A 72,089-nucleotide genomic window follows, 5' to 3' on the forward strand; every position below is an offset into this window, starting at 1 on the left:
ATTCATGAATCAGCCTAGTCAAAAGGTCAACCAGGCTCCTTATGCGTCAACTAGGCCACGCGGGCCAACTATATTTCTTTATTTTGCCACCTGAGGAAGTCCTCCTATGGTTGACCTTTCGTCATCGAACTACTGCACCACCCTTCAGACGGTTATCACTAACTGCAACGGTTATATTATCTGCCAGTCGACCGTCAATCTTGACCGAGCCAATAGGACACGTGTCATCCAGGCGCGTTGTTGCTAACACTATCTCCCGAGCAGTTCTTCATAGCGCAATGGCACCCACCACAGATCTGTCTCCATCTGACGACCAGAATTGCCTCGTACTTCCCTGCGCTGTTCCTATTCTAGGCCCATCACATTTGGCACCACCTTGGCAATCGATCTTTGTCCGAATGAGACATGGCAATAGCTCAACAATCCATTCTGGCGAGACTTGACCCTACCGACATGTGGCAACAGGGCACCATGTCGTTATACTAAAAATCTTGCAGCTTTGCCATGGCGAGATGGCACCTACCTCCGATCCATTTCCAATTTGATGGTCACAAAAACTTAACCTCCCGTGACCCACCTTCTTTATTAAATTGTCGGGCCTGCTGGCACGTGGCGTTAGCTTATTGGTCTGTCGGTCACCCTGAATCCAATCGCATCCAGTGGCATGGAATGCGGTCTCGCCAGGACACATGGCGCAAGGGCGCCAAGTCGCCGATGTTATCTACCAAGCTATTCTCAATAGCGAGACAGCGCCAGTCGTAGATCTCCATGGATCCGACGATCGTGGAGACTCGCCATTTCTCTCGAAACTACTGGGCCTGCTGAACACGTGTCATCATTTGATTCGTTCTCCTGATGCCGATTGGTAAGACCTGACTCCTGCCAACACATGGCAGATGGTCGCTATGTCGCCATGTTAAAACCCATGCATCTCTGCCATAGCGAGATGTCACCATCCGTTGATCTGAATCGATCTGATGGCGTGCAAGGAAGATCATTCCCCTCAGAGTATTGATGAATAAGAACTAGCCACGTATCAAAGTTCTGACTAGTCCTCGCTGACATCCTTGGACCCACAAGGATGCGTTTCCTTCAGGCGCAATGTCGTCAACATAAGACTCGCGCAGCTCTTCTATAGCGCGATGGTGCCTGCGGTCGATCAGCCCTGATCTGACGGTGGAGATCTTACCTTTCCATGTACTAGTGATGCTGACTGAACTTTGACTTGGAGGACGTGGTTGCTCTTTATTGCCCCAATGAAACACCTCCCTGGTTTGACAAAGCACCAACTCAGAGGGTTCGTATTGCCTTGAGCCCACTGATGAATGCATGGCTACATCTGATTCACCACCATGGCGCTGGGCTCCTGATTGCTCATGCGAAGTACTTGCTGGGACCCAACGTGCTTGGTCGCTTCCTGCCACGTGGATTTTCTGATTGGGCGCTATGTCGCCATCAGAAAATGCATTGGTTTTCTGTTGGCACCATAGCACCTCGTTGTGTTTTGGAACTTCTGGGCCGTGAAACTGTCTGCCCGTCGCCACAAAACCTCTGTCTTGCCGTACTCTGCAACCTACGACTGGACTTTCAATGACACCTGGCGATCACTGGTGAGACCTGGCCCATGTCGATCCACATGGAAGATGGTCACTATGTCGCCATGTTAAAGTCCACACATCTTCACCATAGCGAGATGGCACGATCCATTGATGCAATCCAATCCAATGGTGGAGAGGACCATCACACTTCGTACTTTTTCCTGCCATGTCGACACACCTGGCATCGCCCTGAGACACAGCCCGACCTGACATGTGGCATCAGGGTGTAATGTCGTTTTCATAACCCTCGCGCATCTCTGCCATAGCATGATGGCGCTTACCATCGATCCAAGCCGATTCGATGGTGGAGATCATAGACCCTGACTGTGTGAGCCGTGCTGACAAAAATTTGGCCTGGTTACACGTGGTCCCTTTTGATTTGCCATCCGGAACACCTGATCACATCGGTCTGCTTAGATCTGACGGCCAGAAACTTGCGGGTTGCAACATTAAAATATTAATTCAAGGCTAACCGTTGCACGAGCTGTGCTTTCAAAATTTAAATCCTTGGCGGAAAAACTAGAGGTAACACTAACCTGATAGGAAGAAGATCTAAAGAAGGAAAAAATGGAATTAGAAGGAACATTGTGTGTTACAAATGCAATAACTTTGGACATATTGCAAGAAATTGTAGAGCACCTATTAACTAGCGTAGACCTAGATTTAGAAACAATGCACCAGCATGCCAATTGTGTAACAACTTTGGTCATATAATGAGATTCTATAGAATGGATATAAGGAACAACACAAGGAATCCTATTTCTCCTTTACCTATTCATCTTGTGTAATGCGATGAACTATAACAATTTGTAATCATGGCACTTGAGACTTTTCCTAAGATTAAATTAGTGTAATAGTAATCCATTAAAAAAGTTCTTCTGATCTTCTAGTTGTTTTGCATATAATGGATATAACAACATTGGATTATGTACAATGTTCTATGTGTAGGAAGATGGTGATACGTAATTAGGCTTACTTAAAATTAGAGAAATTTGGTGGCCATGCCAAATAATTCCCTCACTTAGAGGTCTATGGGTTGTCACTTCATCACCTATAGTAGAATTCTTTGCATTGTACTCTTTGGAGTCTCCTTTAGTTTGAGCATGTCCAAATTCAGTATTGGTATCCTTTTGATCTTTTTGGTAGTATCTATTGTATCTCCCCCTTATTCTTTTTTTATGTCTTGACCTTATTGCTCAATGTCTGTATCTGTCTACTCTTCCCTAATTAATTTTGGAATAGTATTAGGAAGTGTAAAAAATGACCCAATAGATATATCTCCTTGGTTCTTTGGGTTCTCTTATGGCTTGGATGTTGGGTATGGTGTGATTTTCTTAATGAGAAGTTCATAACCCGGTACATGTGAAAATTTTGGCTTGATAGAAACAAGACCTTCATCTATTCTCTTGAATTTAGTCAACCGACCTTTATCTTTCTTCAAATTATTAGCACTCTTCATTAGGGACATCCTCAATTGTTATTGTTCTTCCAATTATGTCTTCCACCATATTATGTATTGAATCTTCCCATTCTTGTGGTGTAATATTAGCATATTCTTTTTAAAAAAAATTCCATCTCCACATTCTGCTTGGGCTCAACATTGCCTACTTGAATTACTTCCCATGGGTCCTTAATATTCTATACTTGATTCCATATCATTTCTAAATCCTCATCAACTAATTTTAGGTTACTATACAAAACATAAATGGATTTATGCTTTTGAATAAATTTATTGTTATAATGCTCCAATACTTCACTAATATCACAATACCAAAATCTATCTTAAGAAGAGTCAATGTTCTTCCTCACATCTCCTTCTTAGTCCTTAAGGCATACTTCCATTGACTATCAATTATTTGATATGTCATCTAGAATTATATTGCAAATTTCCAATGGTGTATACTTGATCCTTGTCATCATGACAATCACATCATCTTGAACCTTTTTATTTCCTTCTTCACTCATGAATTCATACTTATAGTATTTGAAAGTAGAGAAACCCCTAGCATTCTTGACGCTCTAAATTATTTATCAATGGTCTTGGGTCTTTTAGGTACAATAATTCTTAAATGTCCTTGTTCATCTAACTCTATCCTATTACTATCCTAAGGTTTATAATCATCACCTTTTGAAACCAATTTTATTCTCCTTTGAATATATCTCTTTACAAATTTTCTTGAATATTTGGGTACCTCTTTCCTCTTTTGATAAGTCTTTATTTGTGGATGTGAGGGTTTGATAGTGTTTATTGTCTGTTCCTTTCTCAATAGGGGTGTAGAAATTTGTGTTGCATAGGTCCTTGACCTTATGTTCTTTGGACTTATTGGCATTGCCAAAGGTCTCTTCTTACCTTTCTTGGTTTGTACCTTGACAAAAAAAAAATTGCCTTTGTTCTCTTCATCATCAATATCTTCACCCTTTCCTTTGGTGAGCATTAAAGGATGATTATCATCTCTTGCAGTGAGTTTTATCTCCAAATTATCAATCATCTTCTTAGTTTTCTTGAATATCTTGGTAATAATGATGATCAATAGATCTTCAATAGCTTTTGTAGCCTAATCTATATTGACCTCATAGTCTATTAGTGCAAACCATGAAACCCTATGAATAAAAATTTTCACTCATGTGTTATCAGTATCAATAAGCAAGCATATATCATCATGATATTGATCAACCAGTTGTGGGTGAATCTTGAACCTTTGATGCATCCTTTTTTTAAAATTCTCAAAATACTTGGTCATCATAGTATCAAAGTTATCTCCTATTATTTGAATAAAATCATTGATTTGATAAATGACATGAGTGTTTGTTCTCTAGTTTACTTGACCAATAAAGGGAGAATAATTTTGTTAATAAAATAAAATGCACAGTAGTAATGAGCTGAATTTGAAAGTATTGGACCTTGCTACTTGAATAGTCATCATGTTTTTTCTAGTTTTCTTAAATGTAACTCAACAATATCATACTTATGACCCTTCTTCACAATTTTTTAACCTAAATCAACTGCCATACAAGAAAAATTGTTGGGTCTACTCCAAATTTTATTTCCACATCCATAATTGTGCTCACTTCAGACCTTGGTTGTCCCATTATGTTTTGTTATTTTACTCAATTTCTATTCTTGGTGTTGTTTGAAATGTATTCACTTTGTCTCTAATTAGGTATCTAGTTAGTATATGTATTACATTCCTTGTGATTTTAACCAGCTTATCTGACCCCATCTTCATGTCATGAACATGGATCAAAATCACATGAATCCAATAAGCTTTGAATTCCTTTGGGAAATATAGGGCATGTGTGAGACCTTTGGTTTCCAAATGTTTGTACTCATCCTTTAGTTTCCTGTTCACACACAATTCATCATATGCTTCTCTGAGCTTGAAGTTGCCAATTTCACCAATTTTACAATGATAGAATGAATGAATGCTATTCACTAACAAAAAACTAGGTGGTATAGATGAAAATGCTCCCACCTTATCAATTGTTGCTGCAAAATCTAGGTATAATTTGTATTTTGGTTTGTCCATGCCTCATTTTGAATTAGCTTCAATATATTTTCTTTCAAATTTCTCTTTCCACTTGCAAAGGTTGAAGCCATTCTTAAAATTTATGGTTTTAGTAAATAAAATACTTCATGCTGTACTCAGTAGAAAAAAAAATTCTATTGCACTTTGATTCTTAGGTCAATTCTCACTCATAGGCTTCAAAATTCTTCGACTCTCACAAATTACAAAAACTCACTCTATGCTCTTCAAAATGCAAGGTAAATAAAATGAAGTATTTTTCCCATTAAATACACAAAAAGTTACCTTTAACTATGCATTAGGGCATATTATATATATTTTACTCCTTGTTGTTCTATCTCTAAGGAATTTAGTTACCACTAATTTCTTGGTCATGCTTGATTTTCATCACCTACTCGGTTAATGCAATAGAATTGTCTCAAACTTAGGTGGCATACAATTTCTCCTTTGATTTTACTTGCTTAGTCAACATTGCTAGCTATTAGTTTTTGACAAACTCAGTTAGATTGCCTATTTTGCAAGATTTCCAAACTTCATGAGTTGTCCATGTTCATCATATAATATGCTTATATAGATTTCCTTCTATTTCATCCTTGGAACTAGTGTTAGATATATCTTGAGTATTATAGTTCCTAACCTTATTCTAAGGCTTAGTTGGAAGTGAAGCTTTCACCTAATCCATTAGATGAGGTGTGACTAACAATTACATTTGATGTCTCATTCTTTTTTGACTTCTTCCTCCATGTCTTATTCATTTGTTCACAAATTTCATCCACATGGACTTTTCCTTTTCCTATTGGATCTTCTTATTTAGGTGTTGACACTTGGTTTCGATAGCTCTTGCTTAAATGATAGACCATGTGACAATGATAAAATGCCATTCTAGAATTACTCCAATTACCAAATCTTCCTCCAAAGTATAATCACATGAAACTTGTAGCAATATGACCATAATTTCCATATGCACTACAAGAGTACCACATGTTATAATTCTAACCAATTACATTACCTTTCTTTCTTAGTTTCTAGTTAGACTTCATATGTGATCCGCATTCTTGTGAATTATGTCCAAACTTTTTGCAAGTATCAAAATAACCATTAACTAAATACTTCTTAGGTGATTGATTGATCTTAGATCCACACTCGTATGCTTTATGTCCATAATTATTGTAATGGTAGAAATAACCATCAAACTTGGGAGTAACATTGATCTTACCAAATTTTCTCCTACAAGTTTTTTCTATGTATCCAAGCTTTCCACAATGGTAGCACATCGGATTCTTTGGCCTTGGATTGGTATACATATTCCTTTGATTGAATTTCTTTGATGATTTTCCTTGCTTGGTAGTAGCATGCTTGGTATAACCTAGTCCATATGTATCACTCGGTCCCCTATGTCCTTTGAGATGTTTATCTAGTATCTTAACACTGTCTTCTTATCTTTTCATTCTCTCAATAATTTCTTTTTTAGATTTCAACCCGTTCTTCAGCTTTTCATTTTTAGTTTTTAACTAAATAATTTCTTCCATCTTTCTACCAATCTTAGTATTTGCACCGAGCACTTGGTTTACCAGGTCATAGTGATTTTCTGTCAAGATTGTGATTTTTTCATCTTTTGCATCCAGTTTTGTAGTGATTTGTCTCTTGTCTTCTTCAATAATTTTCTTTTCATCCCCATCCTTTCTCTTTTTTTCAATTATTTCACACATCTTAGTATACTAAAACTCTTATTCTCTTTTTAGTGATTTAACCTATTCGGTAAGACCATTGTTTTTCTCCAGTAGATTGACTAGGAAAGCATCATATTCATCATACATGTTTTCATGAGAAAAATATTTAATAACTTCTTCATGATTTGTCATTTCATTAGTCTACTAAGCTATTTCCTTATTTTTAATGTCTCTCTTAGTACATCTTTCATCTCATTGATTTGACTCATGGTCATCCTTTTTTCTAGTATCTCATTCTCAATAGTCCTATCTTTTACTCTTAGATAGTGAGACCTTCAACAAGAGAACTAAGCTTTGATACCACTTGTTGGAATGGTTAGGAGAGGTTGGATGTTGTGGGGTGAATATGTATCCTCAAAAATTATACACTTAAATACATTTAGTATTTTATCCTTTTCTTCTATAATTTGGTAGTCACATAACATTCATCACAATACTTTCACTAGTAGAGTTGGCCTCATTTTTTGATGAAAATTGGTCAAATTTTTGACTCATGTTGGTCGAATGATCTAAAAATTGTTTTGTCACTATTTTCTTTGTCAAAACTTTGACCAAGTCTTGTGAGCATCAGAATTTCAACACACAATTTGGTTGAAAATGGCATCCCTTGTTTATGAGAACCAAACCTAGGATGCCAAACCCATGATGAAATCCTAGTCAATGCATTGGTTGAAAGTTCAACCAAGTTGTTTAAAATTTTGACCAATGGTAACCCTTGATTGACTAGGATACCAAACCCACAATGACATCTTGGTCAATGCATTGGTTGAAAGATTGACCAAACTTGGTCAAAAGTTCAACCAATTCTTACCAGCATTGGTAGATCTTTCAACCAAGATGTTTTGTTTAAAAAAAATTACCCAATAAATATCCAAACTAATCACTGAAGATAGCCTAGTTGGTGATTAGTTTGGATATTAATCTTCAGGTCTTTGGTGGGTCTACCACCACCTTGAGATGAAATTTCACAAACCTCCATTAATGGAACTTATAGAGAGATGGGATTCTAGTATAAGATTGTTCCATCTCCTAATTGGGAGATGTTGGGAGTTGCTCATTAAATTAGTAAACATCTATAAGATCCTATATATTATAATACATGGGGAACAAGCTATGGTAGATAAATCATTGACAATTGACATCTATGAGTCATGTGTCAATCTCATTGTGGTTTTGACATATGAGTAACAACACACCTAAAGTCATTACATAGTAGTATTTAGTGCATGCCAAGTAAGTAGTGTATGGCAAGCATAAGTTGTCAGATAATGCATGCCGAGAAAAATGTATAGTATGTGTCGAGCAGACATTTAGTGCTGAGTAAGTTTAGTGATGAGAAATTTAGTACATGCTAAGTGATTTAGATGCTAAGTGAACAATGGATGCCAATTCATTTAGAGGCCATGTTAAGGAATTGAAGATATACTAGATGTCGACCGTCAGAGGCTTCAAGTTCCAAGTAAACAATTATGGACATATTTGTTTGTAATGGCACAAAATCCTATGTAAACCATTTTTGGGCTGTCTTAAGGATCATTTTGCAATTCTAGATGATAAGAATGAATCTATATTGAGAATCCCTATGTAGTACATGCAACCAATTAGATTAAGGGATAAATTAAGTGACAAAATGGGTGAATCATAATTGTTGATTCCTACCTAACCTTAGGTCACCTAAGTATTTTTAAGAAGGGTGTTGGTGTAAATAAATATTTAATATTTACATTTACTTAATTTTACTTAGGTTAAATCATTATTTTATTATTTATTTAGGTGAGACACTTAGGATTTTGTGTACTCTCATGAGTTGTCATGTTGAAAACATAGAAGTACGCAACTCTAATTCAACACATAGTGTCTACAACACTAGAATTTGCATCATTCACTAAGTTGTCATGTTGAAAACATAATTATATGCACTCCTAATTTAGCACATGTTGTCTACAACACTAATTTTCATGCTACACCATTGTAGGCTTATCCTTTCATCATCACACTTACTTCTATGTTTAATGGAGGATAACCCATATTTGGTGGACATGTGCCTAGTTGTATGACTTATCGTGTAACTAACTTCTATGTATTCTAGAAGCTCTCCAAAGACCTTTATATATGGGCAAATGTAGTGTACTCTCATATAGCATATTGAATGAATATATCATCATTCTGATAATACTCTCTCTTTGGTCTACTGTTGTGCTTGTGTTTGAGTTCCTTGGTCTTGGGTGAATTTTTCCCTAAGGAAAATTCTTACATGGTATCAAAACTTGGGGAGATTCTCTATATATAGCCATTTGAGACCGTTCATGCTTCAACAGCTTGACCTGAATCTAGAGAATCTGTAGAAATTAGGAGCATCTAGAGCCAGATCTAACCTCACCATTGCATATAGAATGTCAATTTGATGAAGATCGACTATAAATTTTTCTGTGCTAGGATAAAGTTGATCGTGAGGCAATTTTTTTTGCAAACTAGCACTTGAAGGCACCGATTTGCAAACTAGGTATGATCTAATTAATGTGATTATTTATTGTTCAGATTTGAATTTAATTTGATCTCTGTAATTATTATTTTTGAATTTTATTTTTGGAAAATCATTCTACCCAGTTAGGCTATCAGAGAAACTTTTTTTGCAGAGTTAGGCAGTCATACCCCAACCCTATAGACTATTTATTAATTTTATAGGCATATATTCCTTATTAATTTGGTGGGCTAAGCCAATAGACTAGGTGCCTTCAATAAATTTGGCATCCCTTTCAAATTTGGCACCTCTACACATATTTTGGGGCCTGCAACATAATTGGTGGGTGAGGCGAGATCAAATCTTCGGTGAGCTATTTGTTTATATGCTTTTTGTAGCATGTTATTTTTAAACTAAGCACATTGCAGTCACCCCACCAATGTGGGACAAAATTTTATAAAACTAGTGCCACTTAAAAAAGATCTTGACATATTCTAACATTGGCATGAGATCTTTGGTACACTGCAACAACTTCGATGATATTTGAAGATGCCACATGGCTCATTCATAGCTACCCATGGTCAAGCCCACTGCAACATAATGACAGCACACACTAGCGAACGAATCTCTATCAACAATCCTTATCAGCCATGTGTCACCTTTATGCTCATCCACATCTAGAGAACCCACCTCCTCCTTCTGCTATGCAGTGCCCCTTTATTCGCCCAGCCTACCTAGTCATACGTGCCATGGTGGACATGTAGGTATATAGTCATAAGTGACACATAAGCAACCATGACCTATGTCATCAGCCTATGCAGACTGCTAGCTAAGTAATTATATGCCTAGTCAAAAAATACAGTCAGCTACCATGTACTTGGACATGTTAGATATATTGCATAGTTTGTATTGTATCATATGTTTCCACATCATCCATTCGTACAGACTATACAATGCTGATATCATCATGATGTCATCATAGGTTGAGGGTATGTTGACATCATCATTTTATGAGCTCAAATTTAACGGCCATCTAACTATCATTCTAGGGTCAATTTGAACTATTGCAATAGCTATATGATCATCACATTTAACCCTATCCTTTGTTGATGCAATCGCTCTCCAAATTTATTTTTGATTTTGCAGTCTGACTTACAGAGGCCATATCTCAGTCATCTGGACTCCAAATTAGGTGTAATTTTTTAAAAAATTGGGTAGAATTTCCTAAAATTGTAAGTGGTGTAGCTCTTTTCTAGTTTTGATGCATAGATTTATCAAAATTTGCATTTTTTGGCAACTGTACCTACTTAATCCCGCATCTTGCAACTTCAAACATTCCATACAGGCACATCTGGAGTCAAAAATAGGTTTTTTTTTTTGAAAGTGGATTATATTTTGTCCACTTTCTAGATCTATAGTTAGATTGGAGGGTTGTAAGGGCAAAAGTCTCACTTTCAGAAATAGGGCCTTTCTTTGCTTTGTATTGCTTCAAAATTGTAGCACATTGTAAAGTTCTAGATTTGGAATTCATTAAGAGGTTGTCACAAGAAAAATCAAAAGTCCATGAAGGTCAAAATTGGCAAGTGGCCATTGTAATCACAATACTTATAAAGTGCCAAAAGCATCTCTTTTGGGGGGTTTCTTGATTTAGTGAAAAAGGAGGGTGTTCTTTATGTTGTGTTCCTTGTTTTCTATAATTTTATTTCATTTTTCTACATTATGGGAAATGTTTCTAAAATTAACTCCACATAACTATGCTACATGGTCCATCAAAATGTGTTATCATTTAATGCACAATGGAGTTTCTCAATATGTATATGGTACCCTTCCTAAACTAGCAGGTGATAATGTATTGGCAAGTGATATTTCAGCTTGGATAGAAATGGATAGGAAAGCCCTAGGTGATATATGTTTGGGGGTTGATGACAAGATCATGTATCAAATTAAAAAGTGTTCTACATCCAAGGAATCTTGGGATACCCTTGAAAACTCATATGGTAAAGTGTCTGAAGAGGATGTTTTCAAAATTGAAGATGAGCTTGTCTCCTTAGATCCTAAGTCATTTGATTCTATAGAGGATTTCATCATTACGGTGAATGAACTAAGGATGAAGCTTACTAATTGTGGGAATCCTATGAAAGATGACAGGTTGATCTATCTTATTCATAACAAGCTACCATCAGAGTATTCCACATTTGTTTCGTCTTATAACACCTCAAAGACTACATTAGGGTCTGCCTATAAGAAAGTCTCTTTTGATGAATATGTTGATCTATTGGATACACAAGAGAAGAAGTTGAAATCAATGGGGATTCTCAATTCACCTAAGTCTAAAGCTTGATGGCCAACAATTAGGGTTCTCAAAATTCAACTCGATAGTCTTCAAATAAAGGAAAGGGTAAGAAAAAGAAGTGGAAGAACAAATCAAAGAATGCAGAAAAGACAACACCACAATCCAATCAACAAGGAAAGTCTTCCTCAAATTCCAACAAGAAGGGGGACAACAATAAGGAGAAGAAAAGGTGTGCTTATTCCAAGAAAATGGGTCATGGAGAACATTAGTGTTATCTTAAGAAAATTGATGAGTTGACCAACATCATGAAGAAATATAATGTTCCACTGCCTAATGCTTATAAGGATAAAGGGTCTTCTTCAAATTCAAAGGGCAAAGGGTAAGCACTCATGGAAAATTCAAATTCTTCAAAGGAATGGATCCTTGACTTAGGTGCCTCATATCATATGGGTTCTTCAAAGGAGGATTTTTATTCAATGAAGCAATGAAAGGTACCACACATCTTTGTAGGAGATAATACTAAAATGGAAGTTGAAGGGAAAGGAAGCATGGAAATGGAAAATGGAGAGTTTCAAGATGTTCTCTATGTTCCAAACCTAAGTTCAAATCTCCTATAAATCTACCAAATCACTCACCTTGGAGATGGACATAGAGTTGAGTTCCTTCTAGACTCAGTATAGGTGCACAGTCTTAAAGATGACTCATTGGTTGTAGTGGGGAAAGTGAATCATGGAAAAAAGGTTATACTTTTTCTCCCATTTTGTGCTCAAGTCTCCTTCAAAGGCTTTGTTCACAATTAAATTCAAACATGCAATTATGGCATGAGAGGTTTGGACATCTTTCCTTCCGCTATCTTTAGAAACTTTGAACATATCGAATGGTCAAAGGTCTACCCCAAATTAACTTTTCCCATGGTAAATGTTCAATAGATTTAGTGGATATGCATCTAGAAGGGAAGTTATAGAAAGGAAAGTCTTTAAGAGCACCAATTGTTCTCCAGATTGTTAACATGGTATTAGTAGGACCTTTTGTTGTTAGCCAGGGTCACTATATACTTACTTTTGTTTATTACTTTTCAAGATACACTTGGGTCTACTTTCTTCATCATAAGAATGAAGTGTTGGACAAGTTTCTAGCCTTCTAGACTCATGTCAAACATAAATCAAGAAAATCCATCAAAGTTCTCTGAATGGACAATGTAAGCATGTATGTGAATATAAGACTTATAGACTTTTGAAAACTTGAGGGAATTGATCTTCAAAATCCACATTCAGTCTGCATAAGACCAATGTTGCAGCATTGAGGATTTGCACTCTTAAGTCTATGACAAGTTGCATGACACAAGCCAAGTCTCTAGATCCATCACTTGAAGTTAAAGAAATCAATAGTGCCACTCACATTCTTAATAGGTCTCCTTATCCAACCTTAGATGGCAAGATTCCTTTTGAGGCATGGTGTGGTAGAAAACCTATTGTGACACACTTCAGAGTCTTTAGTTGTCCTAGACGAGCAAACACATCTTCTAGGGGATATAAGTCACAGTCACCTTGGCCTTGTACCTTCATTGGTTATGAAGATAGTGCAAAGGCATACAAACTATTGGATCTAGAGACACATTAGATTTTTGTGGAGAAGAATGTACATTTTGAGGAAAGATAACCCAGCTTGTCCTCTAATCCTCTCCAAACATCATACCATGTGGAAATTGATAGTGACACTAGTGATAATGATTCAATAGATTCAGACACCTGGGGTTCTATTGACAGTTGTAGCGAGTGGTCATGCTATCAATTTAGTCCACATGAATACATAGCCACAATGATAGGTCTAACACAACAATGTACATCCATTCTTCTAGGTCCAGCTTTAGTGACAGATTGAGAGGATAATATTGATGATCTGCCTCTTCTTCTTGATGCAACAACACCTTATTTAGTTATCATGAGGGCTCCATATAACCCTCTTATTCATTCTCTACATGATCAATCATTATAGGTTGAAGTGATTATGGATACTTATGTTCAACAGTTGTAGAGGGCTTCTTTATTAGTTGAGCAGATAGACAGTTCTTTGAGATAGGTTCTTCAGCTAGTTGAGTAGGTTTTAGATACATCACTTGTCTATGAGATTCTTTCTATGCATAGTAGGAGCGTCTCATTTTTACCCTTGGCATTGTTTCTTCATAAGGGAAGGAACACCATTCTATAGTCTTGGATCAACTTCTTCATTGGAGCAGTCACTAGAAAACATTTTTCTTGGGGGGGGGGGGGGGTCTTGATTACTCCATCCATCCATACATTGCATGCGTTTTTCATCTATCTTTTTGGGGGACAATTTTTCCCATGAGGTTTTCTCTCTTTCTCCACTTTATGAGAGATTGCATTTGCATTATGTACATGGGTACCTTACATGGTCTAGTAGCTGAGACCCATCATGCACTTCATCCTAGTTTTTGTAAGCTTAAGGGAATTCCCCTAAGTTACACTTAAGGGGTGGTGTTGGTGTAAATAAGTATTTACTATTTACACTTACTTAAGTTTACTTAGGTTAATGCATTATTTTATTATATTGCAGTATTTTATTATTTATTTAGGTGATACACTTAGGAGTTTGTGTACTCTCATGAGTTGTCATATTGACAACATAGAAGTGCACAACTCTAATTCAGCACATGATGTCTACAACATTGGAGTTTGCATCATTCACTAACTTTTCATGTTGACAACACAGTTATATGCACTCCTAATTTAGCACATGTTGTCTACAACACTAATTTGCATGCTACACCATTGCAGGCTTATCCTCTAATCATTTCACTTACTTCCATGCTTAATGGAGGATAACCCATATTTGGTGGACATGTGCCTAGTTGTATGATTTATCATGGTGCTGAATTTTATGCATTCTAGAAGCTCTCCAAAGGTCTTTATATAGAGACAATCCTAGTGTACTCTCATATGGCATATTGAATGAATATATCGTCATTCTGATCATACTCTCTTTTGGTCTATTGTTGTGCTTGTGTTTGAGTTCCTTGGTCTTGGTTGAATTCTTCCCTAAGGAAAATTCTTACAAAGGGAAAACCCTATAGAGTTTATGAGTGAAGAGAAAAGTTTGCATGCACAAATAGAGCATTCATGCTGACTAAGGAGTTATGAGAAAAATATGAATTGCATAATCAATTAGAGAAAACATAGGAAAGTAGAGATAGGACATAAGAGATACTTCTAATCAAGAGGATCACCTATACATTAGGAAATAGTTGATCTGATATCTAGCAAAGAGGTGCTAACTAAAGGATCAAGGCTAAGATATTCTAATAGGTGAATCAATAAAATATCTTAACCAAGTAGTCCTAATGGTATTTTTAAAACCCTTTAATAGGGTGCTTACTTCAATGTAAGTTGAAGTGCTCTAGCTAGGCACACTTCTAGTAGGGTGTTGAAATCCTTTAATAGGGCAAGTTTTAACAATCTTTGTAAGCCTTTAATAGGGAAGACCTTTCATAGGGTGGATCATAGTTTATGATCAAATAATTGTAACCTTCATTGGATACACTTTACAATTGTACTAGTGAAGATTTGTTGATGTCAAACCCACTCTAGTTTTACCTTCTCATTGGAGGGTTTCTAGGTAACCAAATATCTTGTGTCATATGTGTTTGTTTGTTTTCATGCTATGGATGAATATGTTTAGTTTGGTATTTTAGTTTACATGCAAATTGTGATATGGATGTGTGGTGAATGTTGTAATGGTTGAAGTTTTGAAGTACTAATTCACCCCCCTCTCAGAGTTTACTTTCCCTATTCTTATTTCCAATAATTGGAATCAAAGCCTTGTTCTTTGGAAAGGAAAGCTTTGTAGCTTTGAGGAAATATCTTGAAGATGGAAGTGTACAAGTTGGGAAAGAATATTCAAAACCAAAAGATTGAAATCTAGCTTTCCCTACATCAATTGAATGAAGAAAAAGATGATTTGAAGTTCTCATTAAAGAGAAGGAAACACATAGCTATTGAGGAGAATGACACATATTACCAAGAGGAAGACACTACTGAATTGTTTATAGATGGAAACTCAAGTGAGTTTGATGCAAGAATTGTAGATCTAAAGGAAAGGAATGGTGCCCTAACTAAAGAGGTCATAAATCTTAAGATATAACAAGATGTCCAATCAATATTGCTATGTGAGGTGACCAAATAGAAAGAAAAATTTGAGGAAGACAAAGTCATGATTGAAAATAACAAAAGGACACTGACCAATAGACTAGAAGAGAAGACATGAGAGATACAAAAGATTTCTAACATGAAACTAGAAATAATGAATGAAGTGATGATTTCCAGTCATGAATTGAATGGTAAGGGCATTGCAATCACAACCTTGAAGTTACAAAATGAACAACTAAAGAATAATCTAAGAAGACAAAAAGAATTAAATAATTTTTTTGACAAACCCAATGAAGCCATCAAGTACTTTGAGAAATTGATGAGATCTCCTAGATCTAACAAAGATACTATTGGACTAGGATACACCAGTATTGAGGAAGGAGGATCATCTAAAAGTGGTGAATAGAGAAGAAACAAAGGTAAGAACTACAAACCCCCTTGTCATAATTGTGGAAAGTTAGGTCATACAATAAATGTTTTCAAGATAAAAAATGAAAATCAAAACCCTAAGTAGAAATTCATGGATTACTATCATAAGTGCAACAAGAAAGGACATCAGACACATGAACATAGAATGAATACATCAAGAACACAAAGATTTGAATGATATTACCACAACTATCAAAAGTATGGACATAAAGCATATGAATGTAGATCTAATGCCAAGTGGGAAAAAAACAAGTAGACAAAGGTACAACAAAATGGAAAATCCTACAATTGGGATTACAATACAATGTATAGTTGTCACTATTGTCAAGAGCATGGACATGTTGCTGAGAATTGCATAAGTACACATTTAAGAAGTGATTACAGTAGATGGTTGAGTCAAAATACATGCTTTACCTATTTGAAGACTGGTCACATTTACAGGAACTATCTAACAAGGTCAAATTCACCTAGTAGTGAATTCAAGAAAGGCAAAGATAAGGTTGATGTTGAGAAATTCAAAGTGCAAATGAACCAGACATGGAAGGAAAAGGAGGATTGCAACACATCAAGTTTAGATGAGCTTACTTCATCCAATGGATCAGGTGATCACATCACCCCCAACTAGGAAATCAAAAGGTATGCGGGACTAATATCCCAATGATATATTTTACATTAGTTCCAAGAATATAATTTCTAAAAAGATTATATATGCATGAATAAAGATGTGATGTATTGGTCATAACTTGGAAGAAACCTATAAGTTTTGTTAGTTTTCATGTTGTTGCCTAGTGAAAATGAAATTTTAGTTGATGCCAAGCTATTAAGGGTGATAGGATTAGCTGAGCTCATTGTAGTTTCCAAGCGTGGAAGGAATTATGTGCAAGGGTGGAAGAAATTGTTATGATAGCCGACCTTACAGTTGTGTAAGCATTGAGCATTTATTGACAAAGTTTTAAGGGTTATATGGTCAATTTTGAATTTATTTACACTCATTTGAGATTGAAGAGAGCACAAAGAGCATAAGATGAATTGATGAAAATGATTCAAGCATTTTTGAACTAGATTCAGCTACCACTTGTCACAAATAATTAGATTCATAAGGTATTTATCATGTGATGAGCAATGCTATTTGAATTATCTCAAACCCTAGTTATTTGAAATGGTGTCTAGTTCATCTACTACTATTAGGAATGAAAGAAAAGAGATTTTGAATGTTTAGTTAATAAGAAATGAGATTAAACAACCACCCTTCCAAGATATTCCCAAGATAGCATACAAGGGAGGCCCTACTGGTGCATTATCAATGATACCACCATAGGTTTTGATTATAAAAGATGTAAGATGTTGCTACACTTGTAAGGTTGGATGTATTGCAGATATGGAAATTAGAGATTTATATGGAAAACTATGTATAGGTGGAGTGTCGAAGCAAGAAAAAAAATTGTAGAGAGAAAAGGGTAATACTATGCCCTAGATTTCTAAATGAATTCAAAATAGAATGGATTAAGATAGTACTTAGCAAAATACATGATCAGTCTATATGGTTGGAAAATGGTCCTACCAAGATCAAAAAAAGGATCATTCAACAAGTAAAAGGGTACCCTACCCTAGATAGACCCAAGACCATGCAAAGTGATGCTAAGGAGGTAATTGAGAAGAATATAGGGGTTGTATGGAACAAAAGAGGAATAACCATAGACACAATCTCAAATCCCCTAATTGTATTTGTAGTGAGAATAATTGCTCACAAGTTCTTTCAATCCAATAGATTGAACAACATGTCTTGTATGGCTATGGATTTAGGCTATGAGATAGTGAAGAAGAATGACTCTTATGACCATGCAGAGTTAAAACTTCAACAATTATTAGAAAACTTGGGAGCCATAAGAAAGACAAAGAGTGCCCAATGCAAATTTGGTTCACTTTTGGTTTGCATATTATTTTATATGCAGAACACATTTCCTTCATTTGGAAAAGCTTCTTGGAAGACCAATAGGTCTATTATACTTCAAATTGGAGAGCTCATAGAGAAACTTGGGGACAAATTTGATTCAGTAATGACAAGTTATTTTGATGACTTTAAGAAGTCTATAAAGTAAAGACTAAGGATACCCGTGTCACTAGTAGGTAAATATTATAATGATGTTTGTTTTCTAGTTGATGCTGATCATACATATGTACAAGAAGCTATTCCTAGGGTTAGATGACTCAAGCCATTGCCCTATGAAATCAATGTGGATGAGGCATCAAAAACCATCACAAATTTACTTGAAGAAGTAGACAAGAGTGCAACCTCATTTGGAAATTACAAGGAAGCTAAATCAAGAATCATAATAGATTTGAAGAAAACTTTCGTGGTGAGAAAGAAAGAAAAAATTGTGAAGAAGATAAAGGAAAGATTTGGTGAAGGGGGAGAAGAAAAATAAGAAGAAGATGATGAGGAGGATAAAGAAGATCAACTAGCCCAAGTGCCACTTGCACTAACACAAGGTCAAGGAGAGGACCAAGAAGAAGAACTAGAACATGATGAAGGTGCCAATGAAGAAGAAGTCAATAAAGAACCTAGTCCAACATAAAAGAAGAGGAAAGATAAGGAGCATACAATGAGGAAACCAAAGAAAGTTGTGAAGCTAACACAATAGAAGCTAGCAGTACCTATTACCAGGGCTAGCACAAGGGAAACTAAAAAGAAGACACATGAAGCTAACAAATGCAAAGGTAAAAGAACTATTGGTACTGCAGATCAAAGTCAACAAGATAAACCAGAGGGGATAAAGTATGTAGCTCCAGATGAATTAGATGAGGAGAGGATTGAATGAGATGACAATAATCAATTCCAAGTGGTAAGCCATAGTTCCTCTTCTATTTTAGACAACTTGTGTGACAATATCAAGAATAATGTAGATTTGTTAGGGTTCACACATGTTGAGTTTGACAAACCTAGAAAGGTAGATTTGAACAAGATAGAGGATTTTGTATATAAGATGATGAACACATTTAAGAACCCACCTATTGAGCTTTCCAAATCTTTACCCAAAAGTCTACATGAAAAAGTTGAGCAAAGGTGGTAATACAATTTAACAACTAAAAGGAATATAAGGGAGAGTACTCTAGCCAAAGTAATGCCATATTTGGATAAGTCATCAATGACTAAGGCCATAAAAAAAAAAAAAGGGGAGATATTCTCCCAAATACAGTGCCTTTAACATTTTGCAAAATAATATTGAGGAGGTTGTTAAATATAGTACCCAAATATGGAAAGTTATCTATGGGTTGCAAATAGAAAAGTCAATTGAGCAAGCACCTAAGGATGTAGGTTAAGATAAACATGATCAAGAGGTAGTAGAGATTATCAAGGATGGATCTGTCAAAGGTGGACATGAGGGATGCATAGAGAAGGGAGCATATACATAGGCTACAACTAAAGAAGAAGAAGAACAAGATTAGAATGTACTTGAGGTACATATGCTAGGTGTGACCCCCCTCGTGTGGACCAAGAAAATCAACAAGATACAATCAAGATAAAGGATGTTTCAGATAACACAGTTCAGAACATCAATCCTTTGATAGAGGGTGATTTAAAAAGGATATTATAGGATTCTAATTTAGCTACTAAATTATACACTAATCCTGTATTAGTAAGTATAGATGAGATTGACAAAGCATCAACAAGGGAGAAGAAAACTAACACATCTAGTGTACCCCCTACAACTATAGAGACAAAAGGTACAAAAGGATTACAAGATGTCACCACTCACACACATGTTTCAATGACCATTATGGTATATCAAGTGAAGAACACTATGACATTAGATGTTAACACATTAGTGCCAAATGCTTTAGTGCAAGCAATTTTGATAGTTGAGCGAGATGGGACACAAGTCCATATAGGTCAAGAACTTAGTCTTGCACCTATCTCATAGGCACATGGTGAAGTTTTGACAAAAGGGAAGGAACCTAATAGGACTAAAGAGTCAGTTTTGACAATGAAACCAAAGGAACATATAGCAATTTAGATGTTGGTTACGCTACCAATCTCTACATCTCCTATTCCTAGTCAAACTCTTCATAGGCCAAGTGTAGATGCCACACCATTGCAATCATCAAGGCCTAGTCCTAATACATCTAAGGTTGGAAAAGGCACATCTTATGGAGATTTCAAATTATATGAGATGATTAAACTTCCAAAATTTGATCTTGCAATAATCACCATAGAGGAAATGAGCATATTGCAGGAAGCTCTAGCAAGGAAGAAGCACCAAGTAATAATCAAAAGGAAGCACAAGAAGAGACAAGTTCTACATGTAATCAAAGAAATATTTCTTGATTCATTCATCCTCCCAACACCTAATGAAGATAAACCTATTATTGAGCAACTAGTGAATATAGTGGATACGATAAGTGATGTAGACCTAGACATAAACACTAAACTTCTAGAATTCTTTGAGAAAAGATTTCAAACAAAGATTGATGAAAATATTTCTAGTGCCATTGCACTAAGATAGGTTGACTTAACAACCAAGATGGAAGATATGAAACAGGTGTTATAGAGTATATTTTCTATATACACAAAGCTTTGTGATGTGAATTTATTCATACAAGAAGAAAAAAGGGCTATTGATCAGCTATAGGGAGATTTAAAGACTGCAAGTAATATTCTTAAGTTGTCTCCTAGTCAAAGCCAAACTCATTTTCAAAGATTTTTATCTACTCAAGGTCATCTAGCTACATTACATGAACACAATGCAAATATTAGGTCTACCTTGATAAATATTCAAGCCACGTTGACCCCACACATGGAGGTGTTTCAAAAGGAACTAGCCTTTGTAGAAACATTGATGAAGAAAGATTCTCATGTTTTTCCTCATGATAGCCTAATAGACCTTGTTGTTAAGCTAGATGTTCAAATTAAATATCTAGAGGTATAGTATAACAATTGGGATGCAACATTTAAGATTATAATTGAGGTCCATCAAACATTTTTGGACAAACAAACTATTTGTGTACCACCCATGACATAAGTGAAGAAAAGGGGGATAGTGAAGAAAAGGAGACATAAGTGAAGGAAAGGGGGATAATGAAGAAAAGGGGAATATTGAAGAAAATGAGACATTGCACAAAGGGTGAGTAATTGTAGAAACAAAGTAAGCCAGTAGTTCAAGTCAAATTTACTCAATAGGATCATCAAATTCAAATATAACATAGAGTAATCAACTCAGGGGAAGTTATGAAGTTTTGAGGTATGACTGATAAGTCATCAATTGTGCAAAATTTTGAACATTTTGAAATTTTGTATGCAAGCTGAGTAAAGAATATAGATTATCTGAGTTATGCTCATAAGTTAAGGCTATATATACATGACAAAGTGTTTTTCCCATTCATGTTAAAGGGGGAGATTGTTAATCTCATTGTGGTTTTGACATATGCATGAAAACACACTTAAAGTCATTACTTAACAATATTTAGTGAATGTTGAGCAAGCAATGTATGCAAAGAATAAGTTGTTAGATAATGCACATTAGTAAAATGTATAGTATGTGTCGAGCACTAGTATGTGCCAAGAAGATAGTTAATGCTGAGTCACTCCAGTGACTAGCAAGTTAATTCATTTTAAGTGATTTAGATGCCAAGTGAAAAGTGGATGCCGATTCATTCAAAGGCCATGTTACATCATTGAAGATATAGTGGATCTTGAGCATTAGAGGCTTCAAGTGTGGAGTAAATTTTTTGGACATAGTTGTTTGTAATGGTACAAACTCCTATGTAAACCATTTTTGGGCCAATTTAAGGATCTTTTTGTGATTCTAGATGATAAGAAAAAATCCATATTGAGAATCCCTATGTAATACACAGAACTAATTAGATTAAGGGATGAATTAAGTAGAAAAATGGGTTAATTACAATCATTGATTTCTACCTAACCTTAGGTCACCTAAATATTTTAAGAAGGGAAAACCCTAAAGAGTTTATGAATGAAGAGAGAAGTTTGCATGCATAGACATAGCATTCATCATGACTAAGGAGTTGTGAGAAAGATATGAATTACAAAATTAGTTAAAGAGAAAAGAAAAAAGTAGAGAAAGGACATAAATGATACATCTAATCAAGAGGATCAAGTATACATTAGAAAAGAGGTGATTTGATATCTAGGAGAGAGATGCTAAGAAAAGGATTAAGGATAAGACATTCTAATAGGTGAATAAGTAAAATCTCTTAATTGAGTAGTCCTAGCAGGCTTTTGTAAATCCTTTGACATGGTGCTTACTTCGTTGTAAGTTGAATTCCACTAACCAGACACACTTTAGGGTGTTGAAATCATTTAACAAGGTAAGATTTAACACTCTTTGTAAGCCTTTAATAAGGCAAACTTTTCACAAGGTAGATAATAGTTTATGATCAAACAATTGTAACCTTCATTAGATACACTTTATAACTATAGTAATGAAGATTTGTTAGTGTCATCCTCACCCCATCTTTACCTTCTCATTGGAGGGTTTTTGGGTAACCAAATATCTTGTGTCACATGTGTTTATTAATTTTCATTCTATGGGTGAATATGTTTAGTTTTTTATTTTAGTTTATGTGCAAATTATGAGATGGATGTGTGGTAAATGTTTTAATGTTTGAAGCTTTGAAGTACTAATTCACCCCCACTCTTATATTTTACTTTCCCTATTGTTGTTTCCAACATCATGCATCTATAAGGTTATGGTAGGTTATTGGGTGATAAAGGACATCTACTCTTGTGGTTGCTTGAGTAAGGATGGTGCCAAATTCTATTGTTATGGTAAATTTTGATGACCATAGTAGCACTACAAGTGGCTACAAATGGATGAGGTTCCCATCTATCAGGGTGTGTCATTCCCTACATCTTGACAATGGAGAGTGAGAAAATATATGTTGGGGTCATAGCATGTTGGCCCACCTATACCATGAGTAGGCGTGTAAGTTAACCTTCTCCTATTGATGCTTATCTCTCTCACACTCACACCCGCATATGTTCATAAAAATCAAGACAAAAGGAACAAAGGACTAGTTTTGCTTTAGGTCCTTGTTCCACAAACTTAGTAATTTGTGCCATGTGTATATTAATATTTCACATCACCCCATGATTCATCATAAAAAAGATAACTTAGTTTGAACTAAAACATTAATACAAAAAAAAAGAAACAATTTTATCTACACTTTCTCTGAATACCCTTGATACATATTCAGAATTAGGATTGGACATTGAATGAGTAGAATATGTCAAAGGTAAACTAGAATGAACATGATTGAATCCACACACAAAATAGAGGTTACCCACCACACTTGATATCATATTCATAAAATGATTGAAGCTCCTATGACACAAGGCGTTCACTAAATGATTAAAGCACCAAGATCAAGTTGGGCCAATGCATTTATATAATTATATAGCTTCCAAGAAAGGTTTTCTTCAATGTTAGAAAAAGTGCTAATTGATTCTTTTTTTACATCATATATTTTAGACAACAAGTTACTATTTTGTTCTAGAAAATTTTCCAACGAGCTCACACTGAATGAAACCCAATCAGGATTTCACAGTGTAAAGCCTACAAATAGAATTTCATTAAATAATATTCATCACTAGTCTAAGAAACTAACACCTCTGATGAAAAAAATGATTGAATCCAAACACAAAATAGAGGGTAACCACCATGTTTACTATCATATTCATAAAATGATCAAAGCTCCTAGAAACATAAGGCCTCCACTAAATGATTAATGATAAAGGGACAAAGATTAAGCTAGCCCATGCATTCGGCTAATTATAGATGGCTTCTAGGAAAAGTTATTTTGAGTGTAGTATAATTGCTAATCGATTCATTTTTAACATTATAAATTTTACATCATGTATCACCATTGTATTCTAGACAACTTACCACCAAGCTCACATTGAATAAAATCCAATATGGTTTTCACAGTGCAAAGACCCCAAATAGAATTTCATTAAAAATATTCCTCACTACTATAATAATTCAATCTATTATTTATGAGTACATGTAGAAAAAATCAAATCCATAAGCTGAAACTCTGAAGTTAATGCTTCTGCTGAGTTTACAATTTCCATTTGAAAAAATAAGTTTAGTGAAAATAATTTTAAATGTTTATAATCAAAAAAATTTAAAGTAGTTCATGAATACAACATAGACACCGCATGTTAGACATTGGACATCTAATATTAGATTCATACAAGCCATTGCACTTTCCTCAATCTGAAATATGGTATACTGCAAATTTGGAATAGTGAAGACACCAAGACTATCAAGACTGCAAATTTCAAAAGAACTACCCATTTTATGACCACTTTGAAGGGGGATAATCAATTCTTTTACTAGAACATGAATTGGAGAAATAGGAAAATATAAAAATTAAATACAAAACAAAGATGACATGGTACAAACCTTGAACCAATAATGAAGTTAAATGTCAAGAACATGTAAACATTGAAAAATATTTAATATCATAAACATCCCAATAATATTTTACTTTGTAATGGAAACTACAAAAGAAGAGGAATCATACCATACAAGAGTAAATCCTACATATGGATACACTATATTATTCATAAAGACATTACAAAATTTCAAGAATTTTAGTAGTCTTGTTGCATTGACATCAGCTTGGGTAATGTGCAATCAGTCTAAATAAGCACCCAAGCCATTTCAACTGCATTCAACATCCAGAACCTTGTCAATATTATGGATTACCTACAAATAGAAGAATAAATAGTCAATGTACTTGCTTCTCCATCTAATATCAATAACTACTATAGGGAGAACCATAACCCCCAGCAGAATGTCCAAAACTTGGACCATAACCTCCAGCAGCACTAGAATGACTAGTACTTGGACCATAACCTCTAGTTGAGCTAGAATGTGCAGTACTTGGACTATAACCTCTAGTGGAATGGCCACTATGCTTAGTTTTTTTCCATGGGGAAGTGTACATAGAGTATGTTTTAATGTCTGCCATCTCATCATCAACATCTTCTACCTCCTTCCATGCATCATCATTCTCATGGTCCTACCAATACACATCCTAACTAAGAACATTTGAAACTTCATATCAAGCACTACTATTATTTCAAGCTTACATGGAAAAAATGAAAATCAATCATTACCTCATGCTAATGTCCAAAAAATAAGCAGACATTTAGTATTTACTAGCTTATCTAAAATAAAACTTATAAAAGTTGAACTAGACTTACACTAATTGACATATCATTGTTGGACAAGTCATAGAGGTCAACCAAAAATGAATCTGCAATAGTGGCCTAAAAGATAGACAATCTAAACTTAGATAATATTCTAGTCAATAGATATACTTTACATGAAAGAAAAAATAAAATACATAACAAGTCGTATGAAGAGCAATAATAGAATTCATATATCTCATACCAAAATTTATCATGCCCTACAATTGCAATAACCCATTGTATCCACCTTAACCATTAATAACCCATTATATCTACCTAAATATTTCATCACAAAATGTATATCTTGTTGAGTATTAAATGGATACATTGAGGACCGAATCAATTGCCACTATAACCAAACAATCTTCCAAATCTTAGTCCAACTCAACATAAAACTTCATATTTAGTTTTGTTAGATTGTTTCCTATAGATTTTAACTAAAACTTTATAAAATATGGATACAATGGTTACCACTCCTTGTTGGTATATTTTTTTTTTACTTGAAAATGTCCCAACGGAGTGTATGTTACAAATTGTTCACAACAATTGGATAGGCCCTTGATATGAGATCTTCCTTTGCATTTAGAGGAGCAGCTCTCTCGTATGATATAGTTTTGAGATTTTTTTAATAAAGATCAAACCAAAATTTTAAAGATGCATAAGCTCATGATGAAAAATGCACCACATGACTTCATAGATTTCTTGAATTAACATAAACCACTGATAACAACAATCAAGATCTACACTTGAAGGCTACTATTAACATAGTTTTGATCCAAAGATTCATGAACATTTGCACCATACCATGAGAATGCTCACTACAAAGAGAATCAACATTTCTAACAATTTAGATTCAGAAAAAGAGAACTCAAATTGCACATTCCTTTATTTTCTTGCACCAAGAACCTAAGAGGAATTTCTGATTACAAAGACAAAATTTTTACATACTTTCCAAATATCATCTTCTAATCAAAATTTTAGCATAGTGCTCCCTTTTTCTAAAGTCCAAAAAGTCCCTTTACAAAGCTATGATGATTCCTTATATATGCATCAAGGTTAAGAACTACCTCCAAAATACATAATTTTGGAGAGGTTAATTAACCTTGCTAAAATTAACTAGAATTTAACTCTAGAGATAAACATTTTGAAAAGAATGTTGAATACTTGATCTTGATGGTAGCCATTGGATCTTTTCCTTTTGATCTCAAAAGTTAAAGAAGAATCAAATTGAGCATGTTGTTTTGTTCTCAATTTTAACATTTTTCTTTATATGACCATGTATCCTTATAGAATTCCTTTATGCCATAATTGTACAAGGATGGCTCACTTTGGACTTCCATTTGAACCTTGATGATCTCCATGGCACAAACTACATAGGAATGTGATAAATTAGATCAACATAATTAAAAGCATTTCCCCACTTTGATCAACATTACAAGCATATCTAAGAGGTGCCATTAACTTGCTCTTTATTTTTGGAAAGACATCTCCTTTCTATTTGACCAATACTTTTTTAAAGTTTTGGTGTACCGTTTCTAACAAGCTCTTGGATAGTCTGAATAGCAAGACAAGTAATCTCAACCAATTGGCTTTTTATCTAAAAAAATATCACTACCACTCATCTCTTTTAGCTTAGCAATGCCCAATGACTTTTCTGCAGAAACAATAGGAGTGTCGCCTTTAAAAATATTGTTGCCAGTCAACTCTACCACCTTTTGATCATGAACCTTCTCAAAATTTTTCTAGCAGATTCCTGACTGAATATTATTTGACTGAATCCCTCTATAATATTAGAAACCTTTAAAGAAGTTCAAACATTGCGTGGCATAGAACGATGGGTCAAATAATTTTGAGGGAATATTTTTGTTGTGAAAAGGAGACATTGACAACCATCACTCAAAAATGCTCCACTCCATGTTCAAACCAATTTGAAAGCTTTCCATTTATTTACAAAGCTGCTAAGCTTAAATTATTTGGTTAGATAGTTAAAAGAAATATTATTTGTGCTTCCAATTTCAAAGGAACCTTTAGATTTAACATGCTCCTATCAATGACTCCATACTTCACAAAATATGCTTGTGCATAGGTGCAAGGAAGGTGTGGGGCTTTCACATATGCATAGAGCAGAAAAGTGATATAGATCATGGAATAATTCAATAAAGCTTCAAATATTCTATACCAAATGCTTGAAATTATTATATATTGGCATGTGGGGTATAGAACATACTGAGAACTATTTTATCCTTGTATTCTCCAAGCAAGCAACATAAATTTCCATGATTTGATGTTTTCCAAGTGCTTGGCTAGATTAACACAGCTTGCCTGAACCAGTGCTACATTCTCTATTACATAAGCATTATCTAGTGGCTTTCTTGTAGACATGTCTAATCCTCCACCATGCATTTTAAGAGCTCTTACTATGGCCACTAAAACAACACATTGAGGCTTCAAACTACTATATATACACTTTATATTCATCAAATTCTTTGTACCAATATCAACACCAAACCCTACTTCTATCACAACAAATCCTTTTAGACCTACTAGCTTCAACACAGTCTTGTTGGCAAAAAAAAAAAAAAAAGCTTGGTTAAACAAATTAGGTGCCTTGTCTATGGTCAGATTGGCTATGGGCTCATCAATCATGTTTCTCTCAGCTATTCAACATTCTTTAACTATTTCCCAACATTGGCATTTCTGCCATTGATTCTTTGCATTTGACATGAACATTTACAACAACTTTCATGGAGGTTAATTAACTTCTTAATTTTTAACCTTTTTCAAATGGGCAAGGAGGTAGGTTGATAACTATCTTTAAAATATGTGTTTTGGAATTGAATATTAACCTCTTTTTAAAAAAAAGGTTAATGGTTAATTATTTGGTTTGAAATATGTGTTTTGACCCCCACACCTTAACCTTTTTAAAAGGTTAATTTTGAAAACTTATCTTAACCTTTTGATAGAGAGGTTAATGGTGAAGATTATGAAGTGAAATATGTATTTTGGCAGTTCACTTTAACCTTTTTAGAGGTTAATGGTTAATGATCAAGTTAAAAATATGTATTTTGGTTCCCTCTATTAACTTGTGAGAATTTTTGACTTGGGAACCAAATTTTAAAAATTTGAAGTACTTGATGGAGCTGAAAACAAGCCAAAGATACTTGAAGGGTAGAATATCTCAAAAACTCTAAGGAAAAGTGACCATTTTAATGTTTAAAATGAGGCTTATTCTAAAAATAACCATAGCTCAGAAAGGCAAGGATTGAGGCAATTTGATATTTGGGCAATACTCCTTTATCAAAGATGGTGATTCTAATAATGGATGAATTGGAAGCAATCACTAATGTCAAGGTTCAATTATCTATAGTGTGGTAAATAAGGTCCCTAAATCTTGGTTGTTTGTAATGTTTCAACTTTCTCATTCTCACTATTATCATGTGGTAATAAAATCCTATGCCTCTCCTACAACCATATTGTCCTTTTGACATTTTGTAATGGGCAAGGAGACCATATTGGTCCTTATTAACTTAATGTCCAATTTATTTGATAATGTTACATCAATACTTGTGACTTTGAAGTTTTTAATAGAATGATGATTACTCAAAATTGACATTTGATATCTATCAACTTAATTTTTAATAAAAGAATATAAGTATGCTAAATATGGTACATCTACACTATTGATCACCACTCTAACTTGTAGACCTTGTCTTTTACATGAAATTAAGTCTATCTTTGATACCTTGCCTAATTTACATAGGAATACAAAAGTTCATTCCAAATATTAGCTAGACCTAGGTTACACTAATGGCTGTAGTCTCCATTGCCACTACCATCACCATATTTAGAGGGATCTACATCCTTGCATAGCTGGGAAATTCCTATTATATCCAAAAACACAAGAGGAAAACATGTGTTGTTCACAACTTGTTTTAGTATTAACACCTGAAATTGTAATGGATGATTTTATATAGATGTGCTTTGCAAAAGCTCTATATCTTTCTCATACCTATATTAAAATCATGCCAATTATGTTAACTGGAGTTCAAGTGGACATGTTTAGATTGAAATTAATCATGAAAACCATTTTAGGGCTTGATTGTGTGAATTATTTCTACCAATGTTATGAATCATACTTTATGATCTTCTCTTTGTTTACTGTTATACTTTCTTTATTCTAATGATAGATCATGGTGTATGATGGACAACATTCATGGAAATAAGTTTCATGCAATCAAATTATGATAGAAATTTTGTCATGAATAAATAAGAACTCTAAATAATGTAGTGTGATTTACTATAGTGCATGATAATAAAAATTTAAAACTTGTTGAGTAAAATTAGAAATCAATATCATATAAGATGACCAACCTTGAATGACAAGGTGTCATGGTGCTGAAAAATACCATTGATTTCTTGTAATCTACTTGTGATTTTTCCCAATTTGCCCAAGTATTTAGGGCTTTTACGTAAGCAACCATTTGGTCTATACTTTTGTATGTTGTACTACCTTCCATGGCTATTTCCCATCTATTTATACACAATTAAACCTTGTACCATATGTATATTTGTCATGAAACATTCATTCAAACTTTTCCATATAGTTTGAAAAGATTTCAATTAGATTAATCATTTTCGTCTCTCTTTTGTTCATTTTGATGGTGGATTTTAGAATGTCAATATGAAAATACTGATAGATAGATTACTATAATCTAATCAAGAAATATTCATACTAATATTGTGATGATAGATCATAGAATATAAACTAAAGTATTAATAAAATTTAAAATATAGTATATAATCTTATGTTGTTCCACTGTTTCCACCACTATGATTCCACCAATGTGATAACTTAAAAACCAAGAAATTTGCCTCCTTCCAATACTCTCCATTAGTTTATATAGAATCCAAGTGAAGAATATTTGTACCATATTCATTGGTCTCCAACTCAACCAACTATGGAGCCCATAATAGTTTAATTGAAGCATTATAATTCAACAAACAACCAATCAAATGTTTATAAGTTAGACACATCCTTGCAAAATAAAAGAAAAAAGATTGAAGTGAATACATTGTACAACTTACTAGAGATTTGAATGTTGCAATAGGACTCTTATTAACCATATATTTCCTATTGTTTCGAATTCCTTCCTAAAGTAGACTGACCATGGACTCAAACTAACTTTTTCTTATAAAGTCCCTGACAAACATCAATCTCTTTCCTCTCAACTTCTCTAACATATCCTTACTATTGAATTTGATACATGATTTTAAATCCAATATCTACAATTAATAGTCATAGATGTTCTTTAATTGACATATTTTAATCAATATTTCTTGTTGCACTTCCAATGTTTGGGGTCTACATTGTAGATCTCTCTTAAGGCTACTTGGATTAATTTTAGGTAAACAGACCTTGGGTATACAAAGATCAATGAAAATGGATTGTTTGTCATTATCTAAATACATTGTTTTTAGAGTCCCATATATTTATGATAGAGTTCATTATTTTGAAAGATTATTTGTAAACAATCTAAATTAGATTTTGTATATCTATTTTATTTATTAGCATTGGCATTACAATAAAATTGTCAATATGAGAATTTGTCTATCAAGAAAACCATTTACTTGTCATTAATCATAAGAGAAGCCTTTAATGAATTGGCCTAAATTATTGAAGATAAAGTAAATTTATTATAACCACATTCAAATAGATATACTACTTCAAGTTATTCATCATTAGCAAACAACTAAATAGAAGCTATCCATTAAGAATAGCTCAAATAAAAAAGAGTTGATTATTTTCGAAGATTCATTGTTCAAAAGTTCATTAAATTAGTTACCTACCTTAAACTACCTTGTCAATTTCATAAGGACAATGGATTAAATTACATTAAATGGGTTCAACAATCAAAAAATAGAAAATAATGATCAAGGAGTATTCAATTTACATTCAATACCCAATGTCACTAAGCAATAGGAAGCAAACATGGATAAGACATAGTAGATTGTTGAAGAGGAGTTAAAAAAATTAGATCCTAGTGAGATAATTATTCATATAATAAATATAAACCAAAAAATTATTATTGAGTAGAAATATATTCAATCTAGAATCTAATGTTAAGGGTATGATCTATTTCAAAGGGTAAAAAAAGCCACACAATCCTTATACACAATCACAATCCATTATTTTATAGAGAATTATTTCATAGTGGAAAATGAGCATTTGAATCATAAGAAGACATAGATTGATACAACCATAATAGAGCCTCAATGAAAAGAAGCTATTCCTGTGAAATAACTTGCAAATATACATTAATACTTAATAATATTAAGAGATGAAGGTACATAAAAGAATATCAATTTGGAGAAGAGGAAACTAGTGAACATGAGTATTAATTAGTATACACTTTATAACCAAAATCTAACTTGGCATCAAGCATAAACAAATTGCATAGAAAGATACATTGACTTTAATATTGAGGTCTCTACAATCTAAGAAGAGACTTTAGGACTTCCACATGCCAAAGATCACATAGATGTAGTAGAAGTCAACAACTAACTCCCAATCTCATATGAGGTATGTTATAGTCAGCAAGTTACATTATCTAGTAAGGCTATATGCAATACAAGCATATTGGGAATATATATTATAGTTAATGTTCTATACACAACCAACATTGAAGTTAGAAAACATATAAAAAATAATGGACAAATCAGGCAACATACTCGAATAGTGTTTAGTGACAAATATATGATATGTTAGCAAACTATGTCATGTGAGAATCATTATTTATGAACATTTTACTTCTTTTCTACTGTTTATATATAGACAAAGGATAAATTAGAAATAATTCCCAGTTGGTAGAAATCAATTGACCATTTACATAGATTGCAGTATCTTAAACATTACATAAGCATGTTAGCATATTATACATATTGATTGTCAAGTGGAATCAACTTTCTCTATATAAAAGTTGACAATGGATTCAAAGATTCATTGATCAAAAGTTCATCTTTATTTGAAATTGGCCTAAACTATTGAAAATAAAATGGATTAATGAGAAATACATTCAAAATAGATATATAACAAGGAACTAAGTAGAAGTTTCCATCAAGAGGAGTCCAAGTTGAAAAAATAATACAAACCAATTATGAAAATTTTACCTGGAAATGGTACACCCATCTAGCTACCATCTCCATTTCTCATAATCTAAATATGATCTCCCATTTGGTTTGCAATTGATTTGGGTACTAATGTATGGACAATCTATAGCATTATAAAGAAAATATGAAGCATCACGAATCCACTTCCCTAAAAATAAATTGAATTTAGTTTTTGTGAGTCTTGTTACAATAACGTTTTAAATATCATCATTGTTCCCCTGATACAATTCAAAGTGTTCCTGACTCCTTTGTGCAATAACACTACCTTGAATTCTAGAATCTCCAATTATGCAAAAAAAAATTAAGATATATAACAATAACTAAAAAATCCCCATTAAAATAATAAATTCTCCCTTTGAAACACATCTACAAAGATTACAAGTTAAATAGGAGAACTCACCAAGCTAAAAGAACCACAAGTACTAACAACTCTACAAATACTCGCATGGTCCTTCTATCTACACTCCATAGAATCTAAAGTATCAAGATTTGATTTGACATTTCACACAAATGTGATCTTTGATGTAAGATTTTTGTACAATAACATATTAAATGTCAAAAGAAATATCAAAGTTATGCTTCAAACAATAGATTACATTAAATTGACTTTGCATGCAAAGGTTAATTAGAAAGAATATTTCAAGAAAATCCATAGTTTCTAATTGATGATGACTCCATATGTAGTGTTGGTAATTCTAGTTTGGCTTATAGACTACCTTTTCAAGGAGTGATATATTGGAATAAGATATCTTTATGGAAATCAAATATCTTTTGGGTGCTGCATGCCTTCCCTACTGTCTACCCTGATCTGGAGTCACACACCACCCTAGTGAGAGAAATATTTCTAGTATGAATCCTACAGGGGCCCACTCATCCCTAAGTTGAGAGGAAAATATAAGGAATACACAAAATAATTTATTGAGAAAATGAACAATGAAAATATTAGGACAATATAGCTTAAACTACAAATACAATATTATAGTAATGGTAACACAAACCAAACCACCACCTTGGTGCTTCAAGTGGTTTTGAAACTAAGGTAACTTATATCTTACAAAGGTTTATGATAAATGGGTATGCTATTGCAAAGTTTTAACCTATGAAAGGTAAACATATACAAATATGAGACAAAGCTTGGGGACTTCAGTTTAGCCTAGATATTGGAGCACAATAATTTGGCTCAGATTATAATTGTAGCTGGAACCCTTGGTTACCTGGCTTCCAAGTGTGTGATGATAGGAAGAAGAAGCCCTAAATCAAATGTTTATAGTTTTGGGGCTATGGCCTTGGAAATTGCTATAGGAAAGAGAGTAGTAGACGTGAGCTTGCAAGAGCATCATATGAGGCTTGTGGAGTAGGTATGCGATCTCTATGGTCAAGGAAAAGTTTTGGATACTATAGATATAAAGTTTAATTGGGAGTTTGAGAAGGCTAAAATGGAACAATTGGTAGGGATAGGGTTGTGGTGCTCCCATCCAGATCCAACTGCAAGACCCAAAATGAGGCAAGTGGTAAAGCTATTGAAGTTGGAAGATTGAGTACCTAATCTTCCTCTAAAGATTCATACCTATACCATAGAGTATCATCCCATAATTCTAGACCTACAATGAATGAAATTTATTAATTAATGAAGGTATGTTTGTTTGAACTTCACTTGGCTTCAAGAATACTTTAACATTCTCTACTTAACAAGGCCAACCACATGAAGGTACCAACTCATCTGGCTTCACCCCTCCTCCCCCTAACATCAATCTAAATTCCCCATTAACATTTAATTACATACTTCATTGACTCATTCATCCATTTATGAACTATATCATTCAATCAATATAATCATAAGAGTTTATCAAACAAGGTTTATCAAAGATCATTTTTAAAAAATCATTTCTTCTTTTTGTTTTTCTTAGCTTTCATAAGGGAAATGATAATAGGAGCATCAATATCTTCCTCATTCTCCTCTTGTGGCACATGCAATGTTAGATTATGATGCCTCCTTCTATTTTGAGGAGCACAAGGCTATTGTACTAAAGGGGGCTTTGTTGCAATAACAAGTAAATGGGTCAAATTAGCATACTCTTTTTCTTTTTCTTTTACTATTACAATTATTTAATTAACCAATAGAACATAACATGCATTTTTCTTACCTCACAGTGCCACAACATATACAATAACATTTTGATTTGCTACCACCTCCATGATGAACACTTTGAAAATGCTCCACTTGTTCACCATGCTCTAAAATATTCAAAAAAGGTTACATGTCAAATTGAAATTGAATATGTTAAAATTGTATTCATAATTGTGTAATTAATTTCCAATAGAAAATTAATACATCCACCACTATGATGCATATCATGGCCTTCATCACATGTAAGTTCTGTGATAGGATATAAAGGTTGTAGTGAAATTTTATGCGCATTGTTATCATTATTTGATATATAAAACATAAATAGTCAATTTATGTTAGAAACTAACACCAAACATAAATTTTCTCAACTATTCAATTTGATTTACTTTTCATTTGACCAATTTACTTGTGTCTCATTTGGTGCAATAGATTCTTGGTTTTGGCTTTTAGATTCTTGGCATACATGTGCAACCACAACTTTATAGCCTTCCTTCAAGGATTTTTTTAAATCTTCATCCATGGGCTCTACATTGAATTTTGTGCCCTATATTTTTCTCTTAATATTGTCATGTTTGCATGTATTATTTGATTAAATAAAATTGTTTGCAACATTATATGATTTTTTAAAATATGAAATTCTATTGCTACTACTTACAAGTCAAGAGTGAATATTCATATAGCCACCAAAGCCAAGTTTTTGTTGGCCAACATTTTGTTAGATTATATAAATAAAATGATCACTAGTTAGTGCATGATTACATTATACTTAATACTATCATGACATACCTTATTTTTTCTTTTGCTCATTGAATTCCTCTACCATGTAGCCTTTTCTCTTTTGCATCTTCTATTATTTCATTCCACTCGATCAGTTGAATCATAATTTATGCTCATACTTTGGGTTAACCTTTAGAAACCTTCTATATTTGTCTCTCATAGTCTTTATATGTTTGGATGCTCTTTTAAGAAGTAGGGCACTACCAAAACTATTTTTTCCAAAGAAGTCCTTAAAAGATGTAATGAGCTAATTTTTTAATTCACAACCCTATTCATTCCATTTTTTTTGTAAAAATAAAATTGTTAGATCAATAACTTTAATATAGTACAATAAATGGAAGAAAAGAAAAATATTGTAGCAATGATATGAAACTATGTACCTTTTATGCATGGTGGGTCCAAATAGCTTCAATGTCATTTCAAAAAGAGTATCATAGAAAAAATCATGGGATTATCACTCAAAAAATAAATAAATAAGTAAACTACAATTACACTATAAATAATAACAAATTGAAAGCACTTGGAAGCTTTGGTGATTTTAATAGAAACATAGTTTTATTGTTCAACAATAATGTCCTCACAAATTAACTAGTACTAGTCACACAGGCTACTCTAGGCAATGGTTGAGCTTCATTAGTAGTGGTCTCTATTGTTCTATCAACTATAGGTGTATCTAATAGTGCACAAAATAAGTCCATGAGTATAAAATCCACCCAACAAAAAAAAAAATGCATGATTAGTAGATAACAAAATATAGCAAAAAAAGGTTTTAACAGTTGTACTTGGTATAGTCAAAGATGTATGCAGGTTCCTTGTTGTTGAAAATGTAGTAAAAAAATTAGAGAAATGACCAAAGGAGGCATTTGCACTTTATCATGAGCTAAATAATACATTGTTAGCAAAGAAACTTGCAATGGATAAAGATTAAATGGGATACTAGCTAAAAGCATTCGAAAGGTTAAATGAATGGTTAAAGGTTTAAGGATTATTTACATGAAGGTTGTATGCTACAACCTTCACCATATTGAGTATGTGGTCTCAAAGGTGTCACAAAATCATGTAAGAAGAACACATAATATTTTAGATCATGATCCATAAGATACTATCAAATATAAACATCTATTGAAATTTTATTATTGCATTTGATCTACTCTCATTTATGCTTTTCCTTATCAATAAGTATCAAGTTGTGACATCAATATCAGTAAAATTTCATCAAATATCTCCAAAGCCATAAAGAAAAGAACATAATAATATGACATTTGTTGTTATATAATTTGTACAATTACACTAATTAAGGTTTACCTTTGCTAAAGAAGGTGTATGAGGTACACTCCCTCCTATGCCTTGTGGTGCCTTGTGGTGTATCCATGTGGTGTATTAGTAATTCTTAGAAATCAATAAGGAAATGAAATCAGTAGACTTACCAAAAAAAATTAATAATAAAATAGTAGATTGTATATTGGAGTCAATATTAATTGGAGGCATTTGGTTTAAATTTTATACTTACCAATCCTATGATAGGGAATTTTTTGTATCTACATGATTCAAATTGTAATCTATCAGAAGCTCTTCCCATGCACTTGTTGACTTTATCACACATACAAAAACATGATTTCCCTTGTGTGCCCCAAATATACAATTTGACCACTTATTAGTTAACAAAGGTTGAGAAATATTTATAAATCCTATAATATTCATTGTTTCTTTTTGCTTTCCATCAATATACATAGCAAGCCTTTTACTTTGATCATTTTCTTTGCATTGTATATAATTTGGTGACAATGCATACCTACACAATTTTTATATTGCATAATCCGCATCCAATTGTTGTAATTGTAACAAGGTCCTATATACTCCATTAATTCAACAACTTTATTATAAAATTGAACTTTATTACATCCATGAAAAATAGGCCCAAACCATGTAATGAACATGGAGCTATGCAATATATCCTTTCATTAGCAGAAAAACTATTGTTAACTAGAGGTAGTTCCTTAGGTACCCATTCTTTTTCAAGATGTGTGTACTTAAGGGAACCTTCCTATCACCTTTTCTCTCATTATCATAAGAACATGATCCCCCCTCAGTAAGAAAAATTTGCATTCATTTATTGAATTTTTTTCAAATCTTTTGACCTCTAATTGATCTCCCTATTTTAGACCTACTAGATATCTCACTTTTGTCTTCTATTCCAAGATTTTTCTCACTTGAGGAAGACAGATCAAACAAATACCTATTTGGTGATACCTGCAATCCATAAAATGAGAGACATACTAGGACTAAAGTTGACATTGACGATAAAGAGAAGGTATGAAAATATAAAATTGAATCTATAGGGTCTATTGACTTATACCTGTCGATCCATGTCACTGTGAATGATCCTGGTCAAAGGCATTAAAAATCCTACATGTGTAAATAATTTATGTTAAGTTAGCCAAAAATCACATGATATATATGCTACAAATTACATAGAAGACAAAAATTACATGATGCATTCATCAAAATCATTGTATATTTTTAATTCCTTACCTCTACTTTATGTGTAGTAGCTATGCAATATTATTGTATATACTCCATGATAGTAGAGTTCATCACATAATAACTTAATTATAAAAACATACAAGTCAAACAAATTTCTACAAATAAATCACCCCATCATAATTGACATTAATCATATGTCGACATACATTTCATTGATCATCATATCCATCCATGTCATCATCTTCACCATGAATGTAGTTGTCACTTTGATCATTGTCATCACTGCCACCATCTTCATCATCATCATCATCATCATCACCATTATCATGACCATCATCACCTTGATCATCATTGTCTTCATCACCATGACCATGTTTGTTATCATCATCACCATCATTTTCAACATCACCAGAACCATCATCATCATCATCTTCATCATCATCATAGTGTAACACACATTCATGATCATCATTTACTTTATCTTCTGATTCTTTAGTATCTTCTTCTTCCATCACATTATACTTTATTGACCTTCCTCTTGGATTATGTCTAACAACAAAAGACAAAACTAGCTTATGTGGAACACAAAATTAAAATACTTGCTCACATTGGCTTGGAAGAACATAGGGCTCATCTCCAACTATCTCAAATGAGATTGTATTAATCATTGTAAATCCACTATCAGGATCACTTTGATTTAGCCATAGCCTATACCATTTGACAATAAATAAAACTAATTTTAATGAATTAAAGTCTCATTCAAGTATATCATCCAAAATGTCATAGTATCAATTTTCATATTGTTGAGGATGTATGTCATTTCTAGATGAAATATGGTGACCTTGAAGAATGCATTTATCTTAGAATCACAAGTTCTCATCATTTTGTCTAACTTTTTTATGAAAATTTATGACAATGGTAGTGCATAGCTTTGTGGTATTTGATATGCAATTATTAAAACATGTCAAAATTATTTTCATTGACCCATGAGTTGATATCAAACTTATGTGTTATGATTAGTAATATTATATGTACCTTTTTAACTATTAAGCCATATGCTAGATCAAGTACCATTTGTGTAACATTGAGATCTCTATTACGATGAGCTTCTTTAACCAATGATGCAACACCATCTCATGTTAAGGAGTGACCATTTTATTGAGATTGTTGAATTCATATCATTGTCCAATTAAGATTGTTTGTAATATACAAATGAAGTGCATTGCACTCATGATCAACTATAAAGAAAACAATTATACCTGTTAGAAAAAACTTATATTGATGATGGATAAGAATTAATTAACTATAATAATATCTTATAATTACCTCTTACATTCCTCAACCTACCTTTCTCTATCAATTACTCCCTTTCAAATATGTTAATTGAGTTGGGATCCCAAATGCGATCTACATGGATCTTTGATGCAAAATTGGGAAGATATTCACTAATGTACACAATGGTATGGTCTACATGGATCCCTCTACCATAGAACCCTTAGGATGTGCTCTTTGTTGAACCTAGCCCTTCATAAATTTCAAGTGCTTCTCAACCATCCGTTTTTACCTAGTTTGTATAAGTCCATGCAATTCAATCTCCTCAACTTGATGTATGAGGTAGTGTTCTTGAGTATTAGAACATGTTGAAGGTAGATTTCACACATAATCTGTGGAATTTTTCTCTTTCAATATTTTGTATCTTTTTTTTATCAATTTCTTTAGATGATAACCACCTAAAAGAGATTCAACACACAAGAACATATAAACTAGATTTTAGATAAAAATATACAATAAATTACATAAAAACTAAAACAAGTCATAAATATGATATATGTATAACAAATCTAAGAAATAACACTTCTAACCTCATGTATTTTCTAAGATCATATATAACTTATTTAATACTATTGTCAAACTGGCATGGGAGGGATAGAGGTAGGATGTACTGCAATCATTAAAAAATAATCTTTTTAATATATTATGAAATAATACAATAGGTAATAAATGAAAGTTTACAAATATATTGTAAATAGAGAATATGAATTACCTTGATGAAGGTATGGCAATCATGTGTTTGCAACCTTAGCCCAAAATCACCTTTCTTTGATACAAGACTGCTTATATTTGCAGCAAATCCCATGGATTTTTTTATTTTCTAATGACTTCTTTTAATACATCACTTTGCTACTCTGTTAGTAACCAAGGAACGACACTTGTATTTATGCGGTCTCCATTTCTATTTAATTCAATAAAAATTTTCAATGCATGATTGGATTCATGAATGTCATTGTAAATTTTGGCAATTTTTTTCTCTATCATGCCTTTCATCCAATATTTTTCATAGTGTATCTATTATATTCTTTCTACTATGCATAACATCAAACAAATGTATGATTGAGAGATCCTTGTAGTACAAAAACCTACTGAATTGAGTAGGATAAATTTTTATTCTTCTAGGAAGTTGGTCATCAATTCCTTAACAACCTTTATGACCATCAATTGCATAATTACTAAATAGAAGACAATATCAAAATATAAATTTCAAACTTCAAACCACAAACTGGACATTAATTCGGTGATTTAACTGATTGTATTCCAACTTCCATAGATGAGGTGTTATTCTTCATGGCCTTTATGTTTTCTCTTCTTTCCCATTAAAAATATATTTTTCATTAGTTCAATACTTATGATTATTGTGGAGAAAGTGCCTAAACTCATCAAACACCTACTTTCTTAAATTTCTTGAATGATGAGATTTAATCTTCAGACCACAAACTAGACACGCAAATTTTCTCTTTGTCTGAAGACTTAAAAGATCATGTATAATTATCATGCACAAATCAAGAACACAATGATAAGCACTATAAAAAATAAAAAATATGTGACTTTAATAATATAACATATTGCAAAAATGAGTAAGCCTAGGGGCATCATGTATTATCCATACCAACATTGCATGGAATTGAGATTGTCTTTGTCCTATTGGTCTAGAGATGTCATACATAGTGACCCAATTCCATAACAATAAGGGACTCAATATACACATTCATATCTTTAACTTGGTACTTACCTAGTAATTGAATGAATAGAAACATTATGTAATTATTATGACCATTTTGATACACTATTTATAAATTAATTTATACAACTATTAAATAAAAAAATACTTAGTACAATCATTGACAACATTATGTGCTCTCTCTTTATGGACATCCACGGAGGAGTCTTATTGTTATTAACAAAAATAGGCCACACTGAGAAAATAGATCTCATATCTCCAAATGGATTAATACAATCCACTGCCAATGAAAGCTTGAGATTATGAGATTTTTTAAAGGGTGGCCATATTTTTTCTATGTCTTTAAATGTAGAACCATCCACATGCATTCACATAATGTCATCTTGGCTTCTACTATATGTATGGTAATCCATAGAGTGTAACAAGCTAGTGCACTTGAATAATCATTCAAGATATGAAATAATGAGAATGTATTGAAGAACCTTGTGAGGCACCTTTTTTGTTATTTGATCTAACTGATATCTACTAATATGAAAATCAGGATATTCTATTATAAATTCATATTGTTTGTGTTATAGAATTTGATCATTGGGACATGCATATTATTGAAAATATAAGGTAGGCTAGGTTACCAAGAGGGGAGGGGTGCATCAAGAACCAATAAAAAATTATCATACTTCACCAATTAATCCTTCATATATTATTATGATCTAATTACATGCATGAAAGAATGAAAGCAACAAAACATTCATACAACTTTGACACAAGATATGGTAACCTAGAAATTTTCCAATTAGAAAGTAAAACTGGGGTCGGGATGATACCCACAAGCTTTAGTACTATAGTATCAAGTTAACCTATTAAGGCTTAGAATTGACCACTTTTGGTGATCTAGCCTATTAGGAATAATAAAGACTATGAGGTTTACCTTGTTAAAGGATTTACAAACATACAATGAAGTATGCACTCTATTAAGAGATTTAGCAAAAGACTGTTAAGTCTACCATGTTAAAGAATTTGACTGGTGCACCTATTAGGATGAATTAGTAGTTGATCTTTGATCTGCAACTTTGATTTACTAAATGAGATTCCTTATATTGCAATGATCACCTGACTATGATAGATAAATCTCTATTGTACCTTATGTTGCTTGTAGCCTTCTTTAATTTGCACTCATACACTCTTTATTATTCTTCCACATTCATATTTAGATATCATACGATGCATTGAATATATACCAATCCAAATTCATTACCTTTTGAAGTTAGATACAATACAAAATTTATCATTCTTCACAAAGTCAACCCAACTATTGTAACTTGGGTTCTAAAGACAAACTTGGTGATGGTCTAATACATGATAAACACTATCTTGAGAAACTTTGATGCTTGGTTAAAGTTGAAGCTTAGTCTATACTAATCACTACTCAAGTAGCTCAAACTCAATCAACACTATGTGACTCAGTGAATATTGAGAAACTTGGCAGCTACTGAATCACTTGGTTGACACTACATGACTTAGTCAACACTAGATTCACTAGGTTAACACTGTGAGTTGGTAGACACTGCAGAACTTGGTTAGCACCATAGATCTTGGTTAACACCAAACTCTTCATCACATCCATTGGATAGCTCAATAGACACTGCTATGCTCGAGCTATACTATAAATGGTCTCTAATGCTCAGTTGATGTTATTTATCTTGACATGAAGTAAAAATGGTCTATTTAGCTTGGTAGCAACTAAGACACCATTTGATTAAGTGTTGAGTCTTTGATAGACAAATTGACCTTAATGTCAACAATCTCCCCCTTTGGCATTAGTGACCAAAAACACTTATCAAAACAAAAAATGAATGCTCAAAATTACAAGTAAAAACTTTCTTTATCACCATACTATGTCTTCAACTTAGTTTTGACTTCCAGATGCTATAGCTTAGTAACATACTCTATTTTAATGATTTTTCAAAATTTTCTTTCGTAAAGATATTTTTTGCTTATGTGTACATATATCTGCAAAATACTATACTACTCCCCCATACATATTATTTTCCTATACACATATAATATTCTCCTCCTTTATTAGAATATTCATACAGATAATCTTAACATATTTACTTCCCCCCTTTGCATATTAAACATATTTACTTCTCCCCCTTTTTTGACATAAATGCCAAAGGTGTATAATATCTACAAGTTAATACCAAAATATGAAAATAAATTAGAATGTAATTTCATAATTAGTACCATAGTCTTGTCCTAATTCTCTTGTAATACCTTACTTTCATGAAAGGCTATCTAAAGTTTTGCTGATAATTCCATCATGTGGTCAGGTATGGAGAATTTTTTTATCTTGGATGAGAGACTTTGCATGTGCAATGTGTTTTTGTAGTGCATCCATTCTTGAAAGAATCATGCCCTAAATTTTTGCAAGTGTGGCCCTAATTATGGCTTCTTCCCTCAATAATTCTGCCTGAAGATTTCTCAGATATCTAATCTTTGTGAAATGTGAAAAACTGTAACTTGGATCGAGTGAAAACTAGTGTGCACTTTCCTTCATGTCTTCATCTATCTTGGACAATTTATCCTTGATCTCCTTTGTGAAGATAGATGTGTCACTCAATTTGAAAAACTATGAAACAACATTACTGACAAATGTTTCTATTGAAGCAAGAATTTTAGATAGTTCAACTTCATCTATTGCAATATTTAGTACAACTTGCTCCAACACTTTGTTTTCAAACTTTCTTTTAGCTCTTTGCAATAGTTTTTCATGCCCATTCAAACCCTTATTATATTTGTGGACAATTTCAACTAATTGATCCATAATAGGTTGTTTTCTATCAAACTCAATACTTAGAGCATCAACAAATATCCTCTTTATGTCATCAAGGACTTGATTTTTCTTCTTCTTCTTCTTTTCTTTGAGCTTCTTTTTATTATCCCTTATCTTCAATAGTTCACCCATGGTATGCATTTGATCAAGATTGAGGATAGAGATATCCCAATTTAAAAATAACATTGTCCTCATCCAAATCGATTTCTTCCGCTTCTTCTTTACCCTTAACCTTTCGAATGGTAGACACAATTTCTTTACCCTTATTGAGAACTTCAATGCTCAGTTGAGACTAATTCTCAACTATCATTGCACTAGCTATGGATACACTCAATATTGAAACAATTATAGAAATATATGGAATAGCAATAAATGTAGAAATAACACTAAAAACAAGAATATCTTGTTGTTACCTAGTCAAGCTTGATGTTGGTTGCTACTTGGCAGATGAAGTACTGGTCACTTCAGTCAATGTAACACTTGGTAGTAGAGATCCAAAGATTGGTTGGGTGCTTGATTTAGTAGTGGCAACCACAATTAACTTAGCATATGTCATGCCTGACCTTACTACTTTTTGTTTCTCCTTATTTGCTTTAGGTTGTTTCATTTGACACTAGCTCTATTGCTGGAATATTGTAAACTTTGAACACTATTTTGTTTATGATCAGACAGATTAGTTTTGGATTAAGAGTTATATTTTGTTTGGATACTACTTTTGAAGTACAATTTGATTTTACTCAAGATTTTAGTTAATCAGATCTAGTTGTATTGTCAATTTAGTAGTGCATGATTTGATCTTAGAACTGAAGCAGGTTTTGATATGTATGGAGGTTTGCAAGGAATTCTTGTTGCAGGATTGTAATTGTAGGTTTTTCTAGTTATTGCTATGATTACGAAAATCAGATTTGGATTATTTCATTTAGAATTATGTGTTGGTATACTCAAATTCTACATTCTTCAGCAGTTATATTTTATTGTGAATATGATGTTTACTAGGATGTTTGTATAACTCACAAGTGTATATATGTATTTGTGTGGGTGTTTGCATAGATATTACTCCTTTATTTTATTGATGTGAATTAAAAACATTTAATGTGTATGGAAAATACATTCTGGTACTCTTAAGATTGAGAATTTCTTATTTTTATTGGTGTCTTGTTTAAAAAATATTATTTTTGAGAAATTCATTTCACTCTTTTATGTATTCGATTTGCGTAAATATATAAACATATGTGTGAAGATTAATCCACACATATATTTATATATATTATGTGGTTATTTTGGAAATTCACACATATATTCACATGAATTAAAGTGTGAAGTGAAGCATATTGAATTGGTAAGAATAGTTATACCCGCAGCTATTATGATACATGAGGCTATCGTTTTATTCATATATAATGTTTAGAAATGAAGATTTCATTTTCGTAAAACCCTAATGGGTTTTGAATGATTTGAAGAAGGTTCAATATTATTGCATTTTTGTGGCCAAATATGGTGGTGGTTTGGTGAATTCCGTATACATGGCTCTGTTTTGAGTGACAGTTCATTGAATGTAGAGTAATGAGGTTTTATGGCACTGTAAGTATATTCGGCCATTTCGTGTTGTTAGTTTGGTTACCTATTGAGATAGGGCCAAATATTTGGCCGCACTGCTCTGATTGAGGAACAATTGTGACCCTTGTTGCTATGGAATTGGGTTCATGGAAGAGTTTGTTGAAAATGATTTCAAGTTTTTGAGGTCGATCATTGAGGTGTTGCTCATAGCCAGTCCTTTTGATGTACTTCTCTTAGATTTTGTTATTGATCATCGTAACCTCTGTTACAAGCAAGTTCTTCTAGCTCTATAATTTGGACAATTTGGAAACGTGGATTTTGGTTTGGGTTTTGGTTTTTGGCAGCGAGTGGCTAGAGAGTTCATTTACCGTCTACTAAATTGCAAGTAGGGGCAATTTCTTACCCTTCTCACTCTCTCTTTATAATTACTTTTCAATTTGTTTGTAAATGCATGGTTCTCAGTTTAGATGTAGAAGAATCTATCATTTAAGCATGGGTATAGACAAAGTTGGGCTCTATGTTATTGTACAACTCTGTGTGTACCTATACTTAAATGGGAGGCTTGGTGATATGCTTTGGATATGCTATTAGATTATATGTAGATACTATATTTATAAATTTGTTATGTTTGACACTGTATGACATTTCATGACTGAGGGTTAAGTCTTAATTCTAAAGGGTTGTTAATGAAACTTGGGGCATAGTCATTTCATCAAATAGTTTGCATGAAGTAAAGTATAAGATGCTACATGGGATTGTCAGATTTGGAAAATTCAGAATATCTTAGGTTTCAATCATTTTAATTGTCATAGTTCATACTTCTAATGGTTAACATTATAGTATTGATTTTGGTTGCATTAACCAATAGATTGTTGATGGTCGGTAGTGAGGTATTGACGTTGTTATTTTGGTAAATAGTTTGCATATATTTGCGAGTTCTTGGGTTTTTGAAAAATAGTCCATTCTCACTCGATATGTGATGTTTTAAATAAGGATTTATAGTCTATCTTTGGAATAAGGAAACTTGTGATTTGGTTGTGATAGTTTGAAAGGGACTATCGATTTAAAATGTTTGAACCTGCTATCGAAACAACATACCTTCACTGTTTCTCTGTTCTTGAATCATTAGCTGATAGCTGAACACATTCTATATCAAATATGATATAAAATGGTTCATGACCATATATGACTGTCGTATGATAATGGGAAACCTTTAAGTTGACTCTGATTATTCGAGAACTAATGATAATATGCGAATAATCGATTTACTTTGATATAATAGTAGATTTTGTTTAATTGAATATTAACAATTCTTTGGTTACTTTTATTTTATTCTTATATATACAATAAAATGGATAGTATTGAAAAAGACAAAAAAATAAATACATTAGTTATTAAGAAAACAACAGGTATTGTTGAATAATGGAGTTGTAAGTGTCAAAAGAGAACATTCTCATATTTGGAAAACATGGTCTTAGTTGATAGTTACATAGAATAAAGACTCTGTAGTAAAAGTTTTTATAAACTTAGAAATTTGACTATGATTAGAAAACAAAAAAAAAAGTCATATTGATTTGAATGTATAGTCAAAAACGTATGACAACATTGTTATTGGTCTTTTTGTTCAAACAATGATGGGATCCGGACATGTAAGAAAACTGTCAATGGTGTTAGAATGTTGTTTTGAAGTATTACAATTCATTCATAATGTTGAAATAAAAAGGAATTTTTTATTATTATATATATATATTTTAAAAGTTATACTCTATTTTATTGAGAATCAGAACTGTTTTCCGAATTCTATTGAAATGGAAAGTTGATTTCATTTTAAGTTTCGATTATGAAACATGTTGATGAAATTCTTTTTTTAAAACAAAATTATCTTTTGTACTTGATCTTACTATCTTGCTATTTCAAAGGATAAGTAAAGATTGTTATGATAGTAGGGATAAATAGTATAGTACTAGGATAAGTAAATATCATTAAGTTAGAATGTCAGTTTAATTGTATTTATGGGTTCTATTATTATAGTATTTGTTTCTGTTGTTATAGTAGTCTAAATTTACCTTGGAAATAGGCAAAGTTAAGATGTGTTCGAATAGATTAAAGGATGTAGTATCATGTTGAAAACTGAGTTATATCTGTAGCATGAACATTCTTAGAAAATCTGTTTGATGTGTATTTTAAGAATAGCTATGATGAACGTATATCGGGGTGGCTGAATTTGGTTTAACCTATTCAGTTAATTAATTCAGTGATAATTATAAAATGAATTGGGTGGGTTAATTACATATAAAAGATAGTTGGCCTTACCTATGACTTAAACCTATATGGTTAAGTACGGAGAACAAGGCATATCTCTATTTTGTCAATGACAAGTATAGTAGAGAAACCCATTATGTGTTTACTATGAGCATACCATACATGGATGCAGTATCTTAGTGCCATAACGATGACACCTTAGTATATATATGTTTCATATATGTGTTATTCTTAGTGTGAGTTTAATTTTGCAATAATGAGTAAAGGTTTACTTCTTGCATATTAATTTTGGATCTACACTATGTTAAAGTGAATTAGATATCTGCATTATGGTTTTGTATATGTTTGGTCTAACATGCATGTAGGTGGATTACGCTTTTCAACTCAGTGTGTATTGACCCCTCTTTTGTTTTGTGTTGCATTCTATGTGTTTCCAGGTGCTTCAAGATTACAAGTAGCTAAAGATGTTTATTAAAGTTCTTCTTGAATCATTATTTATTTGCTTGTAAGGTCCATATTTTGGACATAGGCATTTAAGAATGAGATTGTACTTCATTATTGTTCTGAACACTATATGTATTTGAATCTTTATGGAATCATATTTGGATGATAATTACTTGTATTTTGAGTTTTTCAAATTGAGAGTGATTCAATTTGTGTTGTTGTACTTGTATTAAGTGGAATAAAAAAAAATTGCATTCTTTGTATTTGTTTTTGGATTCAAAATCTTGGTTTTGTTAGTGGTAGTGTTATAGTAGAAGCCTTCTCTAAGCCTGATTGCACTAAGGCTTTTCTCAGAGAGTGAGGAAATAAAGTCATGACTAATGCTACAATCTTCTCTACATCAGTTTCTTCAATACTATGTATTTTTGGAAGTCTTTCCTCAATGGCTTCCTATCATTCCTCCTCCTCATCAAGATCAACATCATTTGTCTCATCATCTTTTATTTCTATGATTTCTTCTACATCCTCATCTTCAATATCCTTTTCATAAACATACACCACCAAGTCACTAGGTTTGTGCAACCCATAGATGTTCTTCCATGTAGTAAAAGTAGACTGCACCATAGATTCAACGTCCTTAAGCAATATCAGACATGTGTTGAATTTGAGAGTGAGATTCTTCTCATTCTGCTTCAAGGATTCCTTAACTTCCTTTTCACCAAGACTCGACATAAGTTGTCTCAAGGTTTGTTCACAAATGTCTTTGGGAGTCTTCATTGGACTTCCCCATCTAGGCTTAACTACATTCAAAAGTTCATAAGATATTCATTGGGAAAGATCATAAGGTAAGTATTTCCATTTGCCTATTTTTTCCATAAGTGTATTTTCTATCTAATTTTTCTCATCATCACTTCTAGTCTCATACTTAAGAGATTTAAAATATACTATGCTTGCTCCTTCTTCCATCTTCTTTAATTTTCCTTGAAGTGTAGGTGTAAACCTTTTGAAGATAATCTATTCTATTTCATCTTCACCCAATTTTAGCTTCTTCTTGGACTTAGCTTTTCTTCTTGTAAACACTGCAGGGGAGGACTTAGCAGGTTTGGTTATAATAACCTCCCCCTTCTTCTTTGGAGGCACTTCCTTCTCAAAATTAGTTTCCTTTGCTTCATGCTCTTCATAGTCATCTTTTATGTCATCTCCTTTTCCCTCAATAAACATTATAGGAGAGCTTGATTCTTTTACATTCTTGATTATCCTTTCTATCCTATGTCTTCCTCTTTTTCTGCTTGAGGTGGCTCTATCTCAAGCTCAATTCTTGCCTTGGCTTCATCATAGGTTCCATATAGGTTGCTTTAGGATCCATAGGCTCATTTAGTATATCTTTAATGATATCATTAGTGTAGTCAATGTTAACTTCATAGTCTAGAGGCTTACCCCATGCCACTCAAGGTCCGACTACTTGAATATATACTTTGTTACAGTCAACCATGAAATAAATATCTTTCTCATAGTCTTTGACAAGCTTTCTAAGTATCCTAAATCTATTTTGAATCTTTTCCTTGAATGAATTAAAGTAATTTTCCATAATGCTACTAAAATTTTCACCCATTTCTATTATGTACTCATTGATTTGGTATAAAATCAGAACATCCTTTCTCTATACAATAGATCCTTTGGAAGGGAAAAAGCTTTTGAACAAAGAAAAATAGACATGTCAAAAGAGAAAAAAACTTACATAGGTTATTCTTTGACACTCTTATTCTTTCCACATTCTTGTTGAATTGGTTCAATAACAACTTGGCAAGGTTGAAAGACAAGTTATTCTTCACCACCTTGTATGCCAAATCAACAGCCTCACATGACACATTATTCAACTAGCTTGAGATTTATATCTTGTGAGCAATCACATGGATTCCAAACTTCAATTCCATGTCTGTCATGCCACTAAACTTCATGCCTCTTTTGTCCCACTTGAAAAGAGTCCACTTTGTTAGTTCATTTTAGTGGTCTTAGCTTTGTTCAAAATAGGCAATATAGTGATTTTGTGTATCATCTTCTTTGTTATCAAGATAGGGTGATCTAACCACAACTATGTATTATGAACTTGACTTAAAATAAATTTGGTCTACTTGACTTGAGAATCCTTTGGCGTATGTAGAATATATGTTAAGCCTTTTGTTTCCTAATGATTATTCTTGGGTTTGAGAACACCATCCACACATAACTCATTGAATGCTTCATTCATTTCCAAGGTTCCATATTCTTGGATAGAAAAATTGTAGAATGAACAAATACTATGGACAAGAAGTACCTTGGGAAAAAATTGTGAGTATGCTCCAGTAGGGTCTAATGCCTCTGTAATTTCCAGACTCAGCTTAAATATAGGGGAGCCTTGAAATCCACTCCACAAACCAAATTTTTTGATCCATTCTTTACTTTTCTTCTTGAGGATGCCATCACTCAGTAGGGTTTCAAAAATGGGAGAATCTTCAATTGTTCAAATCACTTGAAAACTCAAAATTCACTCTTCAATCTGTGCTCTAAAAATTAGCGGTGAAACAATGCATTCAATTTCTTCCCTTTTAACGAATTTCCTCTTTTCAATCACCATTAATGATTTATATGTATACTCACTCAAAGATAGGCTTTCCTCCACTCAGTTTGGTCTTTAATGCTTGGAAGACACCTTCAATTCGGTAAGCTCTCTTGATTTAGTAGGAACTACCATCTTAGAGAACTTCAAAACTTGGTAACATTATCACCATTCGATCTAACCTTGGTACTTGGTAGAGTTACCAACTTGAAATATACATTATGAAATGATCTATAACCTAATGGTAAGGTCTTGTGACCCAACCTTGCTTAGTAAGGTCTTACATTTCCATCACTACTCAGTGATACTCATGCATCTTGAATGTTGATATGGATATTTCTACTTGCTAGATGGAAATGATGTTTGATGGCTTCTTCTAAATCATAGTTCCAATGATCTGCATAGGGAACTAAGTTGAAATGGTTGGGATACCCAACTCACTGATATGAGTGTCAATAATTTCTAGACTTTGGCTTTCATTCTTTGGAGATTTCAGTACCAATTGCTGTTTTATTTGTTTTCTTATGTTGTCAAATTTAGATTTATTTTCATCTTCAATTCTTCTTGTATTCATGCAGTTCTTGGAAAGACATTCAAGTTCTATACAAATAAAACATCTTTTTGTAGTGTCTCTTTTCCTTACATGTTGTTTCACACAATTTGCTCCAATATGTCCAAACTCACCACAATAGTGACATCTACACCAAGAGTTGTAATCCCATCCAAATATTTCTTTCACAATTTGTTTTGCTAGGTTTCATTTCTTGGTTTTGCACTCTGAAGATTTGTGTCCTTGTTTCTTGCAACTATGACACTTTCCTTCAAACTTAGGTTTTTCTACGTATTCACTTGCTTTATGTCCATTCTTGTTACAACTATAACACTTTCCATTAAATTTTTCTTTACCATTACTCCAACATTTGTTTGATGTATGACCTAACTTACCATAATGATTATAAATAGGCAATTTGTTCTTTGATATCCTTGCTAAGATGATTCATCTTCTTCTATATATATCCTAATCCAACTTTGCCTTTGTAGCTATACTGACATTGCTCATTTAATTGATTCATGCTTTCTTGAGATTTCATCATTCTCTCATTGGTTTTCTTTTCAATGCTGAGATCATTCTATATTCTTTCATTCTCTATCCTTAGATTGATAAGCTGTTGATTTGCATCATTGAGTTGATCAATAAAGTCTTCTTGTTGAGGGGATAGTTATTGAATTTCATTGTCCTTTTCTTCTATCACTTCTTTGGCATTGTCTTTTTCTTCCATGACTTCACATAATTTGACTGATTGGTTTTCTCTCTCTTTTTAGTTTTCTAAATTTGAATATTTTCTAATTCATCTCCAATAGGTCTTTGATTGCTGCATCAATTTCATCTAAACTTCTTTCTAGACATAAGTCTTCAATACTTCTTTTAGTGTAGATATTTTCATCCATTTGTACTGCAAGATCTTTCCTTCTTTTCAATGATTGAGAGAGTTACTCCTTTGCTTTCTTGAGTTGTCCAATAGCCAATTTTAGATCCAAATTTTCATTCTCAATAGCCTTATCTAGCCTATATACCTCCATTGCCTCTGTTCTTATCCCAAGCTATCAAAATTTTGTTGGAAATAGATTGAAGAAGACTATCAAAGAGGGAGATTGTTGAGAACAAATTGATACAAGTATGATCAATATGCTTCAATCATTATTTTTTCACTAATGTCAAACCTACTTTTTTCTAGTAAGACAATTGCTTATATGATTTAAGTACTATCACTTATTTGATTGATCAAGATGATCTGATCAAGAGATGTAACAATAGCATCTAGAGGAAAGGTTGAGTTATGATTATGTAAATGAGTACAAGAATTAATTAAGATAGTGATAACATGATGTATTGATAATCTACTTAAGGTTACAAAGGCTGGTTACACTAAGAATGTCTAAAAGAACAAGTTACACAAAGTTTGTCTGCCAAGCTTAACCAAGTGGATAGTAGGTGTTGAGCAAAGTCAGTGCAAGCCAAGCAAAAAATTAGTTGGAGCCAAGTAAAAGTCTATTCTAGTGTATGCCAAGAAAAATAGTGGATGCCAAGTAAAGTTTAGTTGATGCCAAGCACCATTAAACTATTGCTTGTGCCAAGTAATTTTATAGAGGATATTGAGAAATGCAGTATGTGTCGAGCATTAGAAGTTAGATAATGCTGAGTGACTACATTATTTAAAAGATCATGAATTTGATGAATTTGAGCCAACAAGTTTTTTTTCTTGGAATGTGTGAATTAGATGGAAGATAAGGTTGATGAGCTAGTGGCACAAAATTCAAGGTAAACCATTTTTAGGAAAATTCAAAAAGGATTCAAGGGGAAGTCTCTAGAATAGATATGGAATGTGGGGTAGATTCATTGCATCCTACCCAATCCATCCTACCCCTAAATTAGATGATGAAAAATGAGTGGCAAAAGATGTTAATTTCCTATTTGTAGGAATGGCTGGTCAAAAGAAAATGTTGTCATTTGCAATAACCTAAGGAAGACAATGAGTCAAGGGTTTTTCTTCATCAAGTGACCTAAGAGAAGAGTTTGCATTGGCATGTTAAGCAAGAATTCTTAAGGGTATGGATGCTTGAAGGGTGAACAAGCTATTAGAGCTAAAATATATGAAGGCCAAGTAGAATGGATGATTGAAATAGTGATCTATAATTTGCAAATGAAGTTGTAAGTTGTTATCAGATCAAGCCTTACTGTTACTCTCTAAAAATTGTATCAATGTAGGGTAAACCCTTTGGATTAAGGTTGACCTAATAGTCATTTGTAAATCCATTAACCAGGTGACATTCCAAGTGAATGGTCTAAAGTCCTCTAAGAAGGTTCAGTCCTAATAGAGTGATTGAAATCTTTTAATAGGGTCACATTTAACAATGTGTATTGTAACCTTTAATAGGGTTGGCCTTTTACAAGGCATCACTTGAGAAGAGTGAAAAAGAGTTGCATGCTACTGGTGATTTTTCTCAAATTGAATTTCCATGTAAATCATTGTGTCAAGTGTGTTGATGAATTTTTTATGTTTCATGTTTACATTTCTACAAGTTAATTTGATAGTAACCTACAAGTTTTAAGTGATTGCATAATCTTATGGATGCATGCATGAAGATAAAAGTTTTATGGGTTCACTAAGCTATGAAAAGTTTTATTTATACATATAGACCTTGAATAATTGATTCTTACCCCTCCCTCTTAGTTATTCTAAAAGTATTCTAACAATTGGTATTAGAGCCATCTACTTAAGAGGACTAGTTTGAAGGTACTAGAAGCACAAATATCAAGATGTCAAAAAGAGAAGTACCCAAGCTCAATAGAGATAATTTTTCTACATGGAAGAGTTTGATGAAGTTACACCTTGGAGGACTTGGAGATCATGTAAAATCTATTATTACCACTGAACATGTTGGTCATGTTGGAGCACCAACAACTGAGGATATGAAAAAGAAAAAAGAATGTAATCAAGCAATGCTGGAGATTTCCTCTACCTTAAGTTATGCCAAAGTTGATGATATTAAAGGTCTTGATAGTGCAAAGAAAATGTGGGATACCTTAGCTGCCATCTATGGAGGAGACACTAATGTTCTTAAAGCCAAAGTTGAAAGTCTCAAAGGTGAGTTTGATGATAGTAGAATGGAAGTAAGTGAAAATATTGCTCAATATGTTGCAAGGATAAAAGAAGCTATTAATGGAATGAGAGGAGCTAATGGTAAAATAGATGATTATATTGTGCTAAGCAAAATCTTGAGAAAACTCCTGCTTATATATGCTATTAGAGTATTTGCAACTCAAGAACTAAGGTGCATACAAGGAAATGATCTATCACTTGAAGGTCTAGTAGGTAGACTCACTACTTTTGAGCTATCTAACTTCGATAATTAGAAACCTAAGAATATTGAATCTATTTTCAAAGCTAAGATATCATTGAAGGAACTTGATGAGAATAAGAAGAAGAAAATGATAAAGTGTGTGTCAAGTGATAGTGATATAGATGAGGAGGATGTATAACAACTTGAAGCACTACTAGTAAGAAGATTCCATAAAGGTAAAGGAAAGTTCAAAGGTAAATTACCTATCATTTGTTTCAATTGCAATGAAGTTGGTCATATTGTTGCTAGATATCCATAGAAGAAGAATTATAGAGGTGGTGACAAGTACAAAAGTAGGAGAGATGAAGACAGCAAGGACTACAAAGACAAAGGCAAAAAATCATGCTACATTGTTTAAGAGAAAATAAAAGATGAATCTGATGAACATGATGATGAAGTGGTGTACATTGCAATGAAGGACAAATCTGATGAAGATGAGGCAAATGTACTTGTGACTTTTGTGAAGAAGAATGATAGAGGGATCATTGATAATGGGTGCTCACATCACATGACTGGAGGCAAAAGTATGTTCATTACCCCAAATTTTTATGATGGAAATAGTGTAAGATTTGGTAATGATGCACCATGTTTAATAAAAGGAAAAGGTTCTATCAAGCTCATAGATAAGATTCTATGTGACAATTCTTACTATGTTGAAGGACTTAACTATAATCTCTTGAGTGTATCACAACTAACTAATTTGGGATGTAAGGTTGAATTTGAAAACAAGGCTACTAAGATATATGACACAAATGGAAGACTAATTGGAAAGGGTGATAAAACTAGGAGTAATCTATTCTATCTTGATATAGATGATGCTACTTGTCTTGTTGTAAATTTTGATGATGTATATTAGTGGCACAAAAGGTTATGTCATGTTGATTTTGATAACCTTGTCAGTATCAGTAACATGAGAAAAGTTAGAGGTTTGCCTAAATTGAAGAAGCCTAATAATATAATGTGCAAAATATGTCAGTTAGGCAAAATGACAAAGTCAAGTTTTAAGAGTAAAACTCATACCTCTAAAGAAATATTAGAGATTTTTCATACCAACTTGTCTGGACCAATTGAAGTACAAAGCTATAGAGGAGATAAGTACATTATGCTATTTGTTGACGATTATTCTAGAATGATGAAAGTTATATTTTTAAAATAGAAATCTTATACTTTCCAAATGTTTAAGTGGTACATAGAAAGAGTTGAGAAGGAAACATGAAAAAGTTAGAAGTGTTTAAGATTTGACAGAGGAGGAGAATTCACATCAAATAAGTTTAAAATGTTTTGCAATGATAGAGGAAACAAAAGAAAAACATCTACCTATAAGACCCCTCCACAAAATAGAATCACTAAAAGAAGGAACATATCTATAATGGACTGTTCTAGAACACTTATGATGGAGAAAAATGTTGCTTTGAAATAATGGAGAGAATCTATAAGTACAACTGTCTATACCTTGAACCATGTACAAGTCAAGAAAGGTACTCATTCAACACCTTTTGAACTATGGTGTAAATAGTCACCCAATGAAAAGTACTTTAAGGTATTTGGAAGATAGTGTTACATTCTTAAAGACTTTAGAAATGGTAAACTAGATTCAAAAAGTGAAGGTATATTCCTAGGATATTCCACAAGAAGTAAAGCTTGTAAGTGTTTGAATACTAACACTAACAAAGTTGTAGATAGTAAAAATATAAATTTTGATGAATATATAGAAGTACATGAGGCTGAACCTATGAAAGAAATAGAAGAATACAAATCATTTTTATATTCTTAGGAAGGTATCCTACTAAAGAAGATGATGCAAATCAAGATACAAACCAACAACAAGTCTTAGTGATTACCGAGTCACACACTATGAATATTGATTTGCATTTAGGAACCGAGCTACATTTAGATGTTGAGTTATAAAATGAAGTTGAAGCATATTTATATTCTAAGATTAATGATAAGCTACCAAAAAAAGATGTACATGGTGACTCTAAAGTTGAGAGAAAAATTGGAGAAACTAGAGCTAAACCAAGATTGTCCAAATATGTCAAGAGAAATCATCCTACTGCACAAATTATTGGAGATAAAGATGCAATACCAATGACAAGAAATAGATTGAGAAATGATACATGTTTGCTAAGCATGAAAGAACCAAAAATAGTGAGAGATGCATTGAAAGATGTAGATTGGAGTAAAGCCATGGAAGAAGAGATTGAACAAATTGAGAAAAAAAAAACATGGACTCTAGTTCCTAGAATAGAAGACAAAAATGTGATTAGCACCAAATGGGTATTTAGAAAAAAGCTAGATAAAAATGGTGAAGTCAAAAGGACAAGACAAGTTTAGTCTACAAAGGATATGCACAAGAAGGAATTGACTATGGAGAAACATTTTCCCCTGTTGCTAGATTGGAAGGAGTAACAATATTACATGCTTTTTCTGCATACAAAGGTTTCAAAGTTTATTAAATGGATGTTAAATCCACATTTCTAAATTGCATATTAGAGGAAGAATTTTACATAGAACATCCAAAAGGTTTTTTTGATGTTAACAATAAGAACATGGTATGTAGATTACACAAAGCTCTATATGGTTTGAAACAAGCACCAAGAGCATGATATGAGAGACTTCATAAGTATCTTGTGAGGATTGGATTTGAATGGATTGACAATAACAACAATCTATACATAAAGACAGAAAAGGAAAAGGTATTTTGTTATCCAAATTTTTTGTTGATGATATCATATTTGGAGGTCAAGATGCTTTATGTAAAGCTTTTGCAAATGAAATAAAGCAAGAATTTGAAATGTCTATGTTTGGAGAAATCAAATTCTTCTGAGATTATAAGTATATCACATGAAATATGGTATACATATCACTTAGTCAAAATATATCAAAGAAATACTGAAAACTTTTGGATTGGAAGATTCCAAACCAGTAAGTACACCTATGGTGATATGACACAAGTTGTCAAAAAATGATGATTCAGCTAAGGTGAATCAAACATTGTATAAGTCTATGATTGGTAAATTACAATATGTAGTACATAGAAAACTTGACATTGCATTATCTATAGGGATAGTTGCAAGATTCTTAGCTAATCCTAGGGAGAATCATTTGATGGCTATAAAGAGTAATGAGATATCTAAAAAGAATAGAGGAGTATAGTCTATACTTTAAGGAAAATGAGAAATTTGAATTAAGAGCCTACACTCATGTTGATTGGGCTAGAAACATTGATGAAGGGAAGAGAACCAATGGAGGAGCATTTTTCTTAGGCAAGAGGTTGGTTATATGGATTAGCAAGAAAAAAAATTGCACCTCACAATCTATTGTTGAAGTTGAATATGTTGATATTACTATAAATTGTACAAACATTGTATGGATCAAACAACTACTCAAATTTGAAGTAAGAGATCACATAACTAGTAACACTCTATTGTGGTAATACAAGTGCTATCAATATATCAAAAGATCCTATAATGCACACAAAGATTAAGCACATTGCAATCAAGTATCATTACTTCAGAGAATTAATTCAAGATAAAGAGGTAAAGATGGAATATGTCAACACAAAAGAACACATTGCTGATATCTTCACAAAAGCACTACCTAAGGATGCTCATGAGTATCTAAGAGGTAAACTAGGGGTGATACCCCTATCAAAGGCTGTCTAAGTAATAAAAGGAGTGCCCTGCATCAAACAAGTTTCCTTTCAATTCTAAAAATTATGTAGAGGATTTTACTTTAGGGGCTACCTAAAGTAATCAAAGAGCTGGAATTTCAAAATCAATGACAAGTAAGATGATAGAGGGAAAAATTGAAGGAACTGAAAAATCTTATATCTACATGTTAAGATGACAAGTCTTTGGTATTGTTGTCAAAGAGAGAGATAATTGTTGATCAAGCCAATTTAATTAGGGAGATATTCAAGCTAGTATAATTACTGATGGAGATAATTGTTGATATTGCTGATCAAGGATGATACAAGAATGATGAGGGAGATAGTAAAATGCAAGAAAGAGGAGATAGTTATTGATCAGAAGTATAAAGGAGAAATCCTAACATCTACCTAGTAATAGGGAGATATAGCAAGAATAAATTTAGAGGGAGTTATAAGGAAGAATTTTGTAACCTACTCAGAAGATGGAAGTTGTTGATAGAGGGAGATATTTTAGTACAAGGAATTATTTTCTTTATAGTATTGTCTTACTATTTTAACCTAGTCAGTTTGGTTGATCAGTTTGGTTTTCCATCAATGCCAAATAGGGCGATTGTTGAAAATAGATTGAAGAAGCTATCAAAGAGGGATACTGTTGAGAATAGATTGATACAAGTATGATCAATATGATTTAATCATTGTTTTGTTACTAATGTCAAACTTGCTAATTTCTAGTAAGACAACTACTTATATATTATTTAAGTGTTGGAAATGATTGAAAAAGATCATTGTTGAAATAATCATATGGAGCTAGTAAAGAATGTTCTCAATCATTTTTTGTCATTGATGTCAAAATTGTTACTTGCAGGAATGAAAATTTCTTTAGTGATCCAAATATTATCAAGTGGTTGATTAAGAAGGAGGAGGCAACCAATAAGCTGTAACTAGAACACCTAGAGAAAGGTTGAAGTTATGATGTTGAAATGAAGTAGAAGGATCAACTAAGCCATTGATGAAAAAGTGTATTTATGACAGACATAGAGAATAGGCACATTGAAACATATCAAAGATGTAAAGTTTTAGCTAAGACATCTGTAAAGCCTAACTAAAGTTCATTAGAGAGAGGGAGCCGAGCAAGTTAGTAGGTGTCGAACAGATTCCTAATTGAAGCCAAGCAAGTTCAACTTCAGATGCCGAGTGAACTTCAAGTCTGAGTGAACTTCAAATGCTGAGTGAACTTTAAGTGCCGAGTGAACTTCAGATGTTGAGTAAAATCAAATGCCAAGAAGATACAAGTGCCAAGCAGAAATAGATGCCGAGCATCAAAAAATTAATAGTGCCGAGCAACACAGAGATGCCGAGCATCAATAAATCAATAATGCCAATTTGCTGCATTATTTTGAAAATCAAAGATTCACTAGATCCAAGCTGACAAGGTTGTTATCTAGAAATATGTGAATTAAATGGAAGATAAAAATTATGAGCTAATGGCACAAAACACCATGTAGAATGTTTTTGAAGATTATAACTGGAGTCTAGATGAAGTTTCTAGATAAGAGCAAGATATAGGGTAGATACATTGTATCCTACCTAATCCATTTGAAACCCTAAAGTTGGAAAGGGAGAATCGAGCGGCAAAGGAAAACCAGATTTCTATTTAAGAAGTCATAAGGTCATGAAGCAAAGAGAGGAGAAGGTGGTCGAGCATAAAAGCATGAAGTGCTAAAGGAGGTGCTAAGGAGAAAGAGAGAACAGTTACTCTATTTCGATAAGAAGACCCCATATATGATTGCATTGGCATGATAAGTAAGAAGACTTAAAGAGACGAAGCTTGAGAGGAAGACAAGCTGTTAGAGCTGAAGTGATTAAAGCCAAGCAAAAGGATAGAACTAGAGTCATATGAAATCTACAAAGTATGTTGTAAGTTGTATCAGATCAACATTCCATTATTGTTACTCTCTAGCAATTGTAATAGTTAGTTTAAATCCTATGAACTTAGGTTGGTTTAATAGCCATGAGGTAAATCCTTTAACAGGGTGACATTCCAAGTGAACATTCTAAAGTCCTTTGATCAGGCCCATTCCTAACAGTTTGGTGAAATCCTCTAACAAGGTCACATTTAACAGTGTGTTGTAAGCCTTTAACAGGGAAAGCTTTTAATAGGGCATCACTTGAGAAGAGTGAGAATCAAGTAGCATGTTACTAGTGGTTTTTTTCAAATTGGGTTTCCACGCAAATCATTGTGTCATGTGTTAATCTTGCATATTTTATTGCTGCATGTTGATTTATTGTAACTTGCTAATATGGTTGATCTAAGTTTGGATGGATGAAAAGTGTATGGATTCATTAAAAGTAGTGAAAAAGTATTATTAGGGCATTTGGACCTTGTATAACTGATTCAACCCCCCCCCCCCTCAGTTATTCTAAAGAATTCTAACAATTGGTATCAGAGCCAAACTGCTATTTCAGTTTAAAGGGACTATAAGAAGGAAAGATCAAAATGTCTAAGAGAGAAGTCCCCAAGCTCAACAAAGACAAATTTGTTGCATGAAAAAGTTTGATGAAGCTACATCTTGGATCCATAGGAGATTATGCCAAAATTCAATTATTACTAAACATGTTGATCCAACTAGTACTCTTACTACAGAAGATATGAAAAGCAAACAGGAACACAATTAGACAATGCTGGAAATTGCCTCTGCACTCAAGTATGCTGAATTTGATGATATCAAAGGATGTGAAACTGCATTCAAAATGTGGAAAGCCCTATCAGACATCTATGGAGGAGATCAGAATGTCCAAAGAGCAAAAAGAGAAAGTCTCAGAGGAAAGTTTGATGATATGAAAATGGAGGAAAATGAGAATGCTGCTCAATATGGCACAAGAATAAAGGAAGTGGTAAGTGCAATAAGATGTTTGAATGATCAATTGGATGAAGATACTGTTAATAGTAAGTTCTTAAGAACCTTGCTCCCTATCTATGATATTAGAGTATCTACAATACAAGAACTAAGATGTGTACCAAGAAACAATCTAAGTTTTGAAGGTATAATGGGTAGACTCACTGCATTTGAGTTATCTAACTTTGACACTACAAACCTGAGAATGTTGAATCTACTTTCAAGGCCAAGCTATCACTGAAAGATGCTAAAAAGGTAAAATCAAAAAAGGGAAGAAATATGAAATATGTATACAATGACAGTAGCACTGATGAGGAAGATGTGGAACAATTGGAAGCACTACTTGCTAGAAGATTTCACAGAGGTAATGGAAAATTCAAAGGTAAGATGCCTATCATTTATTTTAATTGCAATGAAGTAGGTCATATTTCTGCCAGATGTACATAGAAAAAGGATTACAAGGAAGGCAACAAATACAAATATGGAAGAGAAGAGAATAAGAGAGATTACAAAGACAAAGGCAAGAAGTGTTATATTGTTGAAAAAAATTCTGATGATAATGATGATGAAGCTATTTATGTAGCCATGAAGGACCAATTTGATGAAGAAGAGCCTACATCACTGGTAACATGTATGAACAAGAATGACAGATGGATCATAGATAGTGGATGCTCACATCACATGACAGGAGACAAAAGTAAGTTTGTTAACTTTACTCAGTATGATGGAAATAGTGTTAGATTTGGTAATGATGCTCCATATCAAATAAAAGGAAAAGGTTCCATTAAGCTTATAGAACAAATTTTATGTGATAATGCATACTATGTTGAAGGGTTAAACTACAATTTTCTGAGTGTCTTACAGTTAGGCAATATAGGATGCAAAGTAGAATTTGGAAACAAAACTGCAAAAATCTATGATACTGATGGTAAACTAATAGGAAAAGGAGATCAAAAAAGGAGTAATCTATTTTACCTTGATATGGATGATGTCTCTTGTTTTGTTGCAAAATTTGATGATGAATGGTTATGGCACAAAAGGCTATGCCATGTCAACTTTGACAATCTGGTCAATATTAGTAAAATGAAGAAAGTCAGAGGTTTACCAAAATTAAAGAAGCCTAATAATACCATTTGCAAACAATGTCAGATAGGAAAAATGACAAAGTCAAGTTTCAAAAGTAAAAATTATACATCTAAAGAAGTACTTGAGTTAGTTCATACTGACTTATGTGGTCCAATGGAAGTACAAAGCTATAGATGAGATAAATACATAATGTTTTTTGTTGATGACTATTCCAGAATGATGACTGTTATGTTCTTAAGATAAAAATCTAATGCCTTTCAAATGTTTAAGTGGTATGTGGCTAGAGTTGAAAAGGAAATAGGAAAGAGCTTGAAATTCCTGAGATTAGACAGAGGTGGTGAATTCACATCAAAAGAATTCGAGATATTTTGTAATGATAAAGAAATCAAAAGACAAACGTCAGCTCCCAAAACTCTCCCACAGAACGGAATTGCTGAAAGAAGAAATAGATTTGTGATTGACTATGCCAGAACATTAATGATGGAAAATACTATTGCTCTAAAATATTGGAGAGAAGCTGTAAGTGTAGCTGTTCATACACTGAACCGAGTACAAGTCAAGAAAGGTACAAATACAACACCTTTTGAATTATGGTATGGTCACTCACCCAATGTAAAAAATTTCAAAGTGTTTGGTTGCAAGTGCTTTATCCTTAAAGATGCTAGAAATGGAAAATTTGATGCAAAAAGTGATGAAGGCATATTTCTTGGTTACTCCACTAGAAGTAAGGCATACAAGTGTTTGAATACTAACACTAACAAAATTGTGAAAAGTGCAAATGTAAACTTTGATGAGCATACAGAAGTCCAAGATGAAGAACCAAAGAGAATGAATGAATATAGAACCTTTGTGTATTCTTATGAAGGAATGCCTATTGATGAGGATGCTATCAATCAAATTGAAACTCAGCAACAAATTTCAGTTTCAGCCGAGTCACAACCAGTGAATGCCGAGTTGCATTCAGAAGCCGAGTTGCAGAATGAAGGAAATGTACAATCTAATTTTGAAGTTAGTACACATGAAATAGATGAAGAACAACCTAACAACTCAGTACATAGTGACCCTGAATCAGAAAGACCAAATATGGAAACAAGGACAAAACCAAGATTATCCAAATATGTAAAAGACATCACCCTGCTAAATAGATAATTGGTGACAAAGATGCAAGACCAATGACAAGGAACAGATTGAGACATGAATCATGTCTGATTAGAAAATCTGAACCTAAATAGTATATGGTGCATTACAAGATGATGATTGGTATAAAGCTATGGAAGAAGAGATTGATCAAATAAAGAAGAACAAAACCTGGAGTTTAGTTCCCAGACTAGTTGACAAAAATGTGATTGGCACCAAGTGGGTATTTAGGAACAAGCTAGATGAGAATGGTGAGATTACTAGAAACAAAGCTAGACTAGTATACAAGGGTTATGCTCAAGAAGAAGGACTAGACTATGGGGAAACATTTTCCCCTATTGCTAGAATGGAAGGAGTAAGAACTTTACTTGCATATGCTGCATATAAAGATTTCAAAGTTTATCAGATGGATGTAAAGTCTGCTTTTCTAAATGGTATACTAGAAGAAGAAGTCTACATTGAACAACCAGAAGGATTTGTTGATGAGAACAATAGGGATATGGTTTTTAAATTACATAAAGCACTCTATGGTCTGAAACAAGCACCTAGAGCATGGTATGAGAGACTTCACAAGTATCTAGTGCAAATAGGATTTGAAAGAATAAATGATAACTACAACATGTACATCAAAGTAGAAGAAGGTAAGGATATTATTATATCTGAAATCTTTGTGGATGACATAGTGTTTGGAGGAAAGGAAGTGCTTTGCAAAGGCTTTGCTAACAAAATGAAACATGAGTTTGAAATGTCTATGTTTGGAGAGATCAAATTTTTTGTTGGATTGAAAGTACATCAACTAAAACATGGTATATTTGTGACACAATCAAAGTATATCAAAGAAATACTCAAAATGTTTGGATTGGAGGAGTCCAAACTAGTTAGCACACCAATGGCGACAGGAAATAAGCTATCCAAAAATGATGAATCAGCTGAAGTCAATCAAACAATGTACAGATCCATGATTCAAAAACTACAATATGTTGTACATAGCAGACTAGACATAGCATTAGTAGTTGGAATAGTGGCTAGATTCTTTGCTAATCCCAAAGAAAATCATCTCATAGTAGTAAAAAGAATAATGAAATATCTTAAAGGAACTGATAACTTTGGTCTATACTACAAAAAGAATGGAAAGTTTGAACTCAATGCATATACAGATGTAGATTGGGGAGGCAACATTGATGACAGAAAAAGCACAAGTGGAGGTGCATTATTTTTAGGTAAAAGGCTAGTTACTTGGACTAGCAAGAAAAAAACATGCACATCCCAGTCCACTACAGAATCAGAGTATGTGGTACCAACAGTCAATTGTACAAACATTGTGTGGCTCACACATCTATTAAGAGGAATGAAAGAAGAGGTAACAAAATCTATGATACTATATTGTGATAATACAAGTGCTATAAACATATCCAAAAATCTAGTAATGCATGCAAAAACCAAGCATATTGCAATCAAGTATCATTATGTCAGAGAATTGGTAGAAGAAAAACAAGTGAAATTGGAATACATTCACACAAAGGAACAAACTGTAGATACCTTCACTAAACCATTGCCCAAGGATACTTATGAATATCTTAGAGGCAAGTTGGGGCTAATACCCCTAACCCAAGCAGTTTAAAGAAACAAGGATGCTGCCCTGCATCAACAAGAACAAATCATTGAAATATCAACAAAATGATGTAGAGGATGACAGCAGGAGCAAAAACCCCAAATTAGTCACAAGCATGGTGACAGAGGGGGAAGACATCAAGATGCCAAAGCTTATATTTTTCATGATAAAGATGCTACATCTTTGGAATTTATGTCAAAGAGAGAGAAATATGCAAAAACCTAATCAATACAAAGCAAGAGGGAGATATATATGAAAGAGGGAGATTAATGAAGAAATTGAAAGATATATATGAGATCAGTAGTAAAGATGCAGCAGCCAGGAAAAGTAGCAGACAATAGAAGACAATCTATACAATCTTGGTGGTAACTAAGTTGATCAATTGATCAGTTTAGTTTTGCCATCAATGCCAAAGAGGGAGATTGTTGGAAATAATTGAAAAAGATCATTGTTGAAATAATCATATGGAATTGGTAAAGAATGTTCTCAATCATAGTTTTGTCATTGATGTCAAACTTGCTACTTGCAGGAATGACAATTGCTTTAGTGATCCAAATACTATCAAGTGGTTGATTGACAAGGAGGAGGCAATCAATAAGCTATAACTAGAACATCTAGAAAAAGGTTGAAGTTATGATGTTGAAATGAAGTAGAAGGATCAGCTAAGCCATTGATGAAAAAGTGTATTGATGACAGACATAGAGAATAGGCATATTGAAACATATCAAAGATGTAAGGTTTTAGCTAAGACATTTGTAAAGCCTAACTAAAGTTCATTAGAGAGAGGGAGACAAGCAAGCTAGTAGGTGCTGAACAGATTCCTAGTTGAAGCCGAGAAAGTTCAACTTCAGATGCTGAGTGAACTTCAAGTGCTGAGTGAACTTCAGATGCTGAGTGAACTTCAAGTGTCGAGTGAACTTCAGATGCTGAGTAAAATCGAATGCCAAGCAGATACAAGTGCCGAGCAAAAATAGATGCCGAGCATCAAAAAACCAATAGTTCCAAGTAACACAGGGATGCCGAGCATCAGTAAATCAATAATGTCGAGTTGCTGCATTATTTTGAAAATCAAAGATTCACCAGATCCAAGCCAACAAGATTGTTATCTAGAAATTTGTGAATTAAATGGAAGATAAGAATGATGAGCTGGTGGCACAGAACACCATGTAGAACATTTTTGGAGATTACAAATGGAGTCTAGACAAAGTTTCTAGATAAGAGCAAGATATAGGGTAGATACATTATATCCTACCTAATCCATTTGAAACCCTAAAGTTGGAAAGGGAGAATCGAGCAGCAAAGGCAAACCAGATTTCTATTTAAGAAGTCATAAGGTCATGAAGCAAAGAGAGGAGAAGGTGGTCGAGCATAAAAGCATGAAGTGCTAAAGGAGGTGCTAAGGAGAAAGAGAGCACAGTTACTCTGTTTCGATAAGAAGACCTCAGATATGATTGCATTGGCATGATGAGTAAGAAGACTTAAAGAGACGAAGCTTGAGAGGAAGACAAGCTATCAGAGCTGAAGTGATTAAAGCCAAGAAAAAGGATAGAACTGAAGAGTGATATGAAATCTAAAAAGTATGTTGTAAGTTTTATCAGATCAACATTCCATTATTGTTACTCTCTAGTAATTGTAACAGTTAGTTTAAATCCTATGAACTTAGGTTGGTTTAATAGCCATGAGGTAAATCCTTTAACAGGGTGACATTCCAAGTGAACGTTCTAAAGTCCTTTGATCAAGCCCATTCTTAACAGTTTGGTGAAATCCTCTAACAAGGTCACATTTAACAGTCTGTTGTAAGCCTTTAACAAGGTAGGCTTTTAATAGGGCATCACTTTAGAAGAGTGAGAATCAAGTAGCATGTTACTGGTGGTTTTTCTCAAATTGGGTTTCCAAGTAAATCATTGTGTCATGTGTTAATCTTGCATTTTTGATTGCTGCATGTTGATTTACTGTAACTTGCTAATATGATTGATCTAAGTTTGGATGGATAAAAAGTGTATGGATTCATTAAAAGTAGTGAAAAGTATTATTAGGGCATTTAGACCTTGGATAAATGATTCACCCCCCCCCCCCCCCCCCCCCCCCCTCTTCCCCCCCTCCCCCCTCTTAGTTATTCTAAAGAATTCTAACATTAAGTACTATCACTTATTCTTTTGATGTAGAGGATTTTATCAAGAGATGTAACAATAACACCTAGAGGAAAGGTTGAGTTATGATTATGTAAAGGAGTACAATAATTAGTTAAAATAGTGATAACATGATGCATTGATAATCTATTTAAGGTTACAAAGGCTAGTTACACTAAGAATGTCTAGAAGAACAAGTTACACAAAGTTTGTCTACCAAGCTTGACCAAGTGGATAGTAGGTGCCAAGAAAAGTTAGTGCAAGACGAGTAGAAAATCAGTTGGAGCTGAGTAAAAGTTTATTCTAGTGTATTTCGAGTAAAGTTTAGTTGATGTTAAGCACCAATAAACTTTAGTTCATGTTGAATGATTAGAGGATGTCAAGAAAAACAGTATGTGTCGAGCATCATAAATCAAATAATGCTAAGTGGCTACATTATTTAAAAGATCATGAATTCAATGGATCTAAGAACACAAGTTTGTTTTCTTGGAATGTGTGAAGTAGATGGATGATAAGGTTGATGATCTGGTAGCACAAAATTCAAGGTAAACCATTTTTAGGCAAATTCAAAAAGGATTCAAGGAGACGTCTCTAGAAGAGATATGGAATGTGGGGTAGATTCATTGTATCCTACCTAATCCATCCTAACCCTAAATTGGATGATGAAAAATGAGCAACAAAAGATCTTGATTTCTTATTTATAGGAATGGCTAGTTAGAAGCAAATGTTGTTATGTGTGAGAACCTAAAGAAGACAAGGAGTCAAGAGTTTTGCTTCATCAAGAAACCTAAGAGAAGAGTTTGCATTGGCATGTTAAGCAAGAAGGCTTAAGGGTATGAATGCTTGAAGGGTGAACAAGTTATCTAGAGTGCCTCTCCCATTTGATTTATGTAAGTCATCTTGATGGATGCAACCTTGTTGATCTCTCCTTGAGAAGGGATCATGATTATGACCATGAGTGGTTTACACCATTGAGGTGATTAGATTTATGTTCTGTATCAGTTGCTTTGGCTATGCTTTGACTAATTTTTTAAATTATGATGTGATTTATGGTTCACTGAGGTTTGTGCCAGTGGTTACTAGGATTGATGTGGTATCATGATGTTATTTTGTGATTACACTGAGATGTTTACAGAGATCATATTGTGTACTATTACCGGCTACATTGGACTAGGTTCTTGTAGCAATGGTAAGTCATGTTTATGACTATGTTCACTTATTTATTTTAATTTCCTTTTTAATGTTGTGTAAACTACCATTATTAAATGCTTAAATAATTGAAATGGATTGTCCATGTTGGATTCATTGTTTATGTGTTGTGGATATTTACCTTATTGTATGTTGATCCAAGAGATATTTGTTACTCATGTTATGTTTTACCTTTGAGATGACGTAAGGGTAAGGTATTATACTTGATTTTAGGATCATAGATGTTAGATTACTATGTTATTTAGTTTATCATAATTGCATGATGATGCCATTTTGAGATGATAGTATGTTTCGTTATGATATTTGGTTATCCGATATTTGAACATATCTCTATTTATGTTATGTGATGGATTTAATGCTATGGTTATTACTTCCTTCTTGGTTCATTATGCTATATGTGAACGTGAGTGATATAAATGGAGAATTTTAGTATAATTGAATAAACAGTTAGATTAGTCATTTAATACTTTTATTTCTTTGGCTATGTTATTATATGCAATTACACTTGATCATGTTGTTTAGTGTGGAGGATTCATATCCCTCATAGTGTGGCACATGGAGTCAGTGATTTAGCTTTTCATATTTTACCAATATCATTCCTATATGGTTGGTGTATCCTTATTTTAATTGTTTAATTAATCCTTTGGTGATTATTAAATTCTAACTCATTTGCATTATGTGATTAGACCAGTGAGTGTGTCTGTGCATTTAGAGATTCTCATTGTCACAGAGGTTGTTAAGGAAATTCTATGATTTTTGGATTTTTGGGCTTTATTTTATTTTGTTTTAAATTTTTGATAGCTTTTCCATAAGTGAATTCCTATTTCTAGGAATAGCTTGCTTTCATTTGGGTCAATTCAAGGTTTAACTAGGTTGGCTAGTTAATTGCCCTAATCAATTATTCACTCAAAAAGTGAATAAGTATTCAAAAAGGAATTTCATTCCTCACTTCTCACTTTTGAATTAGAATTGAGAGTAAAACCCAAATCCTCTTCATGAGGATTTACTATTTTTTCATTGTGGGAGCTACGGGTGTGGGATCGTCGGGATGTCGATCTTGTTGGATCCAACTTGGGGAGACCGTGGATTGCCACAATTTTTAGCTACTTCTATGGGCTTTTTATTTTATGGATCAGATTCCCATTTTTCCCTTTTGGTTGTGAGTTAGTGTTGTCTTGTTTAATTTTTTTGGCTCTATTTCTACTCATGTTTTTGGTAGTCATTTGTGAGGAGGTTGAGAACTAGTGAGAACTAGTGTTCCCCTCCATTTAGGGTATGCATATTTTCCTATTTTTTAGGTTAAGGGTTTGGGGTTTTGGATTGTTATGTTGGCCATTTTTTCATATAGACTCCAAACCTAGATTTTATTTTATATTTTTGGCTTTTGTGCCCTAAGATCAAATGGGTTTTAATTTTGAAGTTTTCCATTTTGAAAATTTTTACCTCATTTTGCATGTCACCCTATTTTCTCAAATTTTTCTGTCATGAGTTTGGTCATGGACATTGACCATCCATTTGGATGTTAGTCAGACCATTGTTACACTTTTATGTTTTGATTGGGATGTGTGCTACATCCGTATTCATGACTTTGTGTTTGGTTGAGGGATTTTATACCTAATGTTATTGTTTCTTTTGGACCCTTGTTATTATTTCATAGACACTAGGATTCGTGTAGAATCCATACTCCTAGATTGAGGCCAGTTGAGTAAGTTCATGATGTTTGGTCTTGTTATATCATTGGGATTCATGTAGAATCCATACTCTTGGATTGAGGCTAGTTGAGTGATTTCATGATATATTTTTTTATTATCTTTGGGATTTATGTAGAATCTTTCCTCCTGAGTTGTTTTTGGTTGAGTGATATTTTGCTTGTATTCTCATCCAATCCTTTTTTTATGATCTTTGTGATGTTGGTGCACCACACATGAGTACATGTGCATACATTTTTTGAGTGACTTGCAAGTCTTAACTTTTTGTGGTATTTCTAGAAGTTATTATCATTGGGGTTGGGTTGGGAATATGCATGCCTATAGGCACTTGTCATAGGATGAGCATGGGTAAGGTAGGGTAGTATATAGAGGGGGCTTCTATCTTGTAACCTGGTGACTATTTCCTAGAGGGTTGGCAGAGGAAGTTTTAAGTAAGTGATAACTAAATAAAACATTAGGTGGTAATAAAATTTAAGATAATAAAACAATGCTTCTATGTGTGAGCCTTTTGTTGGGAAGTTGACTCTACATAGTTCTAAGTTTAGGCTTGTCCATGCCAAGTGACTCTCCATGATATCAGCCCCAACTTAGTAGCCCATTAAGTGTTTGACTAGGACCTGTAGTTTATGCATTGTCTATGTTCTTGGTTTCAGTCATCATGCTTTTTGGTGTGAGTGTTAGCCATGGATGTTTTTCTTTATGTGTGTTTGTGGTTGGATCATTATCTCCATCAACATAAAAGGGGTGGAACTACAGGTTCCATGTGGTTGGGAGGTGTAGCTACCCATACCACTGCTAGGGACTGGTGTACAGAGATAGTCTTTTGTCCTAGTATGACCATTGTTGGATGTCTTCATTTGATACTTCAAGTTTCAAAGTATGTTTTCTTGTGATTTATGCTTTCATTGGAATGCTTGGATATCATGTTTAGATGATGTTAGTTTATTTGACGCATTCCTATTCGTATGATGTCTAGTATATGATAGATGATGTGGTTGATTTATTAGATTATCTAATGCTTTACTTTTAGCATGTTAGATTTCCTTATTCTTATGTTGTAGCATATTTTAGTAGTGATGTCCTCATAAGATAACACTAGCAATCTAGTCGATAGTTTCATGTGTTACATGCAGGGGATGGCTAGGACCCATGATGGTCTTATGATGCTATCACTAGTTGGGAGGAACCATGTAGTTAGTTTGGTTGTTCAGTTATTGTGATGTTATTTCTATACATTGTGATATTGCTTCTGTACACTACAATGTTGCTTTTAGTACATTCTCTTACTGCTATGGATTTGATGGATAGATGTTCTTCTTTCTTGTTTCATGGTATTATGTTGTTATGCACTTGAGCATTCACTCTTCGATCTATGTGGATTTGGTATTCCCTAGTGTGGAGGTTTGTTTTCCTATTTCATCCCTAGTTTTGGCCCTTAGAGTATTTCTCTCTTTTCCTGGGAAACTATTTATCACCATGGGGTTATATAATTTAGGGTTGCACACCCAATAGAGATCTGTCATATAATCCTTGATTGTATCACACATCTCTTAGAAAAATTTCATGCAATACTTTCTAGTATCACACGCCCTTTGAAGAAGTGTCATACGATACTTGTAAAGTATCATACAACCTTGAGAGAAGTGTCACCCAAACCCTAAAAGTGTCTCACCCATTCTTGAGAAAGGTTGTACAATACTAGAAAGTATCATACCATGTTGATTTAAGGTATTGTCTGAGTTTTGGAAAATCCTGTTTGAGCAGACAACATACACTTTTTAGTTTGAACCAAAATTTTTGGGAAGTGTTTTGGCTACCCTCTTAGGTGTTATTCAATCCTTTGGCATTACATTTTGTATTTAAGATGTTTGATTTGATTTTGGTTGTGCGTATTTGTAGTTGGTCCTTCTTGTTTGGTTGTGGCATTTGGAGATTTGTTGGTTTCTTAGATTATTGGTGAAGTCTTCTATTGCAATCTTTGTGATCCCTATATGATTTTTTCATGTACATTCATACTTGTAAAAAAATAAAATCTCAACTTGGATTGAATCCTTGTTCCAAGGATCTCTAGGT

The 72,089-nt window shown here is 33.3% G+C and overlaps 1 pseudogene; it reads right to left on the bottom strand.

The window, feature by feature from the left end:
* Positions 1–1,817: 1,817 nt before the first annotated feature.
* On the bottom strand, positions 1,818–32,920 carry LOC149555782 (protein trichome birefringence-like 36; annotated as a pseudogene).
* Between the last annotated feature and the right edge of the window lie 39,169 nt (positions 32,921–72,089).

The sequence above is a fragment of the Cupressus sempervirens genome, chromosome 5, assembly GCF_028749045.1.
Source record: "Cupressus sempervirens isolate cs-2001-9-10 chromosome 5, ASM2874904v1, whole genome shotgun sequence".
Lineage (NCBI taxonomy): Eukaryota > Viridiplantae > Streptophyta > Pinopsida > Cupressales > Cupressaceae > Cupressus > Cupressus sempervirens.